The sequence below is a fragment of the Monodon monoceros genome, unplaced genomic scaffold (assembly GCF_005190385.1).
Source record: "Monodon monoceros isolate NGI ecotype Baffin Bay Population unplaced genomic scaffold, NGI_Narwhal_1 Super_Scaffold_7, whole genome shotgun sequence".
NCBI lineage: Eukaryota > Metazoa > Chordata > Mammalia > Artiodactyla > Monodontidae > Monodon > Monodon monoceros.
In genome coordinates, this window is record NW_021703784.1 from 17,395,174 (window position 1) to 17,456,695 (window position 61,522).

Here is a 61,522-nt window from a genome sequence, read left to right on the forward strand (position 1 = left end):
ATATCTTCTTTGGTGAAATGTTTAACATTTGCCCATTTTTAATTGGGTTGTTTATTATCTTATTATTGTGTTTTGGGAGACATATATATGTAAGTCCTGGTCCAAGTCCAAAGGCCAGGGAACCAGAAGCACTGATATCTAGGGGTAGGAAAATATAGGTGTCCTGGCTTAAGCAGAGACCAAATTCACTCTCCCTCCATTTTCTTGTTCTCTTCCAATTGTCATTGGATTAGATGATGCCCACTCACATTGGTTAGGGATGGGGGCAATCTTCTTCACTCCATCTACCTTGAGTCAGTATTCTCTTCTGGAAAGACCCTCACTGATACACCCAGAAATAATGTTCTACCAGCTATCTGGACATCCTTTAGCCCAGTTAAATTAACACATAAAATTAACCATGATAGCCATCAAAGACATACTTCATCTCTGTAACTTCCCCTGTCTGAATTCCAGTATCTGGGTTATATTATTGTATATTAGTCTGATACTATTGATTGCTTTCCTCTTTACCATGGATTATTTTTCCTCGCTCTTCCTGTGTTCATCTCATATTATATTCATTGTCATAAACAAAGTTTAGAAGAGTATAGACTGAAACAAACAGTATTTGTGCATAGAAATGATACACCTCTTCTAGGCCATCAGAATGTGCTGGAGGCCAGGGTTGGGGATGGGGTGGTTCACTCAATCTAGTCAGAAGCTGAGCTGCGTTTGGGCTTTTTGTCGCTATGTTGACCTTGGTTCAACATGAGCTTCAAATTTCTCTGGAGTTACTTTGTGCTTAGGGTGGGTATTGTTTCTATCGTGTTCCTATTTCACCCTTAGCTTCACCCTTCCCTGTCTATGTCTCCGAGTCTCCCTCCATGCCTTGCCCCTTCTCCTGTGGTCGACTGCAGTTGTCTCTCACTTGGCACTGCCCAGCCTGGTGGGGAGAAGAAATGGCACTCTCTGTTGCTCTGGCTCAGCCTCCATCTTAGGCAAGCCTTATGCCCCTGGATTGGGCAGGAGTTGGGGGGTGGCTTTCTCAGTGGTCCTGTCCCCCTCCCCACAGCATTAGGAAATCTCTAATGGCCTGAGTCCAGGAGTTCCCCCAGCTCCCACAGGAGTCTACAGTTTTCTTTCTTCTCCACTTCCCCAGCCAGAGTCAGTCTTCACGTGTGCTCTGGGAAGTGTTCACTGTTCCTCCCGCAGTGGCACAAGCTTTTGCTCTTAGGGAAGAAAGATGCAGGGGAGACTTGGTGCCTTTCCCATCAAGCAGTTGCCTTCTCTTCCAGGCCTGTGCCACTGAGGGAGACTTCATCCAGCCTCCTGCCCTGATCCAAGTCTTCCTTGTGAGTGCTTGGTGGAGGCCCAAGGAGACGAGGTGGCAGGTAGGTGCAAAGTCTCTTCATGTCTTCACTCCTAGAAGCTCTCTATCCTTACACTAGCCCATACTCAGCTTTTAGCAAATTATTATTTTTTTTAAATAAACTAAGTTCTTCTTACCCATCTTCCCCCGCAAAAGTGAGTCAGTATTTGTGTCCCTTCTCTTCTTGGAAGTACTTTGCTTTTGTCAGATTTTTAAGTTAGATGGTTGGCCTGTGACCCCAGTTTCTGGTAGTTAAACAAAAGCTATCTTTTTGTAGATTATCTGGATTTTTCCTGTGACTGTGGGAGTGATGATATTCCTGATGGCCAACTCCATCCTAGGCTGAAGTTGGAAGTCCTCCAGCATTTATTTCAAAGGGATAAAAAAAAACAGTTTAGGGAGACAAAGATCCTCGGACAAAAGAAGAAAACTTTTTTTTTTTTAATTTTTATTTATTTCTGGCTGCGTTGGGTCTTCGTTGCTGCGCTCGGGCTTTTTCTAGTTGCACCGAGTGGGGGCTACTCTTCGTTGCGGTGTGAGGGCTTCTCATTGTAGTGGCTTCTCTTGTTGTGGAGCACGGGCTCTAGGGCACACGGGCTTCAGTAGTTGTGGCGCACAAGCTTAGTTGCTCCGCAGCATGTGGTATCTTGCCGGACAAGGGCTCAAGCCCATGTCTCCTGCATTGGCAGGCGGATTCTTAACCACTGCACCACCAGGGAAGTCCTGAAGAGAAAAACCTTCATTTAAAGAAAGCACATGTTCAATGAGCTGATTGGACATTGTCTACAACTAAAAGTAAGTAATTGTCTGTTATATTCCCTTTTGATTGAGGAAGATTATGGCATTAAATGAGATGAAGAAGTTTTGCTCAGAATGCAAATTTGCAACTGTAGGCTAATTTTTAACTGAAAATATCATATTTATCTAAATTAGTGGAAAATACACTAGAGTAAGTATAAGGACAGGGGTTCTTAATTTTTTTGGGGGGGGCATAGAACCCTTTCACAATCTATGAAACTTTTCTCAAAATAATATTAAGTGCATGAATTAAAATATGTAGGATTTAAAAGGAAATTAATTATACTGAATTATAGTTTTCAAAGTATTTTAAAATATGATATAGAAATATATGCCCTTCCAATTTACCACATTAAATAACAACGGTTTACAACAATTTCAAAGTAGTGGTGAGAGTAAATGCTATTTTGCGAAATCTGCAACAACTGTGACATGATATGAAATATCTGTGATTTTTAATGGCTTAAATATTAGATATTACTAATACTATTGAACTTTATTATCTACATACAAAAGTTTTAAAATGCGGACTCTCAGTGAGATGTTAGTGTAAATAAAGATGCAACCTTTTTCCCATCTAAATTCACAGACTCCTCTGATTTCCATCTACGGATCTCCCAAGGGGACCATTGGATTAAGAAACCTCTGTGCTAGAAACAGCTCTCAAAAGCAATCAGAGGTAGAGAGAGGAAAGTCAGAGAAGGCTTTAGGAAAACTCCAGGTGGAGATCACAGCGTCTGCAAAAATATGCACATGAGGATGAATGCAGTACATTCAGAGAGCTGAAAGTAATCCAGCATTTTAGGACACAACCCCATCACTACTACTAGTTACCATTTACTGAGGACTTTTTAGACGCCAAGTGCTGTATGAAGTATGTTATAAATTCTTTTCATGTAATTAAGTCCTCACAATATCTCTTTGGGGTAAACATATTTAATTCCCCTTTTAGAGATGAGGAAATTGGGATCCAGAGATTTTAAAAAACTTTCCTAAGATCAAGCAGCTTGTATATTGCAAAGCATGTATACAAACCTAGATCTATTTCATTCAAAGCGCATGAGGGGCTTTGGGTGTGTCTTCATCTGTGTAGGAGGGAAGCATTTCAGTCTGGAAATTCTCAGGCATGAAGAGTCTTGAATGCCATACTAAGGAGAGTGATTGTACCCTGAAAGCCAGTGGGGTGTGGTCCCTTCTTTCCAGCTTCATCTCCTGCCTCTTCACATACACCTCAGCCACCTTGTACCACCACCATTCCCAAACATAACTTGATTTTCCCATTTTATGCTTTGCCCATGATTTCCCCTCTGCCTGGAATGCCCTCCTTCCAGGTATGCCTTTGTCTCCTGGCTAACTAGGACTCACCTTTCAAGACTTCATGGGGAGTCCCACTCTAGTTCACAAATGTAGATACCATCCTTGTTTAGGAAAGCAGAATCCTAAGCTTTCTAGAGGCAGGTGAAAAAGAAACCAGGATAGGGGCCATTCTAAGCAGGAAAAGAGAATGCAATATGGAATAAGAGCAGCAAAGGGTAAAATATGTTTAAAGCTACTTTCTTGGTGAGGAAAAAAATGTGACAGCAAAAGAGGAATCAAGAGGAAAATTAGATGGTTTATTGTCTGCATAATAAGATTGCTGAGTTTACAGAGAAAATAAAAGTAACATATGCTGACCGAAAAGGCTACCCTTTCCTTGAACAACCCTGGAGTCAGCCCTACATAGTAAGTTTATATTGTTTGCTTAAGATTACTTTTGCATCTCTAATCTCCAACTGTTAAATCTTTTTCTTTTTAACATCTTTATTGGAGTATAATTGCTTTACAATGGTGTGTTGGTTTCTACTTTATAAAAAAGTGAATCAGTTATACATATACATATGTTCCCATACCTCTTCCCTCTTGTGTCTCCTTCCCTCCCACCCTCCCTATCCCACCCCTCCAGGTGATCACAAAGCACCGAGCTGATCTCCCTGTGCTATGCAGCTGCTTCCCACTATCTACCTTACATTTAGTAGTGTATATATGTCCATGCCTCTCTCTCGCTTTGTCACAGCTTACCCTTCCCCCTCCCCATATCCTCAAGTCCATTCTCTAGTAGGTCTGTGTCTTTTTTTCTGTCTTACCCCTAGGTTCTTCATGACAGTTTTTTTTTTCTTAAATTCAATATATATGTGTTAGCATACAGTATTTGTCTCTTTGTTTCTGACTTACTTCACTCTGTATGACAGACTCTAGGTCTATCCACCTCATTACAAATAGCTCAATTTCGTTTCTTTTTATGGCTGAGTAATATTCCATTGTATATATGTGCCACATCTTCTTTATCCATTCATCCGATGACGGACACTTAGGTTGTTACCATCTCCGGGCTATTGTTAAGTAGAGCTGAAATGAATATTTTGGTACATGACATTTTTTGAATTATAGTTTTCTCAGGGTATATGCCCAGTAGTGGGATTGCTGGGTCATATGGTAGTTCTATTTGTAGTTTTTCAAGGAACCTCCATACTGTTCTCAACAGTGGCTGTATCAATTTACATTCCCACCAACAGAGCAAGAGGACTCCCTTTTCTCCACACCCTCTCCAGTATTTATTGTTTCTAGATTTTTTGATGATGGCCATTCTGACTGGTGTGAGATGATATCTCATTGTAGTTCTGATTTACATTTCTCTAATGATTAGTGATGTTGAGCATTCTTTTTTTTTATTTTTTATTTTTATTTTTTTTTTATGTTGAGCATTCTTTCATGTGTTTGTTGGCAGTCTGCATATCTTCTTTGGAGAAATGTCTATTTAGGTCTTCTGCCCATTTTTGGATTGGGTTGTTTGTTTTTTTGTTATTGAGCTGCATGAGCTGCTTATAAATTTTGGAGATTAATCCTTTGTCAGTTGTTTCATTTGCAAATATTTTCTCCCATTCTGAGGGTTGTCTTTTGGTCTTGTTTATGGTTTCCTTTGCTGTGCAAAAGCTTTGAAGTTTCATTAGGTCCCATTTGTTTATTTCTGTTTTTATTTCCATTTCTCTAGGAGGTGGGTCAAAAAGGATCTTGCTGTGATTTATGTCATAGAGTGTTCTGCCTATGTTTTCCTCTAAGAGTTTGATAGTTTCTGGCCTTATATTTAGGTCTTTAATCCATTTTGAGCTTATTTTTGTGTATGGTGTTAGGGAGCTATCTAGTCTCATACTTTTACATGTACTTGTCCAGTTTTCCCAGCACCACTTATTGAAGAGGCTGTCCTTTCTCCACTGTACATTCGTGCCTCCTTTATCAACGATAAGGTGACCATATGTGCATGGGTTTATCTCTGGGCTTTCTATCCTGTTCCATTGATCTATATTTCTGTTTTTGTGCCAGTACCATACTGTCTTGATTACTGTAGCTTTGTAGTATAGTCTGGAGTCAGGGAGCCTGATTCCTCCAGCTCCATTTTTCTTTCTCAAGATTGCTTTGGCTATTCGGGGTCTTTTGTGTTTCCATACAAATTGTGAAATTTTTTGTTCTACTTCTGTGAAAAATGCCAGTGGTAGTTTGATAGGGATTGCATTGAATCTGTAGATTGCTTTGGGTAGTATAGTCATTTTCACAATGTTGATTCTTCCAATCCAAGAACATGGTATATCTCTCCATCTATTTGTATCATCTTTAATTTCTTTCATCAGTGTCTTATAATTTTCTGCATACAGGTCTTTTGTCTCCTTAGGTAGGTGTATTCCTAGATATTTTATTCTTTTTGTTGCAGTGGTAAATGGGAGTGTTTTCTTGATTTCACTTTCAGATTTTTCATCATTAGTGTATAGGAATGCCAGAGATTTCTGTGCATTAATTTTGTATCCTGCTCCTTTACCAAATTCATTGATTAGCTCTAGTAGATTTCTGGTAGCATCTTTAGGATTCTCTATGTATAGTATCATGTCATCTGCAAACAGTGACAGCTTTACTTCTTCTTTTCTGATTTGGATTCCTTCCAAAACTATGTTGAATAAGAGTGGTGAGAGTGGGCAACTTCGTCATGTTCCTGACCTTAGTGGAAATGTTTTCAGTTTTTCACCATTGAGGACGATGTTGGCTGTGGGTTTGTCATATATGGCCTTTATTATGTTGAGGAAGCTTCCCTCTATGCCTACTTTCTGCAAGATTTTTATCATAAATGGGTGTTGAATTTTGCCAAAAGCTTTCTCTGCAACTATTGAGATGATCATATGGTTTTTCTCCTTCAATTTGTTAATATGGTGTATCACATTGATTGTTTTGCATATATTGAGGAATCCTTGCATTCCTGGAATAAACGCCACTTGATCATGGTGTATGATCCGTTTAATGTGCTGTTGGATTCTATTTGCTAGTATTTTGTTGAGGATTTTTTTGCATCTATGTTCATCAGTGATATTGGCCTGTAGTTTTCTTTCTTTGTGACACCCTTGTCTGGTTTTGGTATCAAGGTGATGGTGGCCTCGTAGAATGAGTTTGCGAGTGTTCCTCCCTCTGCTATATTTTGGAAGAGTTTGAGAAGGATAGGTGTTAGCTCTTCTCTAAATATTTGATAGAATTCACCTGTAAAGCCATCTGGTCCTGGGCTTTTGTTTGCTGGAAGACTTTTAATCACAGTTTCAATTTCAGTGCTTGTGATTGTTGTGTTCATATTTTTTATTTCTTCCTGATTCAGTCTTGGCAGGTTGTGCATTTCTAAGAATTTGTCCATTTCTTCCAGGTTGTCCATTTTATTGGCATAGAGTTGATTGTAGTAATCTTTCATGATCTTTTTATTTCTGCAGTGTCAGTTGTTACTTCTCCTTTTTCATTTCTAATTCTATTGATTTGAGTCTTCTCCCTTTTTTTCTTGATGAGTCTGGCTAATGGTTTATCAATTTTGTTTATCTTCTCAAAGAACCAGCTTTTAGTTTTATTGATCTTTACTATCGTTTCCTTCATTTCTTTTTCATTTATTTCTGATCTGATTTTTATGATTTCTTTCCTTCTGCTAACTTTGGGGTTTTTTTGTTCTTCTTTCTCTAATTGCTTTAGGTGCAAGGTTAGGTTGTTTATTCAAGATATTTCCTGTTTCTAAAGGTAGGATTGTATTGCTATAATCGTCCCTCTTAGAACTACTTTTGCTGCATCCCATAGATTTTGGGTTGTCATGTCTCCATTGTCATTTGTTTCTAGGTATTTTTTGATTTCCTCTTTGATTTCTTCAGTGATCACTTCGTTATTAAGTAGTGTATTGTTTAGCCTCCATGTGTTTGTATTTTTTACAGATCTTTTCCTGTAATTGATATCTAGTCTCACAGCGTTATGATTGGAAAAGATACTTGAAACAATTTCAATTTTCTTAAATTTACCAAGGTTTGACTTGTGACCCAAGATATGATCTATCCTGGAGAATGTTCCATAAGCACTTGAGAAAAATGTGTATTCTGTTGTTTTTGGATGGAATGTCCTATAAATATCAATTAAGTCCATCTTGTTTAATGTATCATTTAAAGCTTGTGTTTCCTTATTTATTTTCATTTTGGATAATCTGTCCATTGGTGAAAATGGGGTGTTAAAGTCCCCTACTATGAATGTGTTACTGTCAATTTCCCCTTTTATGGCTGTTAGTATTTGCTGTATGTATTGAGGTGCTCCTATGTTGGGTGCATAAATATTTACAATTGTTATATCTTCTTCTTGGATCGATCCCTTGATCATTATGTAGTGTCATTCTTTGTCTCTTCTAATAGTCTTTATTTTAAAGTCTATTTTGTCTCATATGAGAATTGCTACTCCAGCTTTCTTTTGGTTTCCATTTGCATGAAATATCTTTTTCTATCCCCTTACTTTCAGTCTGTATGTGTCTCTAGGTCTGAAGTGGGTCTCTTGTAGGCAGCAAATATATGGGTCTTGTTTTTGTATCCATTCAGCCAATCTGTGTCTTTTGGTGGGAGCATTTAGTCCATTTACATTTAAGGTAATTATCGATATGTATGTTCCTATTCCCATTTTCTTAATTGTTTTGGGTTCATTCTTGGAGGTCTTTTCCTTCTCTTGTGTTTCTTGCCTAGAGAAGTTCCTTTAGCAGTTGTTGTAGAGCTGGTTTGGTGGTGCTGAACTCTCTCAGCTTTTGCTTGTCTGTAAAGGTTTTAATTTCTCCATCAAATCTGAATGAGATCCTTGCTGGGTAGAGTAATCTTGGTTGCAGGTTTTTCTCCTTCATCACTTTAAATACGTCCTGCCAGTTCCTTCTGGCTTGCAGAGTTTCTGCTGAAAGATCAGCTGTTAACCTTATGGGGATTCCCTTGTGTGTTATCTGTTGTTTTTCCCTGGCTGCTTTTAATATGCTTTCTTTGTATTTAATTTTTGACAGTTTGATTAATATGTGTCTTGGCATGTTTCTCCTTGGATTTATCCTGTATGGGACTCTCTGTGCTTCCTGGACTCGATTAACTATTTCCTTTCCCATATTAGGGAAGTTTTCAAATATAATCTCTTCAAATATTTTCTCAGTCCCTTTCTTTTTCTCTTCTTCTTCTGGAACCCCTATAATTCAAATGTTGGTGCATTTAATGTTGTCCCAGAGGTCTCTGAGACTGTCCTCAGTTCTTTTCATTCTTTTTTCTTTATTCTGCTCTGCAGTAGTTATTTCCACTATTTTATCTTCCAGGTCACTTATCCATTCTTCTGCCTCAGTTATTCTGCTATTGATCCCATATAGAGTATTTTTTATTTCATTTATTGTGTTGTTCATCATTGTTTGTTTCATCTTTAGTTCTTCTAGGTCCTTGTTAAATGTTTCTTGCATTTTGTCCATTCTATTTCCAAGATTTTGGATCATCTTTACTATCATTATTCTGAATTCTTTTTCAGGTAGACTGCCTATTTCCTCTTCATTTGTTAGGTCTGGTGGGTTTTTATCTTGCTCCTTCATCTGCTGTGTGTTTTTCTGTCTTCTCATTTTGCTTATCTTACTGTGTTTGGGGTCTCCTTTTTGCAGGCTGCAGGTTCATAATTCCCGTTGTTTTTGATGTCTGTCCCCAGTGGCTAAGGTTGGTTCAGTAGGTTGTGTAGGCTTCCTGGTGGAGGGTACTAGTGCCTGTGTTCTGGTGGATGAGGCTGGATCTTGTCTTTCTGGTGGGCAGGTCCACGTCTGGTGGTATGTTTGGGGTTGTCTGTGGACTTACTATGATTTTAGGCAGCCTTTCTAATAATGGGTGCATTTGTGTTCCTGTCTTGCTAGTTGTTTGGCATAGGATGTCCAGCACTGTAGCTTGCTGGTCGTTGAGTGAAGGTGGGTGCTGGTGTTGAGGTGGAGATCTCTGGGAGATTTTCGCCATTTAGTATTATGAGGAGCTGGGAGGTCTCTTGTGGACCAGTGTCCTGAAGTTGGCTCTCCTACCTCAGAGGCACAGCACTGACTCCTGGCTGCAGCACCGAGAGCCTTTCATCCACACAGCTCAGAATAAAAGGGAGAAAAAGTAGAAAGAAAGAATTAGTAGAAGTAGAAAGAAAGAAAGAAGGAAAGAAAGAAGTGAGGGAGGGAGGGAGAGCCTAAGGAAGGAAGGAAGGAGGGAAAGAAGGAAAAAAAGAAAGAAGGAAAGAAAGAAGATAAAGTAAAATAAAATGAAGTAAGAAAATATAGTAAAGTTATTAAAATAAAAAATTATTATTAAGAAAAAAATTTTTAAAAAAAACAACAGACGGATAGAACCCTAGGACAAATGGTTGAAGCAAAGCTATACAGACAACATCTCACACAGAAGCATACACTCACAAAAAGAGGAAATGTGGAAAAAATCATAAATCTTGCTCTCAAAGTCCACCTCCTCAATTTGGGATGATTCATAGTCTAAAGGAGGGAAGGAAGGAAAGAAAGAAAGACGATAAAATAAAATAAAATAAAGTTATTAAATTAAAAAATAATTATTAAGAAAAAAAATTAAAACAACAACAAAAAAAGGAAGGATAGAACCCTAGGACAAATGGTGGAAGCAAAGCTATACAGACAACATCTCACACAGAAGCATACACATACACACTCACAAAAAGAGGAAAAGTGGAAAAAATCATAAATCTTGCTCTCAAAGTCCACCTTCTCAATTTGGGATGATTCATTGTCTATTCATGTATTCCACAGATGCAGGGTACATCAAGTTGATTGTGGAGATTTAATCTGCTGCTTCTGAGGCTGCTGGGAGAGATTTCCCTCTCTCTACTTTGTTCTCACAGCTCCCAGGGGCTCAGCTTTGGATTTGGCCCCGCCTCTGTGTGTAGGTCGCCGGAGGGCGTCTGTTCTTGGCTCAGACAGGATGGGGTTAAAGGAGCCGCTGATTCGGGGGCTCCGGCTCACTCAGGCCGGCGGGAGGGAGGGGCACGGAGTGCGGGGCGAGCCTGCGGCGGCAGAGGCTGGCATTACATTGCACCAGCCTGAGGCGCGCCGTGCATTCTCCCGGGGAAGTTGTCCCTGGATCCTGGGACCCTGGCAGTGGTGGGCTGGACAGGCTCCCCGGAAGTGGGGTGTGGATAGTAACCTGTGGTCGCGCACAGGCTTCTTGGTGGTGGCGGCAGCAGCCTTAGCGTCTCATGCCTGTCTCTGGGGTCCGCACTTTTAGCCACGGCTCACGCCCGTCTCTGGAGCTCCTTTAAGCAGCGCTCTTAATCCCCTCTCCTCGCGCACCAGGAAACAAAGAGGGAAGAAAAAGTCTCTTGCCTCTTCGGCAGGTGCAGACTTTTCCCTGGACTCCCGGCCAGCAGTGGTGCATTAACCCCGCAGGCTGTGTTCACGCCCCCATCCCCAGTCCTCTCCCTGCGCTCCAATGGAAGCCCGAGCCTCAGCTCCCAGCCCTGCCAGCCCCAGCGGGTGAGCAGACAAGCCTATCGGTCTGGTGAGTGCCCGTCGGCCCTGATCCTCTGTGTGGGAATCTCTCCTCTTTGCCCTCCACACCCCTGTTGCTGTGCTCTCCTCCGCCACCCCCGAAGCTTTCCCCCTCCACCACCCGCAGTCTCTGCCCGCGAAGGGGCTTCCTAGTGTGTGGAAACCTTTCCTCCTTCACAGCTCCCTCCCACTGGTGCAGGTCCTGTCCCTATTCTTTTGTCTCTGTTTTTTTCTTTTTTCTTTTGCCCTACCCAGCTACGTGGTGGGTTTCTTGCCTTTTGGGAGGTCTGAGGTCTTCTGCCAGCGTTCAGTAGGTCTTGCGTAGGAGTTGTTCTACATGTAGATGTATTTCTGGTGTATCAAATTGCCATGGGAAGGAGTGAAAGTTCCTGGCTCCAGAGTCCGTCAGTATTGGCAGTGGTCAGAATACAAATGGATAACAAACCTTCTGAGGTCCAGCCCAGTTCCAGTTCCATTCCAACCTACAGAAAGATGGAGGTTGTTGCTGTCCTAACAACACCCTAATAACTTTTCCTTATTGTTGTTGTAATTAACCTTCAGTGCACCACAGGCTTCAAATTGTTGGTTGCCCTGTGCCTCCACTGGGGGTTGAGAAGCAGGAGGGTCTTTCCTCAGTGTTTCTGCTTCCCCCTCCACTCTCAGCCAGCTCTGAGGCCAATGTCACGGTGCTTTCCCTCCACAGATTGCAGACTGCTGCTGTGCCATTGTTCCTGGGTACTAAGCCTGGGGTGGGGGCAGGAGAGAGTGTTTTCCCGGTCCAGCCTGTCTTAGGCAGGTCCTCTGTGCCTGGATCTTTGAGAAAGCTTTTTTCAGAGTTCCCGCTCCTCCTTCCCATAGCAACCACAGTCTGCCTTGTATCCAAAGTTGGTCTTGGTGGGAGTTTCCTGCCCTATTCATGGTGGTAGCAGACCTCTACCTACTGTCAGTATAAATCCTGGGTCCATGATGGCTTCCTGTCCCTTTCCTAGAAGTAGGGGTCTTATTCTCCTACCTCCTGTCTTTGCAGGATTGGATCTTTGCTTGTGTCCTGGGAATGAGAAAGTTACCTGTCCTACTCTCAAGGCAGGACATGTTGAATTTCTAATCTTCCTTCCTTAGCAACGGAGTTTTGCCTGGGCCCTGAGACCAGTTTGCAGCTTCTCCTCAAGTGATTGAAGGCTTTTGCTGAAGAGCCTTGGAAAGTCTGCAGGGCTTTATGCTTATCCCTTAGCAGCTGCCAATCCCTTCCTTCATGCCTGCACCAAGTAGGGGTACTCTCTCAAACTCCTGCCCTGCCCCCAGTCTTCCTCCTGAGCACCAGTGAAGAGCCATGCAGAAGAGCTGATGGGTGACTCTTCCTACTCTTTTCTGGAATGCCCCACCAGCACATAAACCCACACTTGGCCTTTAACAATTCATTTACATTTTTGCTGGTTTCTTCTTTTCTTTTTCTGTTGCTCTCTTTTTCCCATGCTCTGCCAAAGATGAAAGGGATTGTGTATCTCATCTCGTCTTGAAGGAGATTGTCCCTCCTTGGAATTTGGGTCATGTGGTTTCTTGCTACTTGAGTTCTCTGAGGTACTCAAGAAAGTTACACTTTTGTAGAGTATCTGGCTTTTTCCCATTGTGAGGGTAAGAGTGTATTTTTTGCAGCTTATTACATTTTCTGTAGTCACAGAAGTCTTAGTTGACTTTCATAAATATTACTTTATTGAGGCGTAAAAATATTACATACCATATAATTCACTCATTTCAAGTGTACAGTTGAACCTTCTTTCCAAATGCACACACACACCCACCACCACGCCTCAACTGCTGTAACTGAGAGGAGTGTCGTAACCCTCAGGAGTGTGTTAGAACAGGGACAGTGGTTGGTAAACATTAACCCAGAGGCAAAAGAACATTCCAGGTGTTTTGTGCACCTGGATTTGTCCCTCCCTTGGGATCCTATAATTGTTTCCTCCTAGCTGCTTCCTTGCCTCCAGACCTCCTCCATTTCATCCTATTTTGTGTTTCATGACTGTGTGCAACCATCACCATAAATCAGTTTTGGAACATGTTCATCACCCCAAGATGATACTTCATGCCGATTTACTCTTAATCCCAATTCTTGTCTCATCTTCATCACAACCCCAAGCAACCACGGATCTAGTTTCTGTCTCTACAACCTTCTCTTTTCTGGACATTTCAAATTTCGTATTGCAAATGGAATCATGAAATATGTGGTCTCTTGTATCCGAGTCTTTCATTGAGCATAATAGTTTTGAGGTTCATCCAAATCCTGGCATGTATTAGCAGTTCATTCCTTTTTATTGCTGAATTCTATTTCAGTGTATACTTATACCTAATTTTGTCTGTACCATATTCACCAGTTAAAAGACATGTAGGCTGTCTCCAATTTGGAAGCCATTATGAATAATGCTGCTATGAATATTTATGTGCAAATCTCTGTGTAGTTCATTGAATTTTTAGCTATACCTCTGTTTTATCATTAGTGGTGCTCAACTCTAGCAAGCTATGGTCTACAGTCCCAAAATGGTCCACAGCTTGTTTTCCTAAATAAAATTTTATTGGAGCACAGCCCTTCATAGGCTTACATGTGGTCTGTGGTCGTTTTCACATTGCACTACAACAGCAGAGTTGAGTACTTGTGACAGAGACACTCTGGCCTACGAAGCCTTAAATATTTACCACCTGGTCCTCTGTAGAAAAAAATCACTCCCCCTGCTCTAGAGTTTATAATGTGCATCTTTAACTTATGATAGTCTATTTTAAAATAATATACTATTCTGCAATTAATGTAGCAACCATACAACAGTATAATTCTACTTACTTCCTGCTACCCTTTGTACTCTTGTTATCATACAGTTTTATTTCTATTTCTGCTACAAACTCAGCAGTGTATAATAGATATACATCCTATAGGTTATGTTTCTCTGGAGAATCCTGACTAATACATCTTGTATGTCATGTGTCTTTTTTCTTGGGCTCCTTATAAGATTTCTCATCTTTGATTCTCAACAGTTTGACTAAGATATGCGTAGTTGAGGAAGTCTGTTGCTCTAGGGGTCCATTGAGCTTTTTATATCTGATATCTTTCCTCAGCTTGGGAAAATGCTAAGCCATTATCTCTTCAGATATATCTACTGCTCCATTATCTCTCCCTTCTCCTTTTAGGTCTCTAATTACTTATATATTGGGCCAGATGATATTGCCCCACATATCGTAGATATTCTGTTACTGGGTTTTTGCCTTTTTTCTTTTGGTTCTTCATTTTGTATAATTGCTATTGGCCTGTCTCCAAGTTTATTGTTGCTTTCTTCTTCTGAGTCCAGCATGTCATAATTCGAATGAATTTTTCAGTTCTGCATTATTTTTTTTTCATTTTTAACATTTTCATCTATAAGTTCCATCAAAGTAACTGTTCGGGTCTTTTTTATAATTTTGACCTCTCTGCTGAAATTCCCCCATCTATTTACATTGACCAATGTTTCTACTAGAGCCTTTAATATGTGTGCCACAGTTATATTAAAGTCTCTGTCTAATAATTCCAACAACAGGACTATCTTTGAGTCTTCCATATGTGACTTGTAATTTTTTGACTCTGTGTCAAGACATTCTGTATAAACAAATAGTAGATATTGAAGGAAATAATACCCCCCCACCAAAGGGCGTGCTACTTCTTTCAAGGTACTGGAATGCAGGATTGAGTCAATTTAATCTCTCATTGAGCTGTGTCTGGGCTTTGTTACAGTTTTAGCTTGATTCAGTTCATCACTGGCTTTAAAAGTTTTGAAGGCAGATTTGCAGCAACATGGATAGACCTGGAGATTATCATACTGAGTGAAGTAAGTCAGACAGAGAAAGACAAATATCATATGATATCGCTTATATGTGGACTCTAAAAAAAAAAAAACAAATGAACTTATTTACAAAACAGAAACAGACTCACAGATTTAGAGAACGAACTTATGGTTACCGGGAGGAAGGGTAGGGGGAAGGGATAGATTGGGAGTTTGGGATTGACATGTACACACAGCTATATTTAAAATAGATAACCAACAAGGACCTACTGTATAGCACAGGGAACGCTACTGATATTCTGTAATAACCTAAATGGGAAAAGAATTTGAAAAAGAATAGATACATGTATCAATATATGTATAACTGAATCACTTTGCTTACACCTGAAACAACACAACATTGTTAATCAACTATGCTCCAATATAAAATAAAAACTTAAAAAATATTTTGAAGGCAGAATCAGAGTACAGCTTGAGTCTGATCATACACAAGACTCCACAGATCCTTTTAGGCTTAAGAGGCTAACCATCAGCTTTCCAATTCATAATGGTAGCTTCTTTGGGTCTCTGGGGATTCTTATTTGTTCTCCAGTCTCACTTCTAAATTATTGCACCTCAGTAGATTCCTTTACGTCCAGCTTCCTTGTCTCTAACCTTTGGAGAATGCTGCAGTACATTAGCTGAATGCAGCCCAAAGTGCTTTGGAGAGATTTCTCTTAGTTCTCCCCTGTTTTCTCGCCTTTAGCAGGCCACTGCAATAAGCTTGGTGAAAGCTTGGATTGCTTCAGAGTCATGGGACAGCTCTCCTACCCTGTCCCCAGCATCAGCAGGCCACTGCCTTTCACTTGTGAAAGAACTGCTTGTTTCAAGAGGATTCTCTTAGCTTTGCTCTCAAACCTCAAGTGTAATGTAAGTAAGTGTGGTAAGAGCAGATATCCTTGCCTTGCTCCTGACCTTAGAGAGAATGCATTCTGTCTTGCTCCATTAAGTATGATGTTAATATTGCTTAGTATAGATGACAACAAACTTTCTACATGTCCAAATTTGTAACATACATCTAAACAGAACTGAGGAGGAAATTTACTTAGGATACATTTAATAAAACAAGAAAGTTTTTTTTTAACATCTTTATTGGAGTATAATTGCTTTACAATGTTGTGCTAGTTTCTGCTTTATAACAAAGTGAATCAGTTATACGTATACATATGTTCCCATATCTCTTCCCTCTTGCGCCTCCCTCCCACCCTCCCTACCCCACCCCTCTAGGTGGTCACAAACCACCTAGCTGATCTCCCTGTGCTATGCGGCTGCTTCCCACTAGCTATCTACTTTATGTTTGGTAGTGTATATATGTCCATGCCACTCTCTCGCTTTGTCACAGCTTACCCTTCCCCCTCCCCATATCCTCAAGTCCATGCTCTAGTAGGTCTGTGTCTTTATTCCTGTCTTACCCTTAGGTTCTTCATGATCTTTTTCTTTTTTTCTTAGATTCCATATATATGTGTTAGCATATGGAATTTTTTTTCTCTTTCTGACATACTTCACTCTGTATGACAGACTCTAGGTCCATCCACCTCACTACAAATAACTTAATTTCGTTTCTTTTTATGGCTCAGTAATATTCCATTGTATATATGTGCCACATCTTCTTTATCCATTCATCTGTTGATGGACACTTAGATTGTTTCCATGTCCTGGCTATTGTAAATAGAGCTGCAATGAACATTTTGGTACATGACTCTTTTTGAATTATGGTTTTCTCAGGGTATATGCCCAGTAGTGGGATTGCTGGGTCGTATGGTAGTTCTATTTGTAGTTTTTTAAGGAACCTCCATACTATTCTCCATAGTGGCTGTATCAATTTACATTCCCACCAACAGTGCAAGAGGGTTCCCTTTTCTCCACACCCTCTCCAGCATTTATTGTTTCTAGATTTTTTGATGATGGCCATTCTGACTGGTGTGAGATGATATCTCATTGTAGTTTTGATTTGCATTTCTCTAATGATTAATGATTTTGAGCATTCTTTCATGTGTTTGTTGGCAATCTGTATATCTTCTTTGGAGAAATGTCCATTTAGGTCTTCTGCCCATTTTTGGATTGGGTTGTTTATTTTTTTTGATATTGAGCTGCATGAGCGGCTTGTAAATTTTGGAGATTAATCCTTTGTCAGTTGTTTCATTTGCAAATATTTTCTCCCATTCTGAGGGTTGTCTTTTGGTCTTGTTTATGGTTTCCTTTGCTGTGCAAAAGCTTTGAAGTTTCATTAGGTCCCATTTGTTTATTTTTGTTTTTATTTCCATTTCTCTAGGAGGTGGGTCAAAAAGTATCTTGCTGTGATTTACGTCATAGAGTGTTCTGCCTATGTTTTCCTCTAAGAGTTTTATAGTTTCTGGCCTTACAGTTAGGTATTTAATCCACTTTGAGTCTTCCAATCCAAGAACATGGTATATCTCTCCATCTGTTTGTGTCATTTTTTATTTCTTTCATCAGTGTTTTATAGTCTTCTGAGTACAAGTCTTTTGCCTCCTTAGGTAGGTTTATTCTTAGGTATTTTACCCCTTTTGTTGTAATGCTAAATGAGATTATTTCCTTAATTTCTCTTTCTGATTTTTCATTGTTAGTGTATAGGAATGCCAGAGATTTCTGTGCATTACTTTTATATTCTGCAACTTTACCAAATTCACTGCTTAGTTCTAGTAGTTGTTTATTGGCACCTTTAGGATTTTCTATGTATAGTATTATGTCATCTGCAAACAGTGACAGTTTTACTTCTTCTTTTCCAATTTGTTTTATTTCTTTTTCTTCTCTGATTACAGTGGCTAGGACTTCCAAAACTATGTTGAATAATAGTGGTGAGCATGCACATCCTTGTCTTGTTCCTGATCTTAGAGGAAATGCTTTCAGTTTTTCCCCATTGAGTATGATGCTTGCTGTGGGTTTGTCATATATAGCCTTTATTATGTTGAGGTAGATTCCCTCTATGCCCATATTCTGGAAAGTTTTCATCATAAATGGGTGCTGAATTTTGTCAGAATCTTTTTCTCCATCTATTAAGTGATCATATGGTTTTTACTCCTTAATTTGTTAACATGGTGTATTACATTGATTGAACTGCGCACATTGAAGAATCCTTGCATTCCTGGGTTAAATCCCACTTGATCATGGTATATGATCCTTTTAATGTGTTGTTGGATTCTGTTTGCTAGTTTTGTATTCAGGATTTTTTCATCTATGTTCATCAGTGATATTGGTCTGTAATTTTCTTTTTTGTGGGATATCTTTGTCTGGTTTTGGTGTCAGGGTGATGGTGGCTTCATAGAACAAATTTGGGAGTGTTCCTCCCTCTGCAGTTTTTTGGAAGAGTTTGAGAAGGATGGGTATTAGCTCTTCTCTAAATGTTTGATAGAATTCACCTGTGAAGCTATCTGGTCCTGGACTTTTGTTTGTTGGAAGATTTTTAATTACTGTTTCAAATTCATTACTTGTGATAGGTCTGTTTATATTTTCTAATTCTTCCTGGTTCAGTCTTGGAAAATTGTACCTTTCCAAGAATTTGTCCATTTCTTCATGGTTGTCCATTTTATTGGCATATAGTTTTTTGTAGTAGTCTCATAATCCTTTGTATTTCTGCAGTGTGAGCTGTGATTTCTCCTTTTTCATTTCTAATTTTATTGATTTGCATCCTCTCCCTTTTTTTCTTGATTAGCCTGGCTAAAGGTTTATCAATTTTGTTTATCTTCTCAAAGAACCAACTTTTTGTTTTATTGATCTTTGCTATTGTTTTCTTTTTTCTATTTCATTTATTTCTACTCTGATCTTTATGATTTCTTTCCTTCTACTCACTTTGGCTTTTCTTTGTTCTTCTTTCTCTAGTTGTTTTAGGTGTACGGTTAGATTGTTTATTTGAGATTTTTCTTGTGTCTTGAGGTGAGACTGAATTGCTGTAAAATTCCCTCTTAGCACTGCTTTTGTTGAATCGCATAGGTTTGGGGTCATTGTGTTTTCATTTTCATTTGTTTCTATGTATTTTTTTATTTCTTCTTTGATTTCTCCAGTGATCTCTAGGTTATTTAGTAGCACACTGTTTAGTCTCCTTGTATTTGTGTTTTATACAGTTTTTTTCCTGTAATTGATTTCCAGTCTCATAGTGTTGTGGTCAGAAAAGATGCTTGATACGATTTCAATTTTCTTACATTTTCTGAGGCTTGATTTTTGACCCAAGATGTGATCTATCCTGGAGAATGTTCCATGTGCACTTGAGAAGAAAGTGTAATCTGCTGTTTTTGGATGGAATGTCCTATAAATATCAATTAAATCTATCTGGTCTATTTTGTCATCTAAAGCTTGTGTTTCCTCATTAATTTTCTGTCTGAATGATCTGTCCATTGTTGTAAGTGAGGTGTTAAAGTCCCCTACTAATATTGTGTTACACTCAATTTCCTCTTTTATGGCTGTTAGCATTCGCTTTATGTATTAAGGTACTACTATGTTGAGTGGATATATATTTATAATTGTTATATCTTCTTCTTGGATTGATTCCTTGATCATTAGGTAGTGTCCTTCCTTGTCTTTTGTACATTCTTTATTTTAAAGTCTATTTTATCTGATATGAGTATTGCTACTCCAGCTTTCTTTTTTTTTTTTTTTTTTTTGCGGTACACGGGCCTCTCACTGTTGTGGTCCCTCCTGCTGCGGAGCACAGGCTCCAGACGTGCAGGCTCAGCGGCCATGGCTCACGGGCCTAGCCGCTCTGCAGCATGAGGGATCCTCCTGGACTGGGGCACGATCCCATGTCCCCTGCATCGGCAGGTGGACTCTCAACCACTGCGCCACCAGGGAAGCCCTCCAGCTTTCTTTTGATTTCCATTTGCATGGAATATCTTTTTCCATCCCCTCACTTTCAGTCTGTATGTGTCCCTAGGTCTGAAGTGGGTCTCTTATAGACTTCATATATATGGGTCTTGTTTTTGTATCCATTCATCTAGCCTGTGTCTTTTGTTTGGAGCACTTAATCCATTTACATTTAAGGTAATTATCGATATGTATGTTCCTATTAACATTTTCTTGATTGTTTTCGGTTTGTTATTGTAGGTCTTTTCCTTCTCTTGTGTTTCCTGCCTAGAGAAGTCCCTTTAACATTTGTTGTAAAGCTGGTTTGGTGGTGCTGAATTCTCTTAGCTTTTGCTCTCTGTAAAGGTTTAAATTTCTCTCCATCAAATCTGAATGAGATCCTTGCTGGGTAGAGTAATTTTGGTTGTAGGTTTTTCTCTTTCATCACTTTAAGTATATCCTGCCACTCCTTTCTGGCTTGCAGAGTTTCTGCTGAAAAATCAGCTGATAACCTTATAGAGATTCCTTTGTATGTTATTTTTTGCTTTTCCCTTGCTGCTTTTTATATTTTTTCTTTGAATTTAATTTTTGTTAGTTTGATTAATATGTGTCTTGGTGTGTTTCTCCTAGGGTTTATCCTGTAAGGGACTCTGTGAGCTTCCTGGACTTGGTTGACTATTTCCTTTCCCATGTTAAGGAAGTTTTCCACCATAATCTCTTCAAATATTTTCTCAGACCCTTTCTTTTTCTCTTCTTCTTCTGGGACCCCTATAATTCAAATGTTGGCGCATTTAATGTTGTCCCAGAAGTCTCTGAGATTGTCTTCAATTCTTTTCATTCTTTTTTCTTTATTCTGCTCCTCAGCAGTTATTTCCACCATGCTGTCTTCCAGCTCACTTATTCATTCTTCTGCCTCAGTTATTCTGTTATTGATTCCTTCTAGTGTATTTTTCATTTCAGTTATTGTGTTGTTCATATCTGTTTGTTTGTTCTTAAATTCTTCTAGATCTTTGTTAAACATTTCTTGTATTTTCTCAATCCATGCCTCCATTCTATTTCCGATATTCTGAATCATCTTTACTATCGTTACTCTGAATTCTTTTTCAGATTTGTTGCCTATTTCCTCTTCATTTATTTGGTCTTGTAGGTTTTTACCTTGCTCCTTCATCTGTGACATATTTTTTGTCATCTCATTTTTTTGATGAGTGGCATTGTGTTCTTGTCTTACTGGTTGTTTGGCCTGAGGCTTCCAGCACTGGAGTTTGTAGGTTATTGGGTAGAGCTCGGTTTTGGTGCCAAGATGTGGATCTCTGGGAAACCTCACTCCATGGAATATTCCCTGGGGTCTGAGGTTCTCTGTTAGTCCAGTGGTTCAGACTCTGAGCTCCCACCGCAGGAGCTCTGGCCTGACCCCCAGCTCGTGAACCAAGATCCCACAAGCCTCACAGTGCAGGAAAAAAAAAAGAAAAGAAAGAAAGGAGCAGAACAATAACAAATAAAATAAGGTTGGAAAACTAACAGATATGTTAGAAAGAATTTAAAAATTAAAATATAGATGAAACAACAACCAGAAGGTAAAACAGAACTACAATAGTAAAAAAGAGGAGAAAAAAAAAAAAGCTGGAAAAGGCCTTGGCTCTGGGGGGGTGTGGCTTAGGCAGGGGTGGGGTTTAGGAGGTTGGTGGGGCCTATGCTTAGGACCCACTGGGCAGAAGAGGCCCTGGGGGAGGGCGGGTGCTTTGGCTTAATGCAGCAGGAGGGGCCCAGGAGTGTCTCTGGACTTAGAGGTCAGAGGACCAGGTCCAGGACCCCAGCAGGCTCACTGGGCCTGAGTGGGTGGGGGAAATGCTAGGTGCATTCCGCCCTGTTGCTCCAATCCTGGAGGGCCTCTCCCCATTGGCCTCTCTTCTTCTTCCCCCCCCCTCCCTCCTATGCCTCTAGGAGCCATGTGGCCAGAGGTGGCCCCAGAAGGCAGGGGACCAGACCCAGAAGCCCAACAGGCTTCCCTAGGAGGAGTGGGTGGAGGAAACACCCTCTGCATCTCCCCTGGTCTTCCAATCCCGGAGGGCCCCTCCCTGTCTGCCTCTACTCCTCTTCCCCCCTCCTCCCTCCCTCCCTCCTATGCCCCTAGGACCCCCAGAGCTGGAGGGGGCCTCAGAGAACACAGAACCAGGCTCAGGAGCCCAGCAGGCTTCTCAGGGCCCAAGTGGGTGGGGGAAATGCCCACTGCACCTTCCCTGATCTTCTGGCCCTGGAGGGTCACCCCCCACCATCTGCCTCTCTTCCTCTTCCCCCCTCCTCCCTCCCTCCCATGCCCCTAAGACCCACAAGGCCAGAGGGGGCCCCGGAGAATGAAGTACGAGGCCAGGTCCCAGCAGGTTCCCAGGCCGAGTGGGCAGGGGAAACACCTGCCACACCTCCCCTGATCCTCTGATCCTGGAGGGACCCTCCTGGTCCACCTCTCCTCTTCTCCCCCCACCTCCCTCCTACACCCCTAGGACCAACATGGCCCAGAGGGGGCCATGGAGGACAGGGGATCCGGCCCGGGAGCCCAACACGTTTCCTGGGGCTGAGTGAGTGGGAGAAACACCTGCCCTGCCTCCCCTGATCCTCTGAGCCCCTAAGGGTCCCTCCAGGCATGGGAACCACTCCCCCCTCCCAACCACCCCTCAGGGGCACCAGTCCCGTCCGGCTTCCACTTCTCCTCCCCGCTCACCCACCCCCCGCATCCTACCCAGTTGCTCACAGGTTCCTCCCATCTCCTCGGGCATCAAGGTCCCCTACCAGTGTCCAGCAGGCACCCTAGTTGTAGGGAGACTCAAACTCCGTGTCTTCCCACACTGCCATCTTGACTCCAACCTCCAATACCAGACTATCTTAATTACAATTGCTTTTTAATAAAATGTTATCTGGTAGGATAGGCCGTTCATTTTAAGCTTCTTCTACAGGTTTGGTTTCCTACTTTTGGCTTGTTGCTCTTCCATATAATAATTAGTCATCATATAGAGGTCTGATAGAATTTGGGGGAGAATTGCAATCCACATGATATTAAACTTTCTTATTCATAAACATGACATACCATTTCATTTATTCAGGTCTTCTTTTATGTCCTTCAGTGTTTCACAATGTTGCCCATAAAAATGTTTTATATCCTGTTTTAATTTTAGATGCTACTGCAAATAGAAGTTTTTACTATTATATTTTTAATTGGTCATTATTACTGCTTAGAATACAATTGATTTTATATGTTGATTAGTTTCCTAGGGCTGCCATAACAAAGTACGATAAACTGTGTGGCTGAAACCACATAAATTTATTCTCTCACAGTTTGGGAGGCTAGAATCTGAAATCAAGGTGTCAGTAAGATGACGCTCCCTCTGAAGGCTCTAGGGAAGAATCCTTGCTCACCTGCCTCAGCTTCTAGTGGCCCCAGGCATTTCTTGGCTTCTGGCAACAGACTCCAATCTCTGCCTCCATCTCCACATGGCCTCTTTCGCTCTGTGTCGTCTTTTCTTTTTACAAGGACACCAGTCATTGAACTTCAGGCCTAACCTAAATTCAGAATGATTCCATCTTGAGATCCTTAACTAATTACATCTGCAAGGACCCTATTTCTAAATAAGGTCACAATCTGAGATTCCAGGTGGACATGAATTTGGGGTGGACACTATTCAACTCACAATCTTATATCAAACAACTTGACCAAATTTTCTTATTATTTCTAATAGTTTGTAGATTATCATATCTTTTATGTCATCTTCAAACAGACAATTTTCTCATTTTCTGTCTCTTCTGTCATTCCTTTTTTGTTCCCCCTTAGGTCTTCTTACTTTTGCTACAACTCCATGAAAATATTGAACAAAAGTTGTAATGACAAGCAACTTTAATTTGTTACTAACCTGAGTATGAATTCTTCTAAAATTTCACAGGTAAGTGTAATGTAATATTTGATGTAGGGCTTTAATAAACATCCTGTATTATACTAATCCAGTTTCCTTCAATTCCTAGTTTGCTAAGAGGTTGTTTTTACATTGTTGTGTTTTCAAATTATGAATGAGTGTTGCATTTTATTGTCTTATTTTTCAGCATCAATTGAAATGATCACATTTCTTTTATCTAACTGTTAATGTAGTTGTCAGGGAGGAAAAATTGTTCCTCTATCCTCCTACATTCAACAGCTGGAGTCCTATACATATTGTCTTTTTCTCTTGATCAGATTTACTAGAAAGTTGCTCATTTTTAGTTTTGTTCTAAGAATTGGCTTTTTATTCTGTTAATCATTTCTATTGTTCCTCTGTTTTATCTCTTATTAGTATCTGCTCCTACATTTGTGAATTCCTTACTTCTACTTTCTTTGGGTTTACTATGCTGTTCTTTTTCTATTCTTGACTTGGACATCTAGCTCATTTAGTGTTAATTCTTATTGTTATTTAATAGCTGCATTTACAGTTATATATTTCCCCCTCAGTACGACTTGGTGGATTTCCACAACATTTGACATAAAGTACTTTCATTGCTATTCACTGTCAAATATTTTATGATTTCATTGTGCTTTACATATAAATGATGAATTTAAAAGTTGTTGAGAGTTCCCTTGTGACTCAGTATTTTTTATTTTCACACGTACTTGAAAATAATGTAGTGTCTCTGTTTGTTTCCTTGGTTTTTACCCTACCTTTCTGGGATTCTTATTAAATATGGATATTGACATTTTTATTTCTTTGATCCATATCTTTTAACTTGTCTTTCACATTCTTTCAACTCCTTCTTGATGATTTCTGGAGAGTTCTTCAACCTGATCTTCCAGGTTACTAATTTTATTTTTGTATACATTTTACTCTTGCACTCTACTATTATTTATTTTGGTTATTATATATTGTAGACCGAGACTCTTCCACTAGCTCTTCTTTATGACTGCTCATTTGTGCTTTACAGTCAAGCAATTGGTATCTCTTCTCTCTCTCAAATGATATTTATTATGCTTAATTCTAATTCTCGGTCTATGTGGCCCATTACTTTTCTCCTTTTTTATATAGTGATTGTGCTCTTCAGATGTCTCATTATTTTTTCCTGTGAGGTCACATTTCCCTGAAATTATTGGCTATCAATGGTAATGTCTTCCTAGGAGAACAGGCCAAATTCCAAGCCTTAGCTTGTGCCATTGGTAGTGAATTTGCAGGGGTTCTTAAAAGGATTCTTTAGTACTAAGAGCCTGTTTTGATCTGTCCTCAACAATTTTCCATTCTGTTACTCACACACCTAACCCTAAGTGACTTTTCTGTACCTCCACCCAAGTACAGTTTTCCCAAGAGTTGTCATCCTCTTATGATCTAGTCATCTAAACCAGAGGTTCTCAACCAAAGGAGGTATTTGGAAATGTGTGAGGGAAATTTGGAGGTTGCTCTATTGACACTGGGTTACTACAGGCATTTAGGGCAAGGGGCTGGGGTACTAAGCATGCCTTTTTATAACGCATAGAAAAATCCCACACAATGAAGTACTGTCCCAAACAGAATGACAGTAGTGCCCCCAGTAGTGATGGGGCAGAAGTTAAAGTTTAGGACTAGCTCATTCATTTGCACAAGTAGGTTTCTCCTCTGTACTCTCAGGGTCCCCTAGTGGTGCCTGATGCTGCTACACTGCCCCCAATCAGGTGCTCAGAGAGATGCTATTTCTCTGCCCTACGGTAGCAAGGTGGAAATCATTGTTCTAACCAGGGTATTATAAGGAGATTAAAAGGACTCAGAATGCTCGCCTCAATCTTTATCCTGCCCATGGCTTCCAGCTGTTTCCTTCCCTGGGTTTGCTTCCTCTCCCCAAACCCTCACCTCCATCAGGCACAACAGAACCCAGTTATTTTGGACTTCCTAGGGATATCTCACAGTTTTTATTAATGTCTCAAATACATCACCTCCTCTCACTTCTGTGGCATCTCCAGGGCTGGATCATGTGAGGGAATCAGCACCCTCTATTAGTATCCCATCCTGCTACCTCACAGGAACACTGATTATTAACAATGTATGAAAAAAAAAGTACATGGAAAACTAATTTTGAAAAATGAGAGCAACAAAAGGAGATTCACCCCAGAAGATAATAAGATATTGTATCTTTATATTTGTATAAAGCCATGTTTTTAAAAAAAGCAAAAGGAAACCCAAAAGAATAACATTTACAGAAAAATAGACCAAACAGGATTATAAAGCTCAGAAATATAGCAGGTATAGATGGCAACATGAAATGATAGAAGTGGCAGCACCAATCTGTGTGAACATGATAGTCTATTTGGTAAGTTATTTAGTAGATGATTTGGGGGGAAATGAACCATTTCATGGAGAAATATTTTCTCCACTTGAGAAAGCTTTTAAACTCTTTCTCTTGAAATAATTTTATAATTACAGAAAAGTTTCAAAAATAGTACAGAGAGCTCTCATATACCCTTCAGCCAGCTTCTCTCAATGATAACATCTTGTGTAACCGTTGTGCAACGTTCAAAATCAAGAAATTAACATTGGTAGATTAGTAGCTAAACTACAGACTTTGCATGAATTTCACCAGTGTTTCCACGAATGCTCTTTCTCTGTTCCAGAACCCAATCTAAGGAAGCCACATTGCATTCAGTCATCGTGTCTCTTTAGTGTCTTCCTATCTCTGAAAGCTGCTTAATTTGGCATTATTTTTCATGATCACTACACTTTTGAATAGTATTGTCAGTTTGTCAAATGTCCCTCAATTTTGTCCTATCTAATATTTTCTCATAATCAGATTGGGGTCATGCATTTTTCTCAAGAATACCACAGAAGTGGTGTGCCCTTCTCGGTACAACATCATGAAAGGAGATACATCTTATTACTGCTGATATTAACCTTGACCACTTGTGTAAGCCGGTGTCCGCTGATTTTCTCCCTAAAGTTACTATTTTTCACTTTGAAATTAATAAATGTATTGGTGGAAAGATATTCTTGTTTCTCCTCAAACTTTCACCCAGTGGTTTTAGGATTCATCAGCAGATCTTGACCATTCCAACTATTCCTGCAGTGTTCTAATGCAGAGAAATGATGTACCTTGACAATGGATCGTTTATATTAGGAAATGGAATACTTTTCATTCTGAAATGTCTGTATTTAACTTGCTCCACTTCATTCATGTTTTTCATAATAAAAAAGGGGCATACACTTGCTTTACAATCATATAACTAAAAGCGTCTTGAGTAGTATAAGCGTTCCAGTCAAACCTGAAGGCCAAGACTTCTTGCAGAATTTTAAAATGAGTTCCTCTTCATTCTACCTTGGAGGTAAAGTCCCGGCCAGGCAAACCTGTTACTCAATGTTTGGTCAAAAACTGACTAGGTGGTCAGATGTCCGTATTCTCTTGTTCAAGCTGTACAAATCCATCCAAGTTGTTCAGGAAACCAGACACATCACTGTCTGAACAAGCACATTCATTTACTTATCCACAAAAATCCCTGGACACGTGCTGCTAGGATAACTAAAATATCAGAGTCAAGGGCATTTGAAAAAGATGCTCACAGTTTTCCTGTGTCTCACTTTTTCAACTTTCTGGAAAATATGTTGTTTCCTGCTGCCAGTGAATAAAAATCTAATAACTTGTTTTTGCAATATGTGTACTAGCTGGTTTCATGTAATTTGGCCAGTGTCTCACATTTTAGAATTGAATCCTGTCTGAGAATTTGGAGGGTGAGATAAAAGTCTTCCTCCCAGCCCCCCAACATGCTCCAGTGCCTCACAGAGATGGAAAGCACTGCTGAGGACCTAACTGAAAGAGCCTTTAGGACATGATGCAGCCCTGGTAGTGAGCTGGAAACAACCCCAGCAGCTGGCACAGGTTTTCCTTGTGCTCCACCAGGTAGTGCCTTTCTGCCTCTGCTTCTCCTACTTCTGCTGTGAACATCTAACTAATTTCTACTCTCTGTGTTCTCTGCTTTGTGGATCCTGCTGCCTCGTGTCTTCTGCTATCTCATGCCTGCTGGCAGTACCTTGGAGTGGATAAAAATGCAGCTCTGGAGATCTGGCTTCATAGCCTGCCTCTTCCAGGTGCTGATTCTGTGAACTTAGTTAATGTTTAAACCTCCTGTGCCTCACTGTCCTCATCTGAAAATGGTGATGACCTCACAGTGTAGTTCTGAGGGTTAAGTGGGTTAGTGCATGAAAAGCACTAGAACAGTGCCTGGTAAGTCCTCGAATAAATGTTAGCTGTTGTTATTTGATCCGTGAGTCTCTTCCATCTACACCCACCAAGCTCTTCCTTCTCCACATGTATGTGTCTCTTTCACATTCCAGCAAATAGGAGATCTGAATGTAGGCAGTCACCATTGAAAGGGAGCATCCATATTTGGCAGGCATCTCATGCCAAGTTTGAAACAGGTGCTCATCTCCGTTATAGGTGGCCAGGTAACAATGACTTAGGCATAATGAAGCAGACTTAAAACTCTGTTTCACCACCTTTTTCAAAGAGAGCTCTGGGCATGGCAGTCCCTCTGAACTTCGTACACGTTCGCACAATACCTGAAAATGGCACAGAGGCCATGGTGATCTGTTACTAGTAAATCTGGGGCCATGGTGAGTTATCTACTCACGTGTCTGGCTCAGCATTGACCTTTCCCCTCACCACCAACATGGCTGAGCTGCACAGCCTGTGCCCTTCTTCATTACATTAGTGACATAGAGTCCTATGCCAAGCTCTCATTGCTGGAACCTTGAGGCTTCTTGCTATTGCATCTTCTTTCACCCTTCCTCTCCTTGTACTCAGATCCCATGGATACAAGACTTCCCACCATTCAGTGCAGCCTCCTTGGCAATGGGGTGCATCTTGTTTGATTCCTGAGGCCACGGCAGCCACTTCCCTAACTTGTGGCTGAGTCCCCACTGCGTGTTTCCTGGACATCTACTCTTTGCTTTGCCCGTTTTGCTTGGGCTCCTTTAGACCCCTGCCAAGGTAAGACTACTCTTACCCTATTCACATCCCCAGAGAATTGATGCTCTCCTGGGTTGTATTTTATTGTGTGAACTCATGGCTCTATGTTCCTACTTCTGACTGAGCTCTCATGTTCAGACGACTCATTTAGACCCACAAATGTCAGGGAAAGGAAACTGCTTGAAGATGATGAGGAGACGTACCAACTGCAAAGAGCACATATGTCGTGCTCACACCAGGCTTTTGAGCAAACTGAAAGAAAACGTGGTTTACAAAACAAAAAGAGCCTTTTATTTTAAATATATTGAACAATAAATATATGAACCACAGGATCTACCTGAACTTGGTTCTACCATATGTATTGGAGTCACGCTGAGTAGTGAAAAGGGCTCTGAATCAGAGGTCAAAGTGGCAGGAATCCTGATCTCAGCTCTGTTTCAAAGCTCACTGGATGCTCTGTGCTTTGTGACCGCCTGGAGGGGTGGGGTAGGGAGGGTGGGAGGGAGGGAGACGCAAGAGGGAGAGATATGGGAACATATGTATATGTATAACTGATTCACTTTGTTATAAAGCAGAAACTAACACCCCACTGTAAAGCAATTATACTCCAATAAAGATGTAAAAAAAAAAAAAGCTCACTGGATGACCTGGACAAATCATTTAAACTCTCCTCTGTGCTCCCAGTTCCTCAAGTCAAGCATTTCTATTAAACTAACCCCAGGTTAACATTAAATATCAAGATTGATATGACTAAAGCAAAATTAAAATCCATAAATCCATGTGTCTCAGAGTAGGCTGTGAACTTGGGTGGTTGCTGGCACCGGTCTCCTACGGAGCAGCCAAAGTCTCCTACGGAGCAGCCAAACCAGACCTACTGCAAATATTTATCTATTATTAGAGACTCCCTAGGGAAGAAGTGAGCAACTTCGACCAGTTGTATAAGGTTAAACAGCTTTTCCAACAGTCATTATGTAAAGACATAAGAAAGTATTGTTAAGGCCAGTTCCATAGAGCATGATGAAGGATGTTGGGCGCATTATCAAAATCCTAGAGATCCTTGTGAAATAGGTCTTGATTTCTTGCTTATACATATGACTGAAAGGATTGGTGTAGATGTCTAACTTCCTGTGTGGGGCGGCACTAATGAAACTGTGGAAGGATCCACAGTGGAATCAGCTACTGCATCCTATGAGCGCTGGTGCATTTGTCCTGGGCACATGCTTTTTCTGGCACCATTTCTATCGGTTCAAGAATACAGATCCCAGATGGATTCAAACCCATGACTGTAAGCGGTCACTCTCTTGGTCTCAGAGTGAATCAATATCATTGTCTTGCCTACATTGTATTTGAGGTTCTTTCTTAATTCAGCAAATTTTACCGGGTACCTACTCTGTACTAGATAATACGCACTAGAATCTGCACTAGAATCGTCTTGATGACGAGGCTCAGGTAGAGATTAAATGGTTCAGCTTCCCACAGATGACAATTCATTCAAACTTCCAGATTCATTCACACTTTTTCTTGTCAGGTATTTATTGTACACTTACTAAAATTAACTAATAAAGTCTAAGAACATTAAAATTATCTACTTTAACCATACTGAGAATTTCATTTCTCCTCCCCACCTCTGCATGAACTGAGAACTGCAGCTGTGATCCAGGTACCTCCTTAAGGTGGGGCTGGCAAGCCTGATACTCACCTTACCTGAAACAAGCAGAGTATTCTGGATCTAAGCTCAAAGTATGCAGACTGCAATTTACACCTGTGATATGTCTTGGCACAGAGGAGATGTACCCCTGTAATACACCGGTGGCTTCAGAACAAAGCCTTACCACCCAGCTCACCATAGTTCCTGTGTATGGAATTAAGCAAAGTCTTTAAACTAAAGGTATGAAAATATTTGCAAAATTGGGAAGGTCAGGGAAAGCAGTAACATTTATTCTTGGGTGCAGAAACTTCTAATGTCTATGTATAAACTGGGGATCTAGGGTAGGAGGTGCTTCTAGGGGAGAGAAAATTTTGAGAGATGAGAAAATTTTAGAAGGGCAGTGTTTAAGCCATCTGATTTTAAAAGACAACTTGAAATTCCAGGGCAAAGACAGAAATGAAGATGTAACCATAGAAAACGTTGATAAAGCCTAAAACATTTTTTAAAGAAAGAGAGAAATCTGAATTTTAAAACAAATCTTTTCAAGCTTGAGGGGTGCTAGAAAGGCTGGTAAGACAAGAAAGGGGAACCTATTAACAGATTAGTAAAAAGTAAGCTGGAAAAATCAAGTTACATTAAAAGGGCCCCAGAAGAATATGATTATCAGAGTCAGTGTTTATTGGGATGTTTTGTGTCTGCTCTTCCTGTTTAAGGGAAGAGAATAGGAAACCTGTTAGATGACACATAGCCTGGAAACTTCCCCTAAGCATGAGCAACCCTGCATCCATCAGGCCCTTAGTTGCTCAATCTCTTAAAGTCCATGGTGGGCTCCATTCTCAGAAGATGACGAGGAAAACATACTAACTGCAAAGAGCACATATATCGTTTTGTGTACTCTCTTGAGGTACAAGCTAATAAAGGCAGCTGGGAGACAGCAAGAGCAGCAGGAGGACCAAGTTTCAATTCTGGGAGTAACTCATACGAGGACAAAAAGAATCAGGAGGCATAAACTTTTCAAGTATTTCTGAATTTCTTTCCTGGTTTTGTGCCCGTTTTTGTATTGTCTCTTTTAGGATCCCAATCATGACAATGAGAATAACAAATCATAAGTCACTGTTGGTATTGTTGTTTATATTAGCCTCCTGGATCACTTTTACAGTTTTCCAAAACTCCACAAAGGTAGGAACTGCTTTCTTTATGTGTTTTACAAAAGTACTTTTTTACTTGACACTTCATCTGTTCTAGAAAAGTCCAAACAAACAGACCTATAGATTGTAGTAGGGGAGTTTCAACAGCTTACACATCTTTAAGAGCCAAGGTACTTGAAAATAATCATGCAATATGGGAGAGGATAATATTGTGTGTGTGTGTGTGTGTGTGTGTACACACATTCTTCTTTTGTCACTTATATCTGCATTGCAACAGTCTTCTCCCAATGCTTAGCTTGTCTTTACACCTTCTCCAAGGAACCTCTGAACAACAGAATATTTGCATGTTTATGTAGTAAACTTTATGTTAATACTGTTACCGTTAATACTGTTAATACTTTTTACTCTTAATACTTCTTGAGTACTAATAAACCCTTCCCTATGCCAACATCAAATTATTTATCTAAATATTCTACTTAAAGTTTTAAAGGTTGCTTTAGACATTTAGCCCTGTAATGTACTTGGATTGTTTTTTGCTGATTTTTCTTTTATTTCCATATGGATAACCACTTTTTCAGCTCTTTTTATTTTGTAATCCTTCCTTTCCAAGCTGATTTATCATGTCATTTTTGTTGTATATCAAAATCTCTAATAAATACAGGTCCCTCTGTGGGCTCTTCGTTCTATTCCATTGAACAATTTGTCTTCCCTGTATCAATACCACATGGCTATAGTTAACAGAGCTTCATAATTAGTTTTGAAAACTTTTTTAGTTTTCGGCCAGTCTTGGCTCTTCACTCTCTCTTATATATTTTAGAATCAGACTGTCAAATTTAGTGAAAAAATTCTACTTAAATTATAAGTGCATGACATTAGCCATATAGATCAAATTGAGAAAACTGATATGTTTATAATATTATTTTGCTGTTTATCAACATGTAATCTCTCTCCATCTATACAGGTCTTCTTCAAGATCTTTCACTAAATTTTGTAATTTTTGCATTCAGGTCTTATACATCTTTTGTTAGAGTGATACCACGGTACTTCATAATTTTTTTGTTGCTATTGTCAATAGTGTCCTTTTAAATACATTTTCTAATTGCTCACTGCTGGTGTAAAGGAATCCAACTGACTTTTGCATAAGGAACAGTAGGATTTTACTTTCCAAGATCTTGAAAGACTCATTAGTTCACAGACCCAATATTGTCTAGATCTCTCTGAGGACAGAAAGTATACTTGTTCTAAAATTTTGTTTTGATTTTTCTATTAATTCTGTTCCCTTGGATGTCTCCTCTTTGTTGAACCTGATACCTCTCTCTCATAAGTTACTTTTTTTTTTTGGCCACGCCACGTGGCTTGCAGGATCTTAGTTCCCCAACCAGGTATCCAACCCGTGCCCCCTGCAATGGAAGCATGGTGTATTAACCACTGGACCACCAGGGAAGTCCCTCTCATGAGTTACCTTTCACGAAAATTTTTGCTAATTCTTGGTTGTGTACTTTCTTACACCTGAGATTCTGTGGTGGCCAGTGTGGAGTGCTGTTACCTGTTTGCTCCAGCATGTTTCTGGCAGAGATGCAAAAAGTGCTGCAGGGCAATAAATGCTCCCCATTTTTCTAAAGTGTTGCCAGGCACACTGGGTCCTACCCACCTCTCTAGCTTAAATATCTGTAGTTTTACTCTCACGAGAGTACAGAAGTCCCTGTTTCTAGCTGTCTGGCCCAGGCACGGGTGGGGAAATAAGGAGGTGTCAACCTGCCTGGTTTCTCCTCCTGTGAGCCTCCCCTTCACCCCTTTTTATTCCAGTTATCACCCTCCTCCATGTTGGTAATGTCCCTGCAGTGACTTCCTTCTTTTGCCAAAGCCTCATCTACATGCGTTGGAGCCATGGTTTCCTTCTTTGATCTAATCTCATCTGCATTTCATTCTTCAGGAGACTGCTTATAAGTTCTGGTCCATATAAGGTATCTCTTCCTATTTCCCAGAATAATTAGAAAATTTTAAGTTCTTTTCTGCCGTTTATACAATTTTATGGTGGGAAATCGAGGCTATAATATGTGCTTACTCCTCCACCTTGAATCAGAATTTTCCTGTTATTTTTCTACTAAAAAAAAAATTGTGCAGAGAATATTATTCTACCATACTGAAAATCACTTATAGTTTTCATGTGAAGTTGTAGCAGTTTAAAAACATCTGATAATGTACTGTATGGTTAAAAGATGTTACTATGATAATGTTCAGATCCTCTAGGTACTTACTCTTTTTTAAAAAACATCTTTATTGGAGTATAATTGCTTTACGATGTTGTGTTAGTTTCTGCTGTATAACAAAGTGAATCAGCTATATGTATACATATATCCCCATATCCCCTCCTTCTTTCGCCTCCCTCCCACCCTCCCTATCTCACCCCGCTGATCTCCCTGTGCTATGCAGGTGCTTCCCACTAGCTATTTTACATTTGGTACTTACTCATTTTTAAATTTAGTTCCTGTAGCAACTACTGAGAGAGATTTTTTCATTTCTGATCCTGACTGTGGATTTTTCTATTTCTCCCTTTAGTTCTGTCCATTTTTGTTTCACATATAAATACATGGATATGTAGGCACGTCCACATTTAAGGTCGCTATGTTTTCAGACCAATTGACGCTGTTATCACTAAGAAATGTCCATCTTTATGTCTGATGATACTCTTTGTCTTGAAATCTGCTTTAACATTAATGTTAGCTTTTTTATGCTTACATGGTATATTGTTTTCCATCCATTCACTTTCAACCTATAGGTATCTTTATACTTAAACTACATTCCTTGTAGATAGCAAACAGCTGGGTCTTGCTGTTTTATCTCTGCCTTTTAAAAAAAATTTAACACTTCATTTATTAGATATCATTTAGTAAAACTTTCTTTCTAGAATGTATTACTAATCACATAGGTGAAAATATAACAGCTTCACCTTTTTATAAATGAATTAGCTCAAATATTGAAACACTGATCACAAATTCATTTAATAAAAATTCTTGCAAAATTTGATAAAACCATAAATTTTAATGTCAAACTATAACTTTTAATATCAAAATATTTTAAATATTTCAAAATATTAAAATATACATAAATGAATGCATTGACTACAGAACATTATTTTATTTATACATACTGTCTTTTAAAAATCTTCACACTCTAACTATTCCAAAACAGTATTTTTTTTCTTTTGAGTTTGATTACACTACTTTAATCCCAGGAAGAGTATTATCTCTGACTTTTAATGAAGTGTTTAGTCTACTTACTTTTAATGGAATTATTAATATGGGTGGATTTAGGTCCACCATTTTGCTATTTGTTTTCTGCTCAGCGATTCTGGTTTTTATTCCTCTGTTCCCCATTTCCTGCCTTATTTTGGGTTGTTTTTGTTTGTTTGTTTGTTTTTTAGTATTTCCTTTCAGTTTCTCTATTATTTTTATAGCTCTAAGTTGTCTTTCTAAAGTGGTTTCTCTAGAGATTACAATACACATTCTTAACTTTTAGAGTTAATATTGTGCTACTTCATGTAATCTGTAATAACCTTTCAACCATTTATTTCCATTTATTCCCCCCCATTCTTTATGCTATAGTTGTCATATTATTACAAAATTGTAGTTCTTAAATAATTGTACGCACTTTAAAGAAACTAGGAGATAAACACACAGTATTTTATATTAATACATATATTTATCATTTCTGGTGCTTTTCATTCCTTCCTGAAGATCTATGTGTCTTTTTGGTGTAATTTCACTTCAGCTTGAAGAACTTTAGTTAGCAGTTGTTTTTTTTTTTCTTTTTGATCCCGCCACTGGCATGTGGGATCTTAGTTCTCCTACCAGAGATCGAACCTGTGCCCCCTGCAGTGGAAGTGTGGAGTTTTAACCACTAGACCGCTGGGGAAGCCCCAGCACTTTTTAAAATGCAAGTCCAGTGTTGTCCCTTCTGTAGAGCTAATCACTGTTCTCTACAGGAGAATTAGTCCAATACACGATACTCTGCCTTTATTGGAAATTTGGAGATATTACTATGATTCACTGAGTTCTCAGAAATAGAGTTATTGATAAATGCAGTGAACATTGTTAAAGGTCTTAGTACATGCTATAGAACTGTTTTCCAGAAATGTGGTGCCATTCACACCTAAACCAACAGTGAAAGAGAATTTTAGTCTTACTGCATGTTTGCCACACTGGGTAGCTCATTTTTAGAGATACTTGCCTGGGATTAAAACCTGACTCTGGTGCTGACTAGCTATACAAACTTGGCTAAGTCCCTTAACTTTGCTGTGAACCAGTTTCATCATCTGAAAATTGGGTCATAAAAATAAATACCCCATATATTATTGTGAGGATTAATGGGCTAACATATGAAAAACATTTAGCATTGTACCTGGCACATAATAAATGTTTGCTATTACTGTCTCTTATTTGATAAATTAAAATGTTTTTATTTTTTAAAATCTTCACATGTCAAATAATAAAACAGTAACAATATTAATCATAGTTAGTCCAGTACAAGCTATTCTGCCTTTATTGGAAATTTGGAGATATTACTATGAAAGATTTATACCAAAAAGTGTTCTTTACAGAATCATAAGTAATAGAGAAAAGCTGAATGCAATAAATATCTAAAAAGACAGGAATAAGTGAAATATTCCGTAGGCTGGAATATTATGTGGGCCTTTGACATAAGGTGGAAAGTTTTTAATTACACTTTTTTTTTAAATCAAAATTCATTGGTAAATATTCAGTTTGTTCACAATCATGTGAAATTGTTATATAGAGGATGAGATAAAATCACCCAAACGGTAAGAGTAGTTATCAATGGTTGGTGTGACTGACTTTTATTTCCTATAGAATTGTGGCATTCTCTCATTTTTAATAATAAATCAGTGTTATTTTATGATTAGAAAATAAATATTTTATAAGCCTATGCTTCTTATGTGCTGTTAGCTAAAGCAATCTGAAAATTACTAATAAATATCACAATTTAATCAAAGTGTAAAAAGTGAAATAGAAAAAAATAGATAATTGTATATTACATAAAATTTCCATGTTTCTTAAACATTTTCTTAAGGATTTATTTAAATGACTGAATTCTAGTTTTAAGATAAAAAATAATAGAACAATAAACATTTGTTCTCTGCTATGCAGTTAAAAAGCATTTTCTCATTTGGTCTCCACGACTGCCCAGTGAAAGTATATTTTATGATCACCATTTTAAGGAAGAAGATCCCGGGCCTCTTTAGGGTGGAGCGGCTCATTCAAAATAGATTAGCCACTGATGGGAGTTCCCTGGCAATCCAATGCTTAGGACTCTGCACTTTCACTCCCAAGGACCTTGGAGTTCAATCCCTGGTCAGGGAACTAAAATCCTGCAAGTCATGCAGTGCAGCCAAAAAAAAAAAAAACAAAACAGAAATAGTGAAATCTCAATATATTTTTAATTTTTGTACCTCCCATCATTTTATAAAAGAGAAGTTGGCTAACCTACCAAAATTATTACATTAAATAAGCATATTTTCTTTGTTCTTTATTGTATTCCTTGTCATTTCAGTTATGGACTGTACTCAAGTTGCCCATCTCCCTCCATCACGGGAATTTCATCATGAAATCATGTCCTGCAGCACCACTGGATCCAGCAGTTTCACCAACAGAGACTGAGCTGAGAATAAAGGGGATCAAGGAGAAACTAGACCAGCTGATCCCACCCAGACCCTTCACCCATGTGAGCTCCACCACCAGCGCCACACACAGCAAAGCCACCCTCCTCAGCCCTCAAGACACATACTGCAGGGGGGATCAGCTAGATGTCCTGCTGGAGGTGAGGGACCACTTGGGACGCAGAAAGGAATATGGCGGGGATTTCCTGAGGGCCAGGATGTCCTCCCCAGCCCTGAAGGCAGGCGCTTCGGGAAAGGTGACAGACTTCAACAATGGCACCTACCTCGTCAGCTTCACCCTGTTCTGGGAGGGCCGGGTGTCTCTGTCTCTCCTGCTCATCCTCCCCAGTGAAGGGGTGTCGGCTCTCTGGAGGGCAAGGAACCAAGGCTATGACAGGGTGACCTTCACAGGCCAGTTTGCCAATGGCACCTCCCATGTCAATACTGATTGCGCCCTGGTTTTAAATTCAAGTGCTGAACTGTGTGAGTACCTGGATAGTCGAGACCAAGAAGCCTTCTACTGCGTGAAGCCTCCACATATACCCTGTGCTGCACTCACCCTCATGCATTCCAAAAACAAGGATGTGTCTTATCTTAGCAAACGAGAAAGAAGCCTCTTTGAAAGGTAAATAATTACTTCTGGAGACTACCCGGGCAAATATAGTAATGATTTGGCCTATCTGTTGATCTAAAGGAAACTACTATGAGTATATCAACTTCGGGACTCTGTGAAGGGTCATTTTAGAAAAGGTCTGTGAATTCATTTGGGGACAGTGCCCACTCTCCAGTAGTCCCTAAAGGTTTGGGATATTTAACAATTATCATTGAAACAAAAAATATAAATAAAATAAAAATTAAAAGAGGAGGAGAAATAGACATGTGTGAATATGCATGGGATCTAATATATTTTCTCTGCTTCTCAAAAAATTACCTTGTACACTTTCTGGGGATCTGTACTCCCTGGACTAATAGGCCAAGAAATGTAAATTTAATAAATGGTTTGGAACCGTGGGCAAAGTAGTCAGTTATTATCACAAGAAATAACTGAAGCAATGGGTAATGTGGCTTCTTGTGTTTCCTGATCTTGGGGCCACCTGCAGATTAATTTCTATATTTGTCTTGTTAAGGTCAAATGTGGGTATAGAGATGATGGAAAAGTTTGACGCCATTACCGTCTCCAAATGCAACAGTAAGTCCTCCCTGTGTTTGATGGGTGGTACTTAGTACTAGTTCCATTTAAAGCATTTCTTCTTTTTGCGGACTTATTCACTATTACCTGTCCTATTGTTACTCTGCTTATCAGGCTGGTCTATGGTAGGCCAAGATGCCAGTTACCTAAGTGAATAAATGAATAGAATCATAAACCTGTTTTATAACTCTCATCATGAGGGCTTCCGTGGTGGTGCAGTGGTTAAGAATCCGCCTGCCAATGCAGGGGACATGGGTTTGAGCCCTGGTCCAGGAAGATCCCACATGTCACGGAGCAACTAAGCCCGTAAGCCACAACTACTGAGCCTGCGCTCCAGAGCCCATGAGACACAACTACTGAGCCCACGTGCCACAACTACTGAAGCCCGTGTGCCTAGAGCCCATGCTCCACAGCAAGAGAAGCCACCGCAATGAAAAGCCCGTGCACCACAAGGAAGAGTAGCCCCCACTCGCCACAACTAGAGAAAGCCTGCGTGCAGTAACGAAGACCTAACACAGCCAAAAATAATAAAAATAAATAAATAAGTATAACTCTCATCATCAATCTTATCATTATCTATCAGGCAACAGATAACCTGCCCATCAGACACATCAACCTTCAAATGTCAAAACTCTCTCCTAATTTGCACCTAGGTCTTATTCCCAAACCACCACCATCAGCACTTCCCACATTGCTACAAGCACAAGAATCACCATCTAGAGGTTTCTAACCTGCCCTCTATAAGTCAATTCATTACAATTTCCCCCTCTTTGTCTTTGCCGCCTTTCAAACATTTTAACATATAAAATAGCACTTCCACACTTATATTTATTAATTGCTCTTCAATTTCTTTGGCTCAAAACATCCTAGGAAATCATTATCTGAAATGATTTAAGGCAAGAACTTTTGTGTCCCTTTAAATTCGACATTAACAACTTGCTAATTGCTACTGAACTCATTTACACTGAAGTGTATATACGACCTACAGGTAGAAATGGCATTTTTCACCCAGGATACACAAGGATACTCATACCGGTTATTAAAATATTAAACCACTTCCTTTGGTTGGTGGATAATCACTGCCCCAAGACCACCAAGGCTAGGTACGTCAGTCCATCAGATTCCCAGACTCTTCACAAACCAGTGACTAACGGGTTAATACCTGGCCTGTTCTGGACCTCCAGGACTCTGCTCCAGCCTACAGCCATATTCATGTGGACTGTCCAGGTCCCAAACCAAATTAGTTGTTAATTTTTTTTATATTTCCATGCACTTAACTCAAAGGATTTACAGTTTGATTGTGGCATTTAAGACACTATGACAGTCCTCAGCTGCCGCTAAGGTGCTCCATCCTTCCGAGGAAGCTAAGGCCGCGTTGGGGAGAGGCCCTCACTTCATCTGGCGACAAGCACCGCACCCGGCAGCCCCCATTTAGCACTCGCCCGCACTATGGCCTCTGTCTCGGAGTTCACCTGCATCTACTTGGCCCTCATCCTGCACGACGCTGAGGTGATGGTCACGGAGGATAAGATCAATGCCCTCATTAAAGCAGCTGGTGTAAATGTTGAACCTTTCTGGCCAGGCTTGTTTGCAAAGGCTTTGGCGAATGTCAACATCGGGAGCCTCATCTGCAATGTGGGGACTGGTGGACCTGCCCCAGCGGCTGGTGCTGCCCCAGCAGCAGGTCCCGCCCGCCCCACCACTGCTGCCCCAGCTGAGGAGAAGAAAGTGGAAGCAAAGAAAGAAGAATCTGAAAAGCATGATGATGACATGGGCTTTGGTCTTTTTGACTAAACCTCTTTAGTAACACGTTCAATAAAATTCTGAGCTCTTTGAAAGAAAGAAAAACAGAAACAAAAAACACACTAGGAGGGTGATAAACTTGGGGGTAAAGTGGGATAAAATGACAAGATAATTGAGTTTTCATTACTAAGCAAGAATTGATGTCTTTCCTTTCATAAGAAGGCAAACAAATACTTAAATTTTACCTAGAAGGCCTTTTTCCTGGGAGAAAACTTGTTCTCTATAATGAACATTAATGGGTATCATTTAGAAAATTCTTATCAAAGAAAATTTTTTCTGAAAAATAAGTATTCCATTAAGATAATGATGCTTCAATAAGGCTTGTCCTCCATCCTCACACCCTATTAAAAGGATACTTAGAAAAGACAGTTGGTTCTTAATAAATACTGATGGGTAAAGTGATATTTTAAAAGATCCTATCTTGTTGATTCTTTAGCAGAAAAGACAGCTCCAATGAAAAAGAAATGCAAGTTTGGAATGGCATCCACAATCCCCAGTGGACATGTCTGGAAAGACACATGGAATCCTGTCTCCTGTAGTTTGGCTCCAATCGAAATGAAAGAATGCCTGAGAGGAAAATTCATACATCTAATGGGAGATTCCACGATCCGCCAGTGGATTGAATACTTCAAAAGCAGTATGAAGAGTATGCCTGTCTAAGCTATTACTCATATCCCTTTCAGAAACATCTTTTTCATTTCAAGGGGAGAAATGAATATGGGAAATGCCTCTTCTTTTTCATATTTGTTAATCACAACACACCAACACTTTCACAAGACATCATTGTCTTTTCTTTAAAAGAATACATTTATTGACTAGAAGGGAGCCAGTTTAGAAAAAGGTTTACTCCATGCCTATCCCTGCAAAATTCACACTTCAGTATTTATCCAGCATGCTCAGAAAATCATGGACAGAGCAGGCAATAATAAGATATTATACTGTCCACCTTCTACAGATGGCATGATGATTAAGGGTGTGGATTCTAAATCCAGATGTCTTGGGATCAAAATATGGCCTCTACATGTCCTAGCTGGATGGGCTTGGGCAAGTTACATAACTACATAGTGATTTTGTCCTTAGTTTCCTCATCTGTAAAATGGAGATGAAAATAGTACCCACCTGGTAAAATGAGGTAATATACACAATGCATTTAGAATATGGTTTGCTACATACTAAGTTCTCTTTGGTGTAAGCTGTCATCACTATTATTATTTCATGGAAGGACAGATGCTAGGAGTAAGGTAATGGCTTCACATCAGGTAGGCACAGTGGTTAAAAGTAGGGGCTTTGGAGCCTAACAGACCTAGATTGTGCCACTTAGAAGCCATGACCTTGGGCATAGTACTTATTTTCCTCATCAATGAACTAAAAATAACAACAGCATCTGGCGGTGGTTATAAAGAGTAAATGAGGTAATGGTTATAAAATATTTAACACATTGCAAGACACACGAGCACTCAGAAAGTGCCCAGTAAACAACAGCTATTGCAATGATTATCATTAGTTCACATCAGAGTTGGGGCTAGAATCCATTTGCTAGAATCCTAGTCCAGTTGCTCCTTTTACTAAACCAAGAATGCATCAATACTAATTCAGAATCCACTAGTAGATCTTAGCACTCTTACCTGGAAAACTGTCACTGCCTGTCCTGGACCCTGGCTTTTACCACTGGGGACAGTGCAGCTGGTGTGGCTCCCTGCTGGCCTTCCTGACAGGATGCCACTCTTGTGATCTCCAACTTAGAGTGTAAGCTGATTCTCCCAGTAAAAAGGGAAAATCAGTAGGGCCTTGGATCCCCTCCAACAGAAGGGGAGAATTTTAAATTGTGACCTCTGGTAAATGACTAAACTCCGCCAGACCTCAGTTTCCTCATCTATAAAATTAAGGGTCTGGGGATAACCTCTAGCATCACATCCTATAACTGTGGGTCTCTTAGTTTATAGAAAGTACTAAATTATTGAGTTACCTACCCTCTTGGCTGACCTTTCAAGTTGTGGTAGCAAAACATCTGTTGCACATATTGTTAAAAGTTAAATTGTATGGCTACAGTGTGCTTTGGAAAAGGAAACTGAAATATGTTAGAAGCGGAATGAAGAAAAAATTCTGCCCTTTTCCTCCACCCAACCCTCCAGCATCACTATTTTCAAACCATACTGGTTAAGATTTTAAGTGCAGCCCTTTATTCTAAGATGATACATGTTACAAAGCATTAATAATCCTTTACTACATATTGTCCTCAGAAGTTCTAGCTACAAAGCAGCTGGCCTTGATAGTTTGACAAGGGTCTAATTAATACGATGAAAAATGAAGGGACTTCATTTTCTTCTATCCATATTATACTTTTCAAAAGTTTTAAGATTGGGTAGACTACTTTCACAAGAATTGTGAGAAACTTCAAGTTTAGGTACAGATTCTGTCACTTACTAGTTGTGTAATCTTGAACAGCTCATTTCATCTCTTGGTTTTCTTTTCTACAATATGGCAATTAAATATATATATGCATATATATTGAGCTTTGAAGTAAATGAATATATCAGTCCTAATAAATGCTTTGTAAACTGTAAAGTCCTTCGCAAATGAGTAGTAATATTATTATTATAGATGATGTATTCAGTGCCATTTCATGCATGTGTAAAAGAAACACAGAAGTATAAAATATAATTCCAGTCTTAAGGGAACTTACAGAGGACTTGGGGAAATAGGGTTACTTGTTTTTTGAAATATAAAGACATCAATTGGTATCTTTCTCTATCTTCAAATGAACTTAGTCTATAGTTAGCAAAACGTACAAAACTAATACCCACAAAAGTGACTCCATCATCCTCCAGTGAAGTGATCTCAGTGCTCACCATCGCCAGTCGATTTGGTTCTACATGGTTCTACAGAGGGGCAGATATAATTTCCTATTTGTATAACACTTTTGGTTGCTCAATAATTTTCAAACTATTCTCTCATTTAAACCTATAATAAAGTAGTCAGGATTAACTTATTTAATCATAAACACCAAATCTTTTCTTCTATTTTTATGACCTTTGTAACTTTTTTTCCTTTGTCATCAGCCCTGAAGTCAGTGGATCTGCATGAATCTGGAAAATTTCAAAAACAATTTGCTGTGGACTTGGACAAGAATATCAAAATCCAGTGGCAAAAGCATAGTTACCCCTTGGTTGCATCACTGACCTATTCAGTCAAAGAGATTGAGTACATCGCTCGGGTTATTGACAGAACTGGAGGAGGAAAAAGTACTATCATTGTTATTTCTCTGGGCCAGCACTTCAGACCCTTTCCCATTAATGTTTTTCTCCGAAGGGCCCTCAGTATCCATGACGCAGTTCAGCGCCTTCTTCTGAGAAGCCCAGACACTGTGGTTATCATCAAGGCAGAAAACATCAGGGAGATGCACAGTGATGTGGAGAGATTTAGTGACTTTCATGGTTACATCCAATATCTTGCCATAAAGGACATTTTTCAGGATCTCAATGTGAGCATTATTGATGCCTGGGATATAACAATTGCATATGGCACAAATAATGTCCACCCGTCCCAATCTGTAGTCAGAAATCAGATTAATATATTGTTAAACTTTATTTGCTAGATAAAACATATTGCTTTAATTTATTCACTTAATTAAAGACATCTATTAAGTGTTTGCTATCATGCCAGATGCTGTTGGCTCTGAACTCTCAATTAACAAGAGAAAATCTGCACTATGGCTGATTTATTAACCAGCAACTCAACCAAATCAGTTATTTCTAATTTGGGCTTCCACTTACAAATAAACACAAAAATACTTATGAAAAGGAGCTACACTTCTTGATCAGAGTCATGCCACTTTTCACAAGCAGGAGGTCAAGACACCTAATGGTTAAAAGTTCTCTGTGATGCATGGAAATTCAGAGCAATAAAGTCATTATAAAATAAATATTTGGAGAAAGTAGTCCCATTTCCTTATTTATGAGACAAGTTCAAGATGATTTCCAAGTGGGAAGAGAAGTCTTTTGAGGCAATGCTCCATGTACATGGTCCTGAAGGAGCAGGAGAATTTGAAGCAAGACCCTCTGGATACTGAAAGCCTCTGACATTTCTCTCCCTAGAGGGACTCCCACTGCTAGGAGCTAATCTATTCTATAGAATTTATCCTTCAGGAATACCAGATTAAACAGTTGAAAGCACAGTGCTCTAGGACTCAGAGAGCTGGGCTTCAGTCCTTCTGTTGACAGTAATTACATAACTTTGGATAAGTCACTTCAGCTCTCTGGGCCTCAGTTTCTGAAACTAAGGAGTTAGTCTGAGATTTGTGATTTTCAAACCTTGCTCTGTGCAGCTCTGGGTGGTGCTGCAGGTACTGCCTGGAGGGACAGGAGTTAGGAGAAGTGCTCGGTGCGCAGGGTACCTATTCTTCCACACCACTTCAGCCAGAATATCAGCCATTTTTACCCATGTTTATTGGGCTTCTGGGTAGGCTTTTGATTTGAAAAAAAGGTTCTACCGCTTAAAATGTTTGAAAACCATAATGTAGATAATCAACAACATTGGTTTCTATAATCTACACATATGGGTTACTATTTTCATCACGTTCACTTGCATTGTAATAGGCCTTCCCAAAATTTGACCGAAAAAGAATGATATGAGAATTTCAGTTGAATAGGGTGATATAATTATTATAAAGTATTTTGGTATAATATTCTTCCTTAATTTTTCCCTCTAAACCATGCCCCAGATATCACTGGGCCCCTGACCTACTCTTGTTCCATCTAGGAAAAGACAATTATAATAGGAATATCTTAAATCCATTTATCCAGTTTCCTTCAGCAAAGGGATAATAATTTTTCTACTTATTTGCCCATGAACCACAATTCACAGTTCAGTGCCCAGTAAACAGATGGTCAAAAATATTAAGTCCCTTATCATGTGTCAGGAACTATTCAAGACTTTAGAGATACAGTGGTCCAGAAGGCACATGAATTTTTTGCCATCAAAGAACTTATATTGTAATAAAGGAAAAAGATAAACAAAAAAGATATAAAATAATCCCACACTACTAAAGTAGTATGAATAAAGTATATAATAGGGTAATGTGCTGCAGAGTGACAGCATGGTGGTGATGGAGGTGACTAGTTAGAGCAGTTCAAAAAGGCATCTCAGAGGAGAAGCCATTAAAAGGGAGATCAAAATAATGGAAAGGAGGCATCCGTGAGACAAAGTGAAGACAGCAATCCTTAAGAAAGAATGGCAAGTGCCAAACCCCTGAGACATGATGGAGCTTGGTTTATTTAAAGAACAGGAGACCATTATGCCTGGAGTATTGTCAGTGCGAGAAATATGGAGGGAGAAGAAGTTAGAAAGGAAGATACGGGCCAGATCACATGTGGCCTTTGTAGTCTATGGCAAGGAGTTTGAATTCTATCCTAATTATAATGGGAAGGCAACTGAGGGAGGGAGAAAAGGAAGGAAAATAAGAGAGAGGGTAGGAAAGAGAGAAGGAAGAAAACAAGGAGAAAGAGAAGGAAGAAAATAAAGAAAGGGAGGGAGGGAGGGAAAGAATAGGGAGGGAGGAAGGGGAGAGGGAGGGAAAGAGAGAAAGAGAAAGGGAAAGCAAGAGAGAAAAGAAGGAAAGAAAGAAGGGAGGGAGGGAGAGAGGGACTGGTAACAACTCAGGCATCATCACAGACTGCTATAGTTGCTAACGTCAGAATGAACAAGAGTTGTGAAACCATGGAACTTTGGAACAGCATCTGTTTTCTTTTATTAATAAAGTGACTTTCCATTACCACTCTCCAATTGGGTAAGGTTGGCAGGGTCACTGAAGGTCTTGCTAAAGGGACAGATTTTTTTTTAAAGAACACAGAGTACTATAATTTTAGAAGAGCAACTAAAATTAGAATGTGACCCAGAGATTTTTTTTTGAAAGAAAAGAAAAGAGAATAAGTATTTGTTTGTAATGTGTGAACCCTAAGAGGAAGTGCAAGCTCAGGGTAATGCATTCAGAATGATAGACCTCAGAAGTTAGCACTTTCTAGGGGAAATCCAAAATGATTTCAGTTCTTCCCAAAAATGAATCAGTTTTTCTCAAAATGAAACATTATAAACACAGAGTAACTGTTGCCACGTCTGCTTGATGTTTGGTGGGTCATTTCCTGTCTGAGATGCTTGTGCAGTATGTCTGTAGCAACTGCAAACTGGTCTTCCAATGAGAGAAACAAGTAAAAATGACTGGCACACAGCCTTTTGGATAGAATGGATTCTTAGACAAGATGGATTAAAGGAAACAAATAGGTAAATATTTCCAAGGGAAATGATTATTATCAAGAGGTAAGGATGTTAAAGAGTATACTGAGAAGAAACTGAGAATATTAAAAATTACAGGATGTCTGATATAAAAAATTATTACACTCTGATAAACGAGTGACTGTAAGATAGAAGAAACTCTATATTGTACCCTTAGGGAAGAGAGAGGGTATCCAAGGAAGGAGCAACTTGGAAGTGGCCCTCCCCAAGGCTAGAATTCAGACCCTGCTGAGGAAGATGTAGTTCAGCCCACTGGGCAGCAGAGAAGATCACTGGTTTGTCCAGGTCACAGACGGTCTGCAATTGCTGGGCAAGCAGAAAGTGACCCTCTGTAGTGCAGATGGAATACAGGTGATCAGCAAGCAGGGGCAGGGGCATGTAAGGTGGGTGGGGGCCGGGGCAGCTGACCTGCCCAGGGACCTGCAGAGGGAATCAGAGCCTGTGCAAGCAGGAGGCCTTCACTGGCAGGAAGCCATAGATTGTCGTTTTCTGTGTACAAAAGCCAGGGAAAGTTATTGTTGGGAAAGGACAAGCCTACAAGGTCACTGAGAAATTGCCTGGTTCTAGGAACAAGACAGGAAGAGCTCCACTGGAACTCTCCATACTCACAATGCCCACCCACTGTTGTAGGCAGTGACAGGGGATAGTGCCTTCCTCCTGTACTGTCCCTCCAATGCCCTCTAATGACAAAGCTCAACAACATGCTGACCTTAAGGAGAGGTACTTAAAATAATTCTGTCTGTCACTGCAGAGAATATATTGAAGGGTGAATTTGGAGCTGAGAGGCAATGCACTGATAACTGTGACAGTCATCAACCCACTCCTTTTTACTGGGCCATTTCCTCAGGAAACAACAAGACCATGCTCTAGTAATAGTTATGATAGTTTGCATCTTTAAAAAAAAGTAAACAGAGGCTAAACAATATGTTACTAAATAACCAATGGAACACTGAAAAAATCACAGAGGAAATCAAAAATACCTAGAGACAAAGACAACAAAAACACGATGATCCAAAACCTATGGGATGCAGCAAAAGCAGCTCTAAGAGGGAAGTTTATAGCAATACAATCTTACCTCAAGAAACAAGAAAATCTCAAATAAACAACCAAACCTTACAACTAAAGCAACTAGAGAAAGGAGAACAAACAAAACCCAAAGTAGGTAGAAGGAGAGAAATCATAAAGATCAGAGCAGTTATAAATGAAATAGATATGAAGAAAAGAATAGCAAAGGTCAATGAAACTAAAAGCTGGATCTTTGAGAACATAAACAAAATTGATAAACATTGAGCCAGATTAATCAAGAAAAATAGGGAAAGGACTCAACTCAATAAAATTAGAAATGAAAAAGGAGAAGTTACAACAGACACCACAGAAATACAAAGGATCATAAGATACTACTAGAAGCAAATATATGCCAATAAAATGGACAACATGGACGAAATGGACAAATTCTTAGAAAGGTACAACCTTCCAAGACTGAACCAGGGAGAAATAGACAATATGAACAGAACAATCATAAGTACTGAAATTGAAACAGTGATTAAAAATCTTCCAACAAACAAAAGTCCAGGACCAGATGGTTTCACAGGCAAATTCTATCAAATATTTAGAGAAGAGTTAACACCTACCCTTCTCAAACTATTCCAAAAAATTACAGAGGAAGGAATACTCCCAAGTTCATTCTATAAGGTTACAATCATCCTGATGCCAAAACCAGACAAAGATATCACACAAAAAAAGAAAATTACAGGCCAATATCACTGATGAACATAGACACAAAAATCTTCAACAAAATACTGGCAAACTGAATCCAACAACACATTAAAAGGCTCATCCACCATGATCAAGTGGGATTTCTCCCAGGAATGCAAGCATTCTTCAATATATGCAAATCAATGCATGTGATACACCACATTAACAAATTGAGGAATTAAAAACCATGTTATCATCTCAGTAGATGCAAAAAAAGCTTTTGACAATATTCAACACCCATTTATGATAAAAACTCTCCAGAAACTGACCACAGAGGGAAACTACCTCAGCATATAAAGACCATATATGACAAACCCACAGCAAACATCATTCTCAATGGTGAAAAATTGAAAGCATTTCCTCTAACATCAACAACAAGACAAAAATGTCCACTGTCACAACTATTATTCAACATAGTTTTAGAAGTCCTAGCCACAGCAATCAGAGAAGAAAAAGAATTAGAAGGAATCCAAATTGGCAAAGAAGTAAAACTGTCATCGTTTGCAGATGACATGATACTATACACAGAAAATCCTAAAGATACTAACAGAAAACTACTAGCACACATCAATGAATTTGGTAAAGTTGCAGGATACAAAATTAATGCACAGAAATCTCTTTCATTCCTATACACTAACAATGAAAGATCAGAAAGAAAAATTAAGGAAACAATCCCAATTACCATTGCATCAAAAAAAAAAAACAAAAAACCTAGGAATAAACCTACCTAAGGAGGCAAAAGACCTGTACTCAGAAAACTGTAAGACACTGATGAAAGAAATAAAGGATGACAAAAACGGATGAAGAGATATACCATGTTCTTGGATTGGAAGAATCAACATTGTGAAAACGACTATGCTACACAAAGCAATCTACAGATTCAATGCAATCCCTATCAAATTACTAATGGCATTTTTCACAGAATTAGAACAAAAAAATTCACAATTTGTATGGAAATACAAAAGACCCCGAATAGCTAAAGCAATCTGGAGAAAGAAAAATGGAGCTGGAGGAATCAGGCTCCCAGACTTCAGACTATACTACAAAGCTACAGTAATCAAAACAGTATGGTACTGGCACAAAGATAGAAATATAGATCAATGGAACAGGATAGAAAGCCCAGAGATAAACCCACACACCTATGGTCACTTAATCTATGACAAAGAAGAAGAATATACAATGGAGAAAAGGCAGCCTCTTCAATAAGTGGTGTGGGAAAACTGGACAGCTGCATGTAAAAGAATGAAATTAGAACACTCCCAAACACCATACACAAAAATAAACTCAAAATGGATTAAAACCTAAATATAAGGCCAGACACTATAAAACTCTTAGAGGAAAACATAGGCAAAACACTCTTTGACATGAACTGCAGCAAGATCCTTTCTGAGCCACCTACTAGAGTAATGAAAATAAAAACAAAAATAAATAAATGGGATCTAATTAAACTTAAAAGCTTTTGCACAGGGACTTCTCTGGTTGCACAGTGGTTAAGAATCCACCTGCCAATGCAGGGGACACTGGTTTGAGCCCTGGTCCGGGAAAATCCCACATATCGTGGAGCAACAAAGCCCGTGCGCCACAACTACTGAGCCTGCTCTCTAGAGCCCATGAGCCACAACTATTGAGCCTGTGTGCCACAACTACTGAAGCCCATGCACCTGGAGTCCATGCTCCACAATAAAAAGAAGCCACTGCAAGGAGAAGCCTGCACACCACAATGAAGAGTAGCCCCCGCTCACCACAACTAGAGAAAGCCCATGTGTAGCAACAAAGACCCAATGCAGCCAAAAATAAATAAATAAATAAATAAATTTGTTATTAAAAAAAGCTTTTGCACAGCAGAAGAAACCATAAACAAAACAAAAAGATGACCCTCAGAATGGGAGATAATATTTGCAAATGAAGCAACCGACAAGGGATTAATCTCCAAAATATACAAACAGTTCATTCAGCTCAATATCAAAAAAATGAACAACCCAATTAAAAAATGGGTGAAAGACTGAAACAGACATTGCTCCAAAGAAGACATTCAGGTGGCCAAAAAACACCTGAAAAGATGCTCAACATCACTAATTATTAGAGAAATGCAAATCAAAACCACAGTGAGGTACCAACTCACACTGGTCAGAATGGCCATCATCAAAATATCAACAAACAATAAATGCTGGAGAGGGTGTGGAGAAAAGGGAACCCTCTTGCACTGTTGGTGGGAATGTAAATTGGTAATAGCCACTATGGAGAACAGTATGGAGGTTCCCTGAAAAACTAAAAATAGAACTACCATACAACCCAGCAATCCCACTCCTGGGTGCATACCTAGAGAAAACCATAATTCAAAAACATACATGCACCCCAATGCTCATTGCAGCACTATTTACCATAGCCAGACAAGGAAGCAGCCTAAGTGTCCATCAACAGAGGAATGGATAAAGAAGATGTGATACATATATACAATGGAATATTACTCAGCCATTAAATAAAGAACAAAATAATGCCATTTCCAGCAACATGGATGGACCTAGAGATTGTCATACTGAGTGAAGTACAGACAGAGAAAGACAAATATCATATGATATCTCTTACAGGTGTAATCTTAAACAAAAGGGTACAAATGTTATTTACAAAACAGAAGTAGAGTCACAGATGTAGAAAACAAACCAGGGGATAAGAGGGGGAGGGATAAATTGGGAGATTGGGATTGACATATACACACTGCTATATATAAAATAGATAACTAATAAGGGCCTATGGTATAGGACAGGGATCTCTATTCAATACTCTGTAATGACCTATATGGGAAACGAATCTAAAACTGAGTGGATATATGTGCATGTATAATGGATTCACTTTGCTTTACAGCAGAAACTAACACAACATTGTAAATCAACTATATTGCAATAAATTTTTTTAATAAATAAAATAAAAATAAAATTTCTAATGATATGGTAAAGAGCTAATATTTTAAGAAATAAATAGACTACAAAGCAAAAAAATAGAAATTATAAGTAGAAATTATATATATCCCCTGATATTACTTTTCTCTTCAGATATTGACACATATCTTCTCCTCTTTGCACAATACCTTCTTGAAAATGTCCTCACTACCTCCTCTTCTCTGTTACAAAATATCCCAGTTGGGCTTGTGTTCTACATTGCTCTTGTTGAAGTCACCTTCATATTGTCCATCCCAATGGCCGCTTCTCTATCTTCATCCAGTTCAGCCTCTCAGTAAAATTTAACCAAGTTGAATAAGCCTTCTTTATTTAAACCTTCACTTTCCTATTTTGTGAGACATGACTCTTTCTGTGTTTTCCCCCGGCCTCCCTGGAGGCTCCCTCCCACTCTCCTTTGCTAATTCCACCTCTTGGCCTCTAAATTTGGAATACCCTGGGGTTCAGTCCTACCACCTGCTTTGTTCTATCTATGCTGTCATTCTGGGTGATATCCACTCTTGGGTTTACATACTACCTGTATTCAATGACTTCTAAATATGTGTCTCCAGGTCTGATCTCTCCACTGAGTTTAGGACTGGCATATCTCACTGCTTAGGACTTGCATATCCCATTGCTTACTTAACTCTCCATTTACCTATCTAGGAAGCATCTCAAACCCAACATGATCAAGATGGAATTCTTGATTTATATTCCAGAACACATTTGTCCCCAGTCTTCTCCAATTCAAAAAATGTTAGTAAAATCCATACAGTAATTAGAAGCTATCCTTGATTCATCCATTTCTTTCACTCATTCCAAAGTCCTGCCATATTTTCTTTAAATATATGTAGAAAATCTGTCTCTTCTTTTCTACTTCCATTGCCACCATCCTAGCCCAAGCTATACCACTTCTTTCCTGGATTTAGGAAATGACTGGTCTTTCTGCTTATAATCTTGACACTTCACAAGTCAATCTCTACAAAGCAGCCAGATTGATCTTTTAAAATGGAAAACAGATTATTTCATATCCTTAGGTAAAATCTTTCAACGGCTTCTAAATTTCCTTCCAATGATCCACAAGGCTGTCTTCTTGTCAGTCCAGTCTCCAGTCAACTATCTCCTGAGAGATCATTCTTCCTGACCACACAATATAGAAGTAGGTCTCTCCATCTCTCCATTAGTTAATTACTTGGTCATGTTCTCTTTTCATATGACTATGTATCACTAACCAAAATGCTCTCATTAAGTTAGGTCATATATGTGATTTTTACCTGTTCTACTCAATGCTAGATTCTAAGCTCCCTAACTGTAAGGGCCTTGTGTTGTTCACTAGATGCTTTGCCCACAGCATGTAGAACAATGCCCAGAATATATCAATAGCTCAGTTTATATGTGCTGAATAAAATAAAGATTCCTTTCACATTTGCCAGGGAGGAAGCGAGATGCAATAGTTGCTAATATCCACCTATTTAGAATTAGGAAGAGGTTTATGTATAAAATGGCATGGCATGTAATAAAGACATATTCTCTTTCAGGACAATAAATTCATGATATGACACAGAGCCTCCAAGATTCATCCGATCTGCCAAAGGCCATGAGATGTGTATCCCAAAATATTTTGATGCTCTGACTTAGAAACGAAGAATTTAGGGACATAGATTGTATTTTTCACCTTTATCTATTGATGACTGCAGCCTTAAAAAGGAAAAGAGAATATGGACATATGAGTTGTACCCTTTGTGTTGCCAGAAAAGATTTGCTCCTTTGGAATATAAACAATGATATTGATAAAAGTGGTTACCGTAAAAGGCTTGACAAACTTAGAAAAACAAGAAAGAATAAGATTTGATCCCTGCCCAGAAAGTACTCACAATCCAACAAAAGAGCAGAACGTGTATAGAAATAACTTACAGGGGGGACCTTCAAGATGGCAGAGGAGTGAGACGTGGAGATCACCTTCCTCCCCACAAATACATCAAAAATACAACTACATGTGGAACAACTCCTACAGAACACTTACTGAACGCTGGCAGAAGACTTCCCAAAAGGCAAGAAAATACCCACATACCTGGGTAGGGCAAAAGAAAAAACAGAGACAAAAGAATAGTGACAGGACCTGCATCTCTGGGAAGGAGCTGTGAAGGTGGAAAAGTTTCCACACACTAGGAAGCCCCTTCACTGGCAGAGACCAAGGGTGGGCAGGTGGGAAGCTTCAGAGCCATAGAGGAGAGCACAGCAACAGGGGTGCAGAGGACAAAGCAGAGAGATTCCCACACAGAGGATCAGTGCTGACCAGAACTCACCAGCCTGAGAGGTTTGTCTGCTCAACCACCGGGACAGGTGGGGGCTGGGAGCTGAGGCTAGGGCTTTGGAGGTCGGATCCCAGGGAAAGGACTGGGGTTGGCTGCGTGAACACAGCCTGAAGGGGCTAGTGAGCCACAGCCAGCTGAGAGGGAGTCCGGGAAAAAGTTTGGAACTGCCGAAGAGGCAAGAGACTTTTTATTATCTTTTACCACAGCTGACCACTTCCTTTACTGGAACCTCTCACGTCTCTTAGTCTGTATTTTTATTTTAACATCTTTATTGAAGTATAATTTCTTTACAATGGTGTGTTAGTTTCTGATTTATAATAAAGTGAATCTGCTATACATATACATATATCCCCATATCTCCTCCCTCTTGTGTCTCCCTCCCACCGTCCCTATCCCACCCCTCTAGGTGGTCACAAAACACCGAGCTGATCTCCCTGTGCTATACGGCTGCTTCCCACTAGCTATCTCATAAATATCATTTTAACTAGGCCACACAACTGTCAGAATAAAGAGAGAAAAGTTTTTTGTTTTTGTTTTTTCTGCTTTTAAGGCTCTATCAGTACTGTTACTCAGAACTCAGTCAAAACTGAGTCCAGCACTTAAAAACTAACCGAATGCTGGGGGAGACCTTCAAGATGGCACAGAAGTAAGACGTGGAGATCACCTTCCTCCCCACAAATACATGAGAAATACATCTACATGTGGAACAACTCCTACAGAACACCTACTGAACGCTGTCAGAAAACCTCAGACCTCCCAAAAGGCAAGAAACTTCCCACGTACCTGGGTAGGGCAAAAGAAAAAAGAAAAAACAGAGACAAAAGAATAGGGACAGGACATGCACTTCTGGGAGGGAACTGCGAAGGGGGAAAAGTTTCCACACACTAGGAAGTCCCTTCGTGGCGGAAACGGGGGTATTGGGGAGGAAGCTTCAGAGCCACGGAAGAGAGCGCAGCAACAGGGGTGCAGAGGGCAAAGTGGAGAGATTCCTGCACAGAGAATCGGTGCTGACTAGCACTCACCAGCTTGAGAGGCTTGTCTGCTCACCTGCCGGGACAGGTGGGGGCTGGGAGCTAAGGCTTGGGCTTCGGAGTTCAGATCCCAAGGAGAAGATGGGTTGGCTGCATGAACACAGCCTGAAGGGGGTTAGTGCGCCACAGCTAGCTGGGAGGGAGTCCGAGAAAAAGTCTGGACCTGGCTAAGAGGCAAGAGACCATTGTTTCAGGGTGCGCGAGGAGAGGGGATTCAGAGCACCACCTAAATGAGCTTCAAAGATGGGCATGAGCCACGTCTATCAGCTTGGACCCCAGAGACAAGCATGAAATGCTAACACTGCTGCTGCAGCCACCAAGAATCCTGTGTGCAAGCACAGGTCATTATCTACACCCCACCCCCCAGGAGACTGTGCAGCCCACCACTGCCAGGGTCCCGTGATCCAGGGACAACTTCCCCAGGAGAACACACGACATGCCCAAGGCTGTTGCAACATCATGCCGGCCTCTGCCACCACAGGCTCACCCCACATTCCAATTATAACTACCGTACCCCTACCTACCCCCCTGCCTGAATGAGCAAGAGCCCCCTAATCAGCCACTACTTTAACCCCCTCCTGTCTGGGTGGGGAACAGATACTTGAGGGCAACATACACGAGGTGGGGCCAAAACCAAAGCTGAACCCCAGGAGCTGTGTGAACAAAGAAAAGAAAGGGAAATTTCTCTGTGCAGCCTCAGGAGCAGTGGATTAAATCCCCCCAATCAACTTGATGTTCCCTGAATCTGCAGAATACCTGAATACACAATGAATCATCCCAAAACTGTAGTGGTGGATTTGGAAGCAACTGGAGACTTGGGGCTTGCTGTCGGCAACTGATTTGTTTCTGATTTTTATGTTTATCTTAGTTTAGTGTTTAGCACTTATTATCATTGGTGGATTTGTTTATTGGTTTGGTTGCTCTCTTCTTTTGCTTTTTTATTATTTTTTTATTTTAATAATTTTTTTCAATTTATTATTATTTATTATTATTCTTTCTTTCTTTTTTTTCTCCCTTATCTTCTGACCCATGTGGCTGACAGGGACTTGGTGCTCTGGCCTGATGTCTGGCCTGAGCCTCCAAGATGGGAGAGCCAAGATCAGGACATTGGACCACCAGAGACTTCCTGACCCCATGTAATATCAATCAGTGAGAGCTCTCCCAGAGATCTCCGTCTCAACACTAAGACCCAGCTCCACCCAACAGCCAGCAAATTCTACTGCTAGATGCCCCATGCCAAACAACTAGGAAGACAGAAACACAAACCCACCATTAGAAGAGAGGCTGCTTAAAATCATACTAACTTCACGGAAACCCCAAAACACATCACCGGACATAGCACTGCCCACCAGAAAGACAAGGTCCAGCCCCACCCACCAGAACACAGGCACCAGACCCCTCCACAAGGAAGTCTACACACCCACTGAGTCAACCTCACCCACTGGGGGCAGACAACGAAAAGAAAGGGAACTATGAACCTGCATCCTGCAAAAAGGAGACCCCAAACACAGTAAGTTAAACAAAATGAGAAGACAGAGAAATACGCAGAAGATGAAGGAGCAAGGTAAAAACCCACCAGACCAAACAAAAGAAGAGGAAATAGACAGTCTACCTGAAAAACAATTCAGAGTAATGATATAAAGATCATCCAAAAACTTTGAAATAGAAGGGAGAAAATACAAGAAACATTTAACAAGGACCTAAAAGAACTAAAGAGCAAACAAACAATGATAAACAACACTATAAATGAAATTAAAAATTCTCTGGAAGGAATCAATAGCAGAATTACTGAGGCAGAAGAACAGATAAGTGACCTGGAAGACAAAATAGTGGAAATGAGTACTGCAGAGCAGAATAAAGAAAAAAGAATGAAAAGAATTGAGGACAGTCTTAGAGACCTCTGGGACAACATTAAACACACCAAAATCCAAATTATAGGGATCACAGAAGAAGAAGAGAAAAGAAACGGTCTGAGAAAATATTGGAAGAGAGTATAGTTGAAAACTTCCCTAACATGAGAAAGGAAATAGTCAATCAAACCCAGGAAAGCGCATGGAGTCCCATACAGGATAAATCCAAGGAGAAACACACCAAGACACATATTAATCAAACTATCAAAAATTAAATTCAAGGAAAAAATATTAAAAGCAGCAAGGGAAAAGCAACAAATAACATACAAGGGAATCCACATAAGGTTAACAGCTGATTTTGCAGCAAAAACTCTGCAAACCAGAAGAGAGTGGCAGGACATATTTTAAGAGATGAAAGTGAAAAACCTACAACCAAGACTACTCTACCTAGCAAGGATCACATTCAGATTCGACGGAGAAATTTAAAAAACCTTTACAGACAGCAAAAGATAAGAGAATTCAGCACCACAAAACCAACTTTACAACAAATGCTAAAGGAACTTCTCTAGTCAGGAAACACAAGAGAAGGAAAAGACCTACAAAAACAAACCCAAAACAATTAAGAAAATGGTAATAGGAACATACATATCGATAATTACCTAAATGTAAATCGATTAAATGCTCCAACCAAAAGACACAGACTGGCTGAATGGATACAAAAACAAGACCCATATATATGCTGTCTACAAGAGACCCACTTCAGACCTAGGGACACATACAGACTGAAAGTAAGGGGATGGAAAAAGATATTCCATGCAAATGGAGATCAAAAGAAAGCTGGAGTAGCAATTCTCATATCAGACAAATGTACTTTAAAATAAAGACTATTACAAGAGACAAAGAAGGACACTACATAATGATCAAGGGGTCAATCCAAGAAGTAGATATAACAAATGTAAACATTTATGCACCCAACATAGGAACACCTCAATACAGAAGGCAAATGCTAACAGCCATAAAACAGGAAATGGACAGTAACACAATCATAGTAGGGGACTTTAACACCCCACTTTCACCAATCGACAGATCATCCAAAATGAAAATATATAAGGAAACACATGCTTTAAATGACACATTAAACAAGATGGACTTAATTGATATTTACAGGACATTCCATCCAAAAACAACAGAATACACTTTATTCTCAAGTGTTCATGGAACATTGTCCAGGAGGGACCATATCTTTGGTCACAAATCAAGCATTGGTAAATTTAAGAAAATGGATATCATATCAAGTATCTTTTCTGACCACAACGCTATGAGACTAGATATTAATTACAGGAAAAATACTGTAAAAAATACAAACACATGGAGGCTAAACAATACACTACTAAATTACCAAGAGATCACTGAAGAAATCAACAGGAAATAAAAAAATGCCTAGAGAAAAATGACAATGAAAACATGAAGACCCAGAACCCATGGGATGCAGAAAAGCACTTCTAAGAGGAAAGTTTATAGCAATACAATCCTACCTCAAAAAACAAGAAAAATCTCAAATAAACAACCTAACCTTACACTTAAAGCAATTAGAGAAATAAAGAACAAAAAAAAACCCCAAAGTTAGCAGAAGGAAAGAAATCATAAAAATCAGATCAGAAATAAATGCAAAAAAAAAAATGAAGGAAACAATAGCAAAGATCAATAAAACTAAAAGCTGGTTCTTTGAGAAGGGAAACAAAATTGATAAACCATTAGCCAGATTCATCAAGAAAAAAAGGGAGAAGATTCAATCAACTGAATTAGAAATAAAAAGGAGAAGTAACAACTGACACTGCAGAAATACAAAGGATCATGAGAGATTACTACAAGCAACTATATGCCAATAAAATGGACAGCCTAGAAGAAATGGACAAAGTCTTAGAAAAGCACAACCTTCCAAGGCTGAACCAGGAAGAAACAGAAAATATAAACAGGCCAATCACAAGCACTGAAATTGAGACTGTGATTAAAAATCTTCCAACAAACAAAAGCCCAGGACCAGATGGCTCCACAGGCAAATTCTATCAAACATTTAGAGAAGAGCTAACACCTATTCTTCTCAAACGCTTCCAAAACATAGCAGAGGGAGAAATATTCCCAAATTCATTCTATGAAGCCACCATCACCCTGATACCAAAACCAGACAAAGATGTCACAAAAAAAGAAAACTACAGGCCAATATCACTGATGAACACAGATGCAAAATTCTTCAACAAAATATTAGCAAACAGAATCCAACAGCACATTAAAAGGATCATACACCATGATCAAGTGAGGTTTATTCCAGGAATGCAAGGATTATTCAATATACACAAATTAATCAATGTAATACACCACATTAACAAATTGAAGGATAAAAACCATATGATAATCTCAATAGATACAGAAAAAGCTTTCAACAAAATTCAACACTGATTTATGATAAAAACTCTCCAGAAAGTAGGCATAGCAGGAACCTACTTCAACATAATAAAGGGCATATATGACAAACCCACCACAAACATCGTTCTCAATGGTGAAAACTGAAACCATTTCCTCTAAGATCAGGAACAAGACAAAGCTGCCCACTCTCACCACTATTATTTAACATAGTTTTGGAAGTCTTAGCCACAGCAATCAGAGAAGAAAAAGAAATAAAAGGAACCCAGATCAGAAAAGAAGAAGTAAAACTGTCACTGTTTGCACATGACATGATACTATACATAGAGAATCCTAAAGATGCTACCAGAAAACTACTAGAGCTAATCAATGAATTTGGTAAAGTAGCAGGATACAAAATTAATGCACAGAAATCACTTGCATTCTTACACACTAGTGATGAAAAATATGAAGGCGAAATTAAGAAAACACTCTCATTTACCATTGCAACAAAAAGAATAAAATACCTGGCAATAAACCTAACTAAGGAGACAAAAGACCTGTATGCAGAAAATTATAAGACACTGATGAAAGAAATTAAAGATGATACAGATGGCGAGATATACCATGTTCTTGAATTGGAAGAATAAACATTGTGAAAATGACTATACTACCCAAAGCAATCTACAGATTCAGTGTAATCCCTATCAAACTACCACTGGTATTTTTCACAGTAGAACAAAAAATTTCACAATTTGTATGGAAACACAAAAGACCCCAAATAGCCAAAGCAATCTTGAGAAAGAAAACCGGAGCTGGAGGAATCAGGCTTCCTGACTTAGACTATACTACAAAGCTACAGTAATCAGGACAGTATGGTACTGGCACAAAAACAGAAATATAGATCAATGGAACATGATAGAAAGCCCAGAGATAAACCTATGCACTTATGGTCACCTTATCTTTGATAAAGGAGGCAAGAGTATACAATGGAGAAAAGACAGCCTCTTTGGTAAATGGTGCTGGGAGAACTGGACAGCTACATGTAAAAGAATGAAATTAGAGCACTCCCTAACACCATACACAAAAATAAACTCAAAATGGATTAAAGACCTAAATGTAAGGCCAGACACTATAAAACCCTTAGTGGAAATCACAGGCAGAACACTCTATGACATTAGTCACAGCAAGACCCTTTTTGGCCCACCTCCTAGAGAAATGGAAATAAAAACAAAAATAAACAAATGGGACCTAATGAAACTTAAAAACTTTTGTACAGCAAAGGAAACCATAAACAAGATGAAAAGACAACCCTGAGAATGGGAGAAAATATTTGCAAATGAAACAACTGACAAAGGATTAATCTCCAAACTATACAAGCAGCTCATGCAGCTCAATATCAAAAAAACAAACAACCCAATCCAAAAATGGGGAGAAGACCTAAACAGACAGTTCTCCTAAGAAGATATACAGATTGTCAACAAACACATGAAAAGATGTTCAACATCACTAATCATTAGAGAAATGCAAATCAAAACTACAATGAGGTATCACTTCACACTATTCAGAATAGCCATCATCAAAAAACCTACAAACAATAAATTCTGGAGAGGATGTGGACAAAAGGGAACCCTCTTGCACTGTTGCTGGGAATGTAAATTGATACAGCCAGTATGGAGAACAGTATGGAGGTTCCTTAAAAAACTAAAATTAGGACTACCATATGACCCAGCAATCCCACTACTGGGCATATACCCTGGAAAGCCATAATTCAAAAAGAGTCATGTTCCACAATGTTCATTGCAGCTGTATTTACAATAGCCAGGACAAGGAAGCAACTTAAGTGTCCAGCAACAGATGAATGCATAATGATGTGGCACATATATGCAATGGAATGTTACTCAGCCATAAAAAGAAACGAAATTGAGTTATTGGTAGTGAGGTTGATGGACCTAGAATCTGTCATACAGAGTGAAGTAAGTCAGAAAAAGAAAAACAAATACTGTATGCTAATGCATATATATGGAATCTAAAAAAAAATGGTTCTGTAGAACCTAGGGCCAGGACCGGAATAAAGATGCAGACATAGAGAATGGACTTGAGGACACGGGGTGGGGGAAGGGTAAGCTGCGATGAAGTGAGAGAGTGGCATGGACTTACATATACTAACAAATGTAAAGTAGATAGCTAGTGGGAAGCAGCCACATAGCACAGGGAGATCAGCTTAGTGCTTTGTGACCACCTAGAGGAATAAGATAGGGTGGGTGGGACGGAGATGCAAGGGGGACGAGATATAGAGATATATGTATATGTATAGATGATTCACTTTGTTATAAAGCAGAAACTAACAAACAATTGTAAAGGAATTATACTCCAATAAAGATGTTAAGAAAGAAAAAAAGAAAACAGAACAAAAAAGGTACATGCACCCCTACGTTTATAGCAGCACTATTCATAATAGCCAAGACATGGAAAGAACCTAATCTTCCATCAACAGATGAATGGATAAAGAATTGGTACATATATGTCAATACAATGGAATACCAGTCAGCCATAAAAAAAAATGAAATAATGCCATTTGCAGCAACATGGATACAACTAGAGATTATTACACTAAGTGAAGTAAGTCAGAAAGAGAAAGACATATAACATATGGTATCACTTACATGTGGAATCTAAAATATGATACAAATGAACCTATCTATGAAACAGAAACAGAATCACAGACATAGAGAATAGACTGGTGGTTACCAAGGGAGAGGGATGGAATGGCAGGTGGGGTTAGCAGATGTAAGCTTTTTTATATAGAATGGATAAACAACAAGGTCCTACTCTATAGCACAGAGAACTATATTCAATAATCTATGATAAACCATAATGGAAAAGAATATTTTAAAAAGAATATATATAATATACATATA

At 39.4% G+C, this 61,522-nt stretch overlaps 2 protein-coding genes across 6 annotated transcripts; both read left to right on the forward strand.

Moving 5' to 3' along the window:
- Positions 1 to 2,075: 2,075 nt before the first annotated feature.
- LOC114886417 (NXPE family member 4-like) lies at positions 2,076 to 43,951 on the forward strand. 4 transcript variants are annotated; one of them, XM_029206879.1, is made up of 7 exons: positions 2,125 to 2,146; positions 10,847 to 11,010; positions 23,457 to 23,565; positions 36,932 to 37,662; positions 38,165 to 38,226; positions 40,466 to 40,675; positions 43,089 to 43,671. In XM_029206879.1, the coding sequence occupies exons 3-7, from the start codon at positions 23,542 to 23,544 to the stop codon at positions 43,622 to 43,624; spliced, it is 1,563 nt and encodes a 520-aa protein (XP_029062712.1). In that variant the 5' UTR covers positions 2,125 to 2,146; positions 10,847 to 11,010; positions 23,457 to 23,541; the 3' UTR covers positions 43,625 to 43,671. The 4 variants fall into 4 exon arrangements, with proteins under 4 accessions (XP_029062711.1, XP_029062712.1, XP_029062709.1 ...); XM_029206877.1 differs by lacking the exons at positions 2,125 to 2,146; positions 10,847 to 11,010; positions 23,457 to 23,565 and adding exons at positions 30,383 to 30,455; positions 31,289 to 31,394; XM_029206878.1 differs by lacking the exons at positions 10,847 to 11,010; positions 23,457 to 23,565 and having other exon boundaries at positions 2,076 to 2,146.
- On the forward strand, positions 39,649 to 40,046 carry LOC114886418 (60S acidic ribosomal protein P1-like). Of its 2 annotated transcripts, XM_029206880.1 has the most exons (2): positions 39,676 to 39,746; positions 39,822 to 40,046. In XM_029206880.1, exons 1-2 carry the CDS (start codon positions 39,676 to 39,678, stop codon positions 40,018 to 40,020), a joined length of 270 nt encoding a protein of 89 aa, XP_029062713.1. In that variant the 3' UTR covers positions 40,021 to 40,046. The 2 variants fall into 2 exon arrangements, with proteins under 2 accessions (XP_029062714.1, XP_029062713.1); XM_029206881.1 differs by having other exon boundaries at positions 39,649 to 40,046.
- Positions 43,952 to 61,522: the final 17,571 nt, after the last annotated feature.

Bases quoted from the DNA above. Each gene is read 5' to 3' on its own strand.
- LOC114886418 (XM_029206881.1), top strand. From the start codon at position 39,676: ATGGCCTCTGTCTCGGAGTTCACCTGCATCTACTTGGCCCTCATCCTG.
- LOC114886417 (XM_029206876.1), top strand. From the start codon at position 3,758: ATGGTTTATTGTCTGCATAATAAGATTGCTGAGTTTACAGAGAAAATA. The intron at 38,227-40,465 runs GTAAGTCCTCCC...TTGATTCTTTAG, and splicing joins TACCGTCTCCAAATGCAACA to CAGAAAAGACAGCTCCAATG. The intron at 40,676-43,088 runs GTATGCCTGTCT...CTTTGTCATCAG, and splicing joins CTTCAAAAGCAGTATGAAGA to CCCTGAAGTCAGTGGATCTG.